This window comes from Perissodus microlepis, chromosome 3, assembly GCF_051167445.1.
Source record: "Perissodus microlepis isolate ML-2025 ecotype Zambia chromosome 3, ASM5116744v1, whole genome shotgun sequence".
NCBI lineage: Eukaryota > Metazoa > Chordata > Actinopteri > Cichliformes > Cichlidae > Perissodus > Perissodus microlepis.
Window position 1 is genome coordinate 26,118,868 of NC_140463.1, and position 70,337 is coordinate 26,189,204.

At 39.0% G+C, this 70,337-nt stretch overlaps 5 protein-coding genes and 2 pseudogenes across 10 annotated transcripts; 2 read left to right on the forward strand and 5 right to left on the reverse strand.

The window, feature by feature from the left end:
• Nucleotides 1-4,697: 4,697 nt before the first annotated feature.
• LOC146390740 (sterile alpha motif domain-containing protein 9-like) lies at nt 4,698-5,609 on the reverse strand (annotated as a pseudogene).
• Nucleotides 5,610-5,611: 2 nt separating this feature from the next.
• Nucleotides 5,612-6,534, reverse strand: LOC146390741 (sterile alpha motif domain-containing protein 9-like; annotated as a pseudogene).
• A 17,111-nt stretch (nt 6,535-23,645) lies between these two features.
• Nucleotides 23,646-32,612, forward strand: LOC146390742 (E3 ubiquitin/ISG15 ligase TRIM25). Of its 3 annotated transcripts, none has more exons than XM_084923731.1 (8): nt 23,646-24,000; nt 24,916-25,763; nt 25,944-26,052; nt 26,690-26,785; nt 29,781-30,014; nt 30,315-30,337; nt 31,062-31,210; nt 31,353-32,612. In XM_084923731.1, the coding sequence occupies exons 2-8, from the start codon at nt 25,120-25,122 to the stop codon at nt 31,637-31,639; spliced, it is 1,542 nt and encodes a 513-aa protein (XP_084779857.1). In that variant the 5' UTR covers nt 23,646-24,000; nt 24,916-25,119; the 3' UTR covers nt 31,640-32,612. The 3 variants fall into 3 exon arrangements, with proteins under 3 accessions (XP_084779857.1, XP_084779858.1, XP_084779859.1); XM_084923732.1 differs by having other exon boundaries at nt 24,919-25,763; XM_084923733.1 differs by having other exon boundaries at nt 25,090-25,763.
• Nucleotides 32,613-34,194: 1,582 nt separating this feature from the next.
• mrpl48 (mitochondrial ribosomal protein L48) lies at nt 34,195-36,950 on the forward strand. Its single transcript, XM_084923736.1, has 8 exons — nt 34,195-34,361; nt 34,703-34,761; nt 34,981-35,012; nt 35,102-35,187; nt 35,448-35,617; nt 36,231-36,333; nt 36,444-36,533; nt 36,708-36,950. The coding sequence occupies exons 1-8, from the start codon at nt 34,341-34,343 to the stop codon at nt 36,783-36,785; spliced, it is 639 nt and encodes a 212-aa protein (XP_084779862.1). The 5' UTR covers nt 34,195-34,340; the 3' UTR covers nt 36,786-36,950.
• A 264-nt stretch (nt 36,951-37,214) lies between these two features.
• Nucleotides 37,215-44,278, reverse strand: LOC146390744 (sterile alpha motif domain-containing protein 9-like). Its single transcript, XM_084923737.1, has 8 exons — nt 40,858-44,278; nt 40,514-40,557; nt 40,336-40,400; nt 39,977-40,191; nt 39,638-39,894; nt 39,009-39,137; nt 38,764-38,920; nt 37,215-37,576 (listed from the first exon to the last, which is right to left on the reverse strand). Exons 1-8 carry the CDS (start codon nt 43,610-43,612, stop codon nt 37,536-37,538), a joined length of 3,663 nt encoding a protein of 1,220 aa, XP_084779863.1. The 5' UTR covers nt 43,613-44,278; the 3' UTR covers nt 37,215-37,535.
• Nucleotides 44,279-47,321: 3,043 nt separating this feature from the next.
• Nucleotides 47,322-52,575, reverse strand: LOC146390745 (sterile alpha motif domain-containing protein 9-like). Its single transcript, XM_084923734.1, has 2 exons — nt 49,198-52,575; nt 47,322-48,641 (listed from the first exon to the last, which is right to left on the reverse strand). Exons 1-2 carry the CDS (start codon nt 51,806-51,808, stop codon nt 48,577-48,579), a joined length of 2,676 nt encoding a protein of 891 aa, XP_084779860.1. The 5' UTR covers nt 51,809-52,575; the 3' UTR covers nt 47,322-48,576.
• A 5,481-nt stretch (nt 52,576-58,056) lies between these two features.
• LOC146390746 (NACHT, LRR and PYD domains-containing protein 1 homolog) lies at nt 58,057-67,676 on the reverse strand. 4 transcript variants are annotated; one of them, XM_084923739.1, is made up of 10 exons: nt 67,459-67,676; nt 66,835-66,912; nt 63,853-66,610; nt 63,507-63,547; nt 63,312-63,376; nt 62,950-63,164; nt 62,609-62,865; nt 61,984-62,112; nt 61,739-61,895; nt 58,067-60,370 (listed from the first exon to the last, which is right to left on the reverse strand). In XM_084923739.1, exons 3-10 carry the CDS (start codon nt 66,590-66,592, stop codon nt 60,324-60,326), a joined length of 3,651 nt encoding a protein of 1,216 aa, XP_084779865.1. In that variant the 5' UTR covers nt 66,593-66,610; nt 66,835-66,912; nt 67,459-67,676; the 3' UTR covers nt 58,067-60,323. The 4 variants fall into 4 exon arrangements, with proteins under 4 accessions (XP_084779867.1, XP_084779865.1, XP_084779866.1 ...); XM_084923740.1 differs by adding an exon at nt 61,616-61,650 and having other exon boundaries at nt 66,835-67,675; XM_084923738.1 differs by having other exon boundaries at nt 66,835-67,676.
• Nucleotides 67,677-70,337: the final 2,661 nt, after the last annotated feature.

Consider the following 70,337-nt stretch of genomic DNA (forward strand, 5'->3'; position numbering starts at 1 on the left):
TCAGTTCCTGCATTGATGAGTCCAGAGCAAAGTATTGCATTTGCGTTTGTCCTTCCAGAATGAAAGAAGTTATATGTGAAAACATCACATATAACCTACACATGCAGTTAATATGTCTCCTAGTTCCGTTCCCTACCATAAACGAAACATGGATAAGGCCCGTTTAACCTTTAACTCTTGGGAGCCGCCTCCCTTGCACTCAGCACTATATGGCATTTTTATATTGCACTGAACTAACTGACTAAGAGGTTCTGCAATATTTATTTTTCAGTTTCCAAGATACAAGAGCCGACCGGACTCATTAGTTTCCCTTTCATTTATTCCTCCAATTTGCATGACAGCTACTGAATGTGTATGATTTCTTTTTGTTCCCATACAAACAATGAAATCTGGAATGAGAGCCAGTATTACGTCAGTGCAATAACTACTGCCAATCATTTCAAACAGCCAATAAACTTTCATTAATAATTGATATACCTTTATTAGTCCCACAAGGGGAAATTTCATAAGGCTGCCGACCTATTGCACACAATGGCGGCGCCATCTTACCCTCCGACCATACATACATTACACAAAACATCACATGGGGAAGACAGGTCAGAGAGGTATAACAATGGAAAATGCACCACATGAAGAAAGATAAGGAGAAAAAAATAACTCCCCCCAGACTGAGCTCCAACAGGGAGATCAGTTTGAGAACAGAAAAAAACACCTCTGCACAAAGCACATGAAAAAACTCTTAATACACCAAAGAAACACATAACAAGCAACAAGGGTGGGTAAAGGGTGAGAGACAGACGATTTAGACAGTACATCCGGGCCTGCAGCCTGTGCGCTGGTCTCCTTGATCCACCATCAGCATCGGAAGGAAATAAGCGTCGAAGGCGTTTGGAAAGGGAGGGGGGATGAGTGTGTGCATATCAGTGTATATGTATGTGTGTGCGTGTCCAGAGTTCAGCTGAGACAGTGTCCTTTGCCCTGCTAGGCTAAGTAAACAGTCTTCCAGCCAACCCAGGTGGCCTTGCATGGAATGGGAAGGAACAGACTAAACAAAGTCGTTATCAGGGTGTTGTTGTTCAGCTCCAGCCTTGAGACCGCAGCTGGTGCCGAAGGGGTATCCGCATGAAGTGATTGTGCTTTTTACTTTAGTGCGAACAACTCATATGAATTTCAAAGCTGTTCTACAGTCCAACACTGGTCTCTCAATCTCCCGTTGGAGAGCCGCGAGCTTCGCCATACTTGCGTTCTGTGATGTTGTCATTTCTTGTGCTCAAGGAGCCGATTCTGAGAACTCACGGCAGTGTGCCTCCCCGAGATGTCATCCAATTTGCGCCCAGAGATGTTATTCCGGGCTAGCCCTTCCGAGATGTATCCAGTCTGCAGTCAGAGATCTTATTCTGAGTATTCACAGCAGCCGTAGCCTTTCCAAGATCTTATCCGTGCTGCACTCAATGAGCCCATTTTGAGAAACTCACGCCTCTCCCATCAATAAAAGCAAACCATTACAACCACTAAAACATCTTTGACCTTTGTTTCTGTGTGGCTCTCTTCCCTTTAGCTTCTCTTAGTGCTCTGTGAGTGTAACACTAAGAAGCCATAATCTGTGCCAGAAGGAATGATAAATGTAATATATTTATTGTTGCTTTACTTCTTTCTACTCTTGTCAAATATACAGTACATATGGTGGTCAGGATGATATAAAAAAAATTTCTTAATGAAAATTGCAAACAAACAAGAAGCTGACCTGGTGCGCATTTGTTTTTAAACAAACAAAGTTTTGAATGATCCTGCAATGCTAAGAAAACTTAACCTAGACTAAGCAAATGCCTTGACCATAGATCATTCAAATTGCGGTGAGTTGCAAACCAAATATATCTGAAGATCTGAGACGTCTCTTTTACTCACAAATGCAGACGTACATGTGTTTTCAAGCGTGACAAAGTGCCCTGCTAACATTCATCTCTAGGAATTTGCTCACTTTGCCACGGTTCATAGACATGATGTTTTGGCTCAGTGCACAATCAAAAAACACAACTCCAAGCTATGGACTATTTATTATACAAAGTTAATGGAGAAGGGGAAGGAGATACACTGGTACAATTTTGTCATAGTGAGGAAACAAAGCCAAGAGGTAAGACTACACTCAGAGAAATACATTATACATTATGTATTTATAAATGGAGATGTATTTTTTTTTAATAAAAACATTTTAGGTCTCTCTTGGAAATGAGATTTTTAATCTCAATGAGATTTTTTACCTGGATAAATAAAGGATTAATAAAAAATAAAATTTTATTCAGGGGCGTTGAATTGCAGATCATGGAGGGAAGATTAATGAAACTGCTCATCTTTGGTTTGTACTCTTTTCTTATATTTCTAGTTGAGAAATAGTACATATATACAGTATATATGTTTTGGTTTGCTTATGTTTTATTGTAGGTTCTACCTTACAATATAAAGTGCCCTTAGGTGACTGATCTTGTGATTTGGTGCTTTATAAATAAAATTGAACTGAATTGTTTGGGATGAATTTTGATTTCCTTTGTTTTTACAGGAGTTTTTCTTTTTTCTTTCTTCAATGTGCAGATAACACAGCTGACAGGTAAGAAAATATGAATTTATATCTATCTAGTATAACTGATTGTCAGAAATAAGAATATGGTGATAGCAGCAGGGGTGTACTGCAATAACTAATAATAACAATAATAATGATGACAGCAACTAAATAACTCAACACTAAATCATCCATGTGCCTAAAAAATGTCTTTAATGGAAATTACTGTGACATGTTTTCATGTTTTATCATACAACCTATTTTTTTTTATATAAATATAGTTTTATACTTATATTTTTTTCTAATTTTCTCCTTAAATCTGTCATCCTGTTTTTCAGACTCTTCATGGCCAAACTTCTTTAATATAGCTACAACTACAACAGATACTACCATTGCTACTCCTGTTGCTACAACTACAACTACAACAGATACTACTATTGCCACTCCTATTGCTACAACTACAACAGATACTACCATTGCTACTCCTATTCCTACAACTACAACTACAACAGATACTACTATTGCTACTCCTATTGCTACAACTACAACTACAACAGATACTACCATTGCTACTCCTATTCCTACAACTACAACTACAACAGATACTACTATTGCTACTCCTATTGCTACAACTACAACTACAACAGATACTACCATTGCTACTCCTATTCCTACAACTACAACAGATACTACCATTGCTACTCCTGTTGCTACAACTACAACTACAACAGATACCACCATTGCTACTCCTCTTGCTACAACTACAACAGATACTACCATTGCTACTCCTGTTGCTACAACTACAACAGATACTACCATTGCTACTCCTCTTATTACAACTCCAACAGATACTACCATTGCTACTCCTATTGCTACAACTACAACTACAACAGATACCACCATTGCTACTCCTATTGCTACAACTACAACAGATACTACCATTGCTACTCCTGTTGCTACAACTCCAACAGATACTACCATTGCTACTCCTGTTGCTACAACTACAACTCCAACAGATACCACCATTGCTACTCCTATTGCTACAACTACAACTCCAACATATACTACCATTGCTACTCCTGTTGCTACAACTACAACTCCAACAGATACCACCATTGCTACTCCTATTGCTACAACTACAACTCCAACAGATACCACCATTGCTACTCCTATTGCTACAACTACAACTACAACAGATACCACCATTGCTACTCCTATTGCTACAACTACAACTCCAACATATACTACCATTGCTACTCCTGTTGCTACAACTACAACTCCAACAGATACTACCATTGCTACTCCTGTTGCTACAACTACAACTCCAACAGATACTACCATTGCTACTCCTCTTATTACAACTCCAACAGATACTACCATTGCTACTCCTGTTGCTACAACTACAACTACAACAGGTATTTCATTTGGTTAAATGTTAAAAAAATAAAGACTTTAATTACAAAAACAAATAAATAAATGCTTTGCTCTTTGACAAGGATGAAAACATGAATGGAAGTGTTTGCATTCTTATACTTATCTACTACCTGACAACGTGCCCCTGTTATTATTATTATTAGTTTTAATACATTTAAACAACAACAATTTAAACTAAATTAACAAACCAATCTGTGAGCTACTTGAAATTACACTCTATTACAAATCAGAGCTGAAAATCAAAACAAGAACAGGAAATAATCAAAGACAGAACAACACAATAACTCTGGTTCAGTGGGATTAAATAAAAGCACATTACTACTATTATTTTCATATTACCTGCTATTTCTTCTTTATCTATACCTGAAAACATCTAAAATTTTGCAGACATGGCTCTAGCCTTGCCTTTGCCAACGTGCTCACAGGGTGGCTGTGGCTCAGGTGGTAGAGCACATCAGCTACTGATTGGAAGGTTGGTGGTTTGATTCTTGGCTTCCCCAGTCTGCACGCCAAATGTCCTCAGGCAAGATACTAACCCCAAGTTGCCCTCTGATGTGTTCAGAGTGTGAATGTTGTTTAGATAGCACTTTATGTTAGAAGTGCTTATGTGAATGAGGCATGTTGTATACAGTGCTCTGGGAGGGTAGAAAAACGCTATATAAGAATCAGTCCATTTGCCTTAACTATTTTTCTCACTAAAGTAAACAGTTCATTGACTGTCACTGTCAGAGTTAAGGACTCCCACTTTAAAGACAACAGGACCCTGAATGGTGAAGCCTAGATAGAAGAAAGTCCTTGGTTCAGCTGATTGCGCTTCTTTATTTTCTGGTCTCCTACACAAACACACACTTCCTGTTCTTCAAGCTCCTGTGACTCTGCAGAAGAATGCGGCTCGATCTGGACCATGAGAAGGATATCTCTGAATTCTACAATGTCCCAAACTTCCCCATTGATCATCTCCTCCTTCTCATTTTGTTGATCATTTAGCTCATTGTCCACGTTCTCCTCCACTATTGCATCCAGCGTGGATTTGTGGATCCATTTGCTCAGTCCGGAGCCTTTTCCCAGAAAAAACAATGGCAACAGGTAACGTCCTCGCAAGTACTTGGCATAGTTGGCTTTCTCAAACGCTTTCTCCATAAATGTGACAAACCATTGAGGGTTGAGGTCAGCAGGAAGCTGTGCAGGTTCCTTAGGTTCTCGGTCTTGTTCCTCAACAGTGTTCTTGGCCTCCCAGGTTGAGTCTGCTGACCCACTGTCCTCTGTCGCCTTTTGTCCGACTCCTTCATCGTCCTCTTCTTGCAGCAGCTGAAGCTGATTTTCAGGCCAAAACAACAACAGCACCAAAAGATAAAACTCAGGTCTAATACTTCCTTCTCCTCTTTCCAAGAATATATCAATGATGTTTTTGAGTTCCTTCACTGGGCTAAGTTTTTGAGAATCTGGCATCTTGTTGCTTAAGAGGATGTTGGAGAGGATGTAGCTCTCTGCTAGTATGATGTCTTTTTTTGTTTTTGTCATATGCAGTCTTCAGCAATTCTTGAATTTTCTCTAAATGAGACACATTTTTTTTAGGTTCTTCAAATCTAGCACCTCTTCCCTTTGACATGAAAAGTCCATGGTTCAGCGGCCGTTGAGTTTCTCGAAAGCTAACTTTGCCACTTGAATGCAGCCGAAGAGACCTCTATTGTTGAAGGTATCCGACCTGCTTTCAGCCTCAGCCATGTCCATCGTCTCTGAGAGCGTTTCATTCTCAGCTTTCTTCTCCACATCTTTTGCTTGGAAGGCCTCTCGTGCCCTGATGCTGGTGAGGATATTTTTAAAAGCGTTTCTTATAAACTTGTGCCAGAGTGTCAGCCATCTAAGAGTTGTTTGGTGCTCTTTCAATCGCCTCTCTCGCCCATGCTTCAGCTTAGTCGTATCCTTCTTATGATACAGACGAGAAATTGTTTGAGGAAATCAGGATTTGTTTCAAATTTTTCTGATGCACATTTCAGTGCAGAGACAGCATGGTAAAACCTCTCTCGTGTCAAAATATCCCTGATCAACTTTGAGAATTTCTCTTGACCATCCTCACCCATTTCTCTCTTTGTTAGCAAATCTTTGACGTATTGGGCAATTCGTAGTTCACTCTCAGATCCACATAGTAAGTGCATTAATTTTTTCACTGTAGTGCTTCTGTTAATCTTAAGAACATGCAGCAGCTCCACGGATCTTTGTGCAATCACTGGGTGATTTATTGTCACACGTTCAGGGACCGGACTGATCAAAAAGGTGAAAGGCTCCATTCATTTGTTAAAGAGAGGGCCTCCATGGATTAGATCAGGTGGTCCAAGGATCTGTTGACACTCATCCATACGTAGGTAAGAATTAGGAAGATATGCGTTCAACAACACCAACAAAGTGAACAGCTGTGTGTTTTTGGACTCTGGGTTTTGTTTCACATACTCTGAAACACACAGTTTCCAGTAGTTATTACATAAAATTTCTGCTTCCACGTCATCGCTGATGTCAGCCGTCTCAGTTTCTGCTGAATTTAGGTTCATGGCAATGACTCCAAACTTCAAGACTAACATAAAATTTATGTTTTTTTCTTTATTCCTTCTGGTACTGAAATCAGACACCTAGAGAAGTGAGAGTGAGATGGATGTAAATGGTAAACGCTTTCTGTTTAGCATAGGATGGCAAAAGCTTTTGCTCTGAACGACCAAAACCTTGCCTCCTGTTTACATGAGTCATTAATTTGGAAAAAGAAAATGAGTTTGATATTCAATCTTACACCTGTCAGAGTGGTGAGGGAGAGAGATAAACTTTTCATAATAACTTTTAGATCTGCCTGCTAATTTGGCTGTATGGAAAGGAATTGGTTGGTTGGCTTCTTGTACATAGTAATAAAATCAACACGTTCTCACTCCCAAAGTGTAACATTTTACGCTAGGTAACAAATCGTCAACATATTACGTTTTCGGCTATCCACCACGTTCCTAAATGACGACCTCGGAAAAATGAGGAAATATGAGAACCGTCTGGACTCAATCTACACATGTTCGCTCTTTTTCTTCAAATCGCTAAACTCAAGAAGGTGTGTGGATGACTGGAAAGCCCAAGAATGGTATTTAAACAACCTGAGCCACACCTGCTGCTGCACATTTCTCGTCTCTTGGGTGTTGAGTTTATGTTCCATTGTGATATCACTTCTCCTGAGGGATGCTGGTGATAACAACTATATTGCTGTTTGTCCATTAGTAAAATTACCTTCAGTGGCTCACACACTTCAGCAGAACTGAAAATGTTTTTTCTGTTATTTATTTTAACAACTTTAGTTTATTTAATTGATCGAAATTTAATTTAATTTAATTTTATAAAATCTTTTGAGCCCTCATAATTTCAATGGAGATTTTCACAATCCAGTTTTACAATGTAAAATGTCACAATGTAAAGATTAAATCATTTTATTTCTAAATCTGAGCAGCTGGTGAACAATAAAGAATACTTATCAGTCATATTAATTTCCCCATGTTATTTTTTAAATAAAAAGCCATCATCATGTAATCACTGTAGCAAAATGAAATGAAATAAAATAAATATTATAATTTAAATTAAGTACATACACTTTCTGTGCTGCTGAAGTTAAATCAGGTTTGCCTGCTTAGCAGGAGTTGCCGCGGTGTTATCCATGGATGATGAACAAGGATCACTCAGAAGTGTTCGTCTATGCTGTCGTGTCAGGCGCTTCAGTAGATTACTCGTGCTATTAACAGCAGCCGATAGTTTCGGAAAGAGATCAGTTGTTATCGGATTACGTCGTTGAAGAGAAATTGTTCAAGTCATGTTTCCGAAGTAACAAAGAGCCGATTGCAGCCATTCACAGACCAAATATAACGTCCCAGAACACTCCAGCTCACATGTTCGTCTGCTCCAAGCATTTCCACAAAGGTCAGTCTTCTTTTGTAGTTAATACGTCATTTTTCTAAACATAATTGGTGATATAGGTTACAAGCAAGTCCGGCGCTGAACAGAAATTGTCGCGCTATGCTCCTTTGTTTATTGTGCATAAATAGTGAATTGTCCTGACACAATATTGCGTTTCGCTTCTGTTATTACCATGGTACGTTGACAAAAACATATACGTTTATTCACAGGATAAAACAGGTTTTTTGTATCACTAATTGCCCAGTACGATTACAACATACAATATTATTGTCACTGCTACATTTCTGTGATGCGAACCAGAAATTATTTCCACTACTAATTAATTACCGTTGAGCTTAAAGGTCCTATTAATAAACGGTTAACGAATGTGTATTTATGAAGACGATTTGTGAGACTGATAAACTTATGATACGTACGATGGTCTTTTGTTCTACACGGTGCATTTCAAGGTCCTGGACCCATCCGTCGGTAAACTGTACCTGGGCTTGTTGCAGTGACCTGAAGTTACTAAACTTCATGAGTGTATGCACTCACTCCAAGAGCCGTATAATTATAAATATGAGCGTGGTGAAAGTTGGGCAGCACGCTAACGTCTTTTGTCCTGGTTGTCTTCATCCATGTTGTTTATGGTTGCCAGGTCAGTGTATTTTAATCTGCAGAAGCTCTGAGTCTCATACCAGGTTAGGGATTCATTGATAAAGTGGTACTGCACTAAAACACAAGATTATCCAGTCTTACACACAGACGCCAAGAAATAATTCCCAGTTTGTTCCAATGACTTTATGTCATCATGGTCTTATTAAATAATTTTTTTTCTGAAAACACTTTAGAGTGTTGCCACATTTGTGCCAATGCAACTTTGAGAGATGAAGATAATGATGTAACCTGTACTTCCCCTGAGGGGAAGTACAGGTTACATCCCCTCAGGGGAAGTACAGGTTATACCACCCTGGACAGGTTGCCACTCCATCAAAGAGACACACCTAACCATTCATGCTTAAGTTGGCCAATTTTGAATCACCAGCTAAAACACTATGTATGTCTGTGGATTGTGGGAGAAATCCAGAGTACCCAAAGACAGTACACACAAGCACAAGGTCAAACATGTACACAAATTTTCATATAACAGAGAGGCCCCAAGTGCCTGGGGGATTCAAATCCAATGATTAAAAAAAGAAAACAAAATTCAGTGGGACAAAGTTTTCTGCTGGGAAAATGCCTTGTTGATATGAGAGTTCAGAAGACAAAGGCCAGACTGCCCACAAAAACATTGAATGCTCACTGAGCTGAAATAAATGTTTACTAAAATATTAACTGTATCAATGATTGAAAAATGCAAAATGCAATGACAACAAAATAAAAAGCAAACAAAAACACCAAAAACAAACAATGATCATGTGTGCTTATTTACCTGTTTTACTGGACCCTGTTGAAACCAGTGCCATCCTGGTGGTAGTCATCAAAAGCATTAGGAAACTTCCTGCAGCTCAAAACATGCAGAATAATAACTTGCTGTCATCCACTGAATGCACAAATATGTCATATGTTTTGGTCATGTATAATAAGGTGTACTATAAAGTTACAAAAGCAGTAGAAGCTGGCTAAATTATTTTAAAAGCAAAATAGGTAAACTTTCATCCCAATGACACAACTATAACTCTCCGTTGATATTAATGATGCCAATTCATTGGACAACTTTAACATTTCCATAAAAGAAAAATATAGAAACAGACATTATATAATTTTTTCTATAGTTATGGTATTAAGGCTTTGGTATTATCTTTATTATCTGCCTGAATGCAAACTATCATATCAATTCTGCCGTCCACTCATGCCTGCTTGTTTGTTTCCCGGGTTGTTTCCCAAGATGCTTTTTTTGACAGGTCATTTAAATATACGAATTGCAATTGATTCATTTATTCTTGGATGAATTTAAAAAAAGTGATTTTGTTTTCACTAAATTTCTTCTTCATATACAAGATTTTGTATATGTAGACAAATTAGTCTGGAAGCAAGAAATGCACAAGCACTTTTTTCAATATACCAACTTTGAAATAAAGGCATACAGATTGGTTTTACTAAATTATATAAAAAATGATACATAGAGTTAAACCAGTGCCTGATATGTTCCACTGTATCTGATGTAGTTTATCTATGCACCTACTGTAGATCTGAAGGTCCATTTACTTGTACAATATGCAAAGCAGTTTTGGAGAAACTGAAATGTATTTGGTTAAAAGTGCGTCATAGGAGATTTAAAGAACCACTGACAGTCATCAGGTAAGTCTTAGTGGAATGTAAGAAATTAAGAAAATGTTACTACTATTTGGCTGAGGGTAATTGTACATTCAATTATACATTCAAAAGTCATTAGGATTCTTAAACCTGCTATATAAAGTTTACATACACAATGCTTACACCACCTGTAATGCAACAAAAGTCCATTTCTATAAAAATGCCTTTAAAATATATATACTCAATGCTCAGTATAATAGATATATGCATTAGCGGTTCGCTCGCTAACACGCTAATGAGCTAAAGGTGCTAACGCATTGACACTGTGCAGCCCCACGCACGGGGCGATCTGCGCTAACCCATTAACAGAGATTTACCATTAATGCGGTTATGGCGTTAATGTCATTTTAATGAGATTAATGCTGACAACACTAATGCATAGATAACTTGGATTTAAGTCTTTAAGTCCTTTGACAAACCAAGAACACCCTATGATTTAATAAAATAGTCTGGCACTGATACGGCACCGTTCTAAATGGTCTACGACAATCTATGCTGTGGAGCCATAGTCTAAATTAACCTATCTTGCACTCAGCTGTTATGTTATACTGGATTATCTCAACGACATCTCTGCACTGCCTGCACACAAGAGCTTGCCTGGTGTGATAGACAAAAGCATCCATCTATCTTGTGCTCAGAGCTAATTCTAAGCACCACTTTTAGGATTCCATGATGGTTCTTCTACTTGCTCCTCTTCTTTTTTTACTGCTTCCAAGGTATTCATTAAGCGTGCGGTCAGTTGTGGCCATGATATTTCATCCTGGATACTGTTCTGACACTCACTAGTCCTAGGCCTCCTTCCTTCTGCTGAGCATAGTCTCAGGGTGATGGATTTAGGATGAAACCATCCAAGGACTTTTCTTGCCTTGATGGCCTCTAATGTTGTTTTCCACATTCACATGGAATTCCCGGTGAAGTCTCTTAGTGTCCTAAAGCTCTTGTACATTTCCAGGCATTCCAGAATCCAAGTGTGTCCTGTATGACTGGGATTTTATCTGAATCAGTTTGCAGGTGCATCAGTCTAAGCCAAGTTGTCATCAACACATTATATTTTTGAAAGACTTAGTCTTAAAGGCCATAGGGGGCGTAACTGTACTCAGTTACCTGTTGAATGTGACATCGTGGTCTCTGGAGTCAAAAGCCCAAAGAACATTCCTGCAATTCACAGAAAGAATTTAAATATGGCTGAAGTCAAATGCAAGAATTTCTTTGAATGGAAAATTATCCTTATTTGTTTAGTCTCAAAGCCTACCAGGCAGATAATTGTTGTGTCATGCATTGCACTTACTATATTTACTTAAAAATATAACTATGAATAAATTCACAAAAATACGTGGTAATTTATTATTTGATAATCAAATGGTTTACAAAAGCACCATAAAAACAATGAAGCCAGCTTCAGTAAATTTCCGTTGTTTACATGTTGTGATCAGCGACTGGTTGCTCTTTGTAGATTTACACAACTGAATTCAGGAGAAGTTTCATAGATATCTTGGCTGATTTCCATTACTCTAACAGTATACTGTATAGAAAGACAGTATACAGCTGGCATAAAAGTGGAATTCAGTGAATTCCACTTATGTCCGTAATAATATCTGTAACCATCAAATTAATCTACTACAGTTGATGTAAACCACCACTGACCATGGGCACCACAGTCACTGTTACAATAAATTCACCACAGTACAACAAGCTAAGCTCTTTCCAGCCGTACAAACTACAGAGTAGTTTCATGCAGAATTTGAGTAACACATAGATAGTATAGCCGAGTTTGTTTTGCAGGAATATCTACTATGTGATCAGTTCATTTCAATTCCATTTTATTTATACAGCGCTAAATCACCAAAATAATACATACAGAGAAAAACCCAACAGTCAAAATGATGACGTTACATATAAGGTTTAAATTTGCAGTTTATCAAGCGTCACTCAGCTGTCCTTTCCTGTCTCTCCTATCCTGTCTTTTCTCAAATCTCCCTGTGTACAGCAGCTGGACCTTAAGCTGACAACACACTGTGCAACAAACTACACACAACAGTTTGTGTGTTTGCTAATATTTGTTAAAATGTTACATTTGAAATGACCTGACACTTAAAAAAAAGGTGACTCCCTATATGCGCCCTCCTCTTCTGTAGGGCGGGCTAGATTCTGAATTTACAGATACCTGCACTCTTTCCGGCCCACTTTGAGTCCCAAATATAAACGTTATAAATGAACCTAAAGTTACAAGTTGATTTTAAAAATACAAGAAGTAAAAAAATACCTATACTTGTTTAAAAGTGTAGGGAGTAAAGGCAAAAAGTTGTCAGAAAAATAAATACTCAAGTAAAGTACAGGTACCTGAAAAGTCGACAGTATTGAAGTTTTTGTACTTCTGAGTATAATTATACTTGTGGGTTTATGTTCTAAAAACCTTACGAGAATACGTTCCAATTTTGAAAGCCAACAATTAAAGTAAAACATTAAAACTAAAAACAACTATTACTACCAGTAAAGCAACTTATAGAAATAAATACATATTTGTACATGTAAAATTTTAATTTATAATCAAAGTTTAGAAAGTACCTGATCTGATGTGTTGTGTACCCTGTGGCTTCTCTGTAACATCTGTGGTGCGACATGCCAAAACATTCACACCGTATGGAAATCCATCACAGTGAGATGGATTTGCATGCTCTGGTGAGGTGATGTTGTTGGCAAGTGCATTGTCTTTGGCACTTGCAGAACATGCAAACTCAACGCAGGAAAGCCACAGTCAAGCGATTCAAACCAAGCCCCCCTTTCTGAGGTGGTAGTTGTGCCATTGCGCTATTCAACAAAAAACTAAATATGTAGAAATAGGTTTTCTTTTTTGATGGCTGTTTCTAAACGCAGTTCTGAGTTCCAAAGACTAAAGTTTTAACAAGTATACTTATGTTAACAGGATTAGGGTCACAATCCCTTGATATGCAGTGGTCCCTCGGGTGCCTTTGGTTTCCATAATACTGGACTTATTTTTCTACGAAGGTTTGAACTTTGAGAATATTTAAACAATAGAGAAAAGTGTGAAAATGTTCATGTTTGTCTGAGAAAGGTGTATGAAGTAGTGAGGGGTTTTACAGCTTTAAAACATATTTTATTAACTGTAAAAAAATAAAGTTGGCTTCTTTGCGGATTTCACCTATCGCAGGTCCTATTTTTAGGACGTAACTCTGCGATAAACGAGGGCTCACTGTAATCACCACAAAAACCCCTCAATGCTCTTAATTTGAGAACAAAATGGAAAACGGTTGGATTCAACGAACATTACTGTTCCGGGGCATTTGTAACAGATTATTTTTCCAGGAAACTTCCATATACTCTGCTTTTTGCCTATTCATGTTTTGTACCAATTCATTTTGATCAGTGAACTCCTGAGACCCCTGAGACCACCAGCAAATCCCATAATAACATTTGTCAAAACTGTAAAAAGTAGTAAAGCCCTGTGAACTCATTTGATTTCGTTCCCAACAGAGGAAACTAATTTATTGATCATTTATTTACATTTTGGTTTCACTTTTGCCCAACTGTAATATAAAGAAATCCAATCAGTGGGATTATATGTGTAAAAAAAAAGTAGAAAGAAAGTCTTAGTCTCAGCTTTTTTTTTTATTTGTTGACTGGATTCCCGATCTTCGATGCTTCGATAAGAAAGATAGTTATGTCTGTAGTGTGAAGTACGTAAGAGAAACTATTTTATTGCATAAAATACCCCTTTTTGCATCAGTTGATTGCAGTGCTTGGTACACTCAGTCAGACAAGGAGTAATGTGTTTCTGACTCCAGCTTGTCAGTTTGGTGAACCACCTAGCACCATGCCCACCCTGTCCAGAGTAAGGGAGCAACACTGCAGAGACATGATGGAGCCCCCATACAGCCATCCCAGCACCCACCATACAACAGTATGCAGTTCCTCATAAAACCACCCAGAGAGGTACAACAGGCCAGATCCCATGAGCAGCAGGACAAGGAGAAACAGAAAGAGTCAAAGAGAGCTTTCCCAGTGGTCTGAGTATTGGTCAGTCCAATGTAATGTCAAACAAATCTTTTTAATAGCAAAAATGGCAAAGAGAAGTCAATCGATAGTAGTCCATCATAACCACTAATGTGAAGTTAGACCTTTGTCTTGTCAAGTTAAAAGGCATTTACACAGAACATTGAGCAGCACTTATTAAAAGTTTTTGAGTGAGTGTGTGTATATACTTGAACCTGCATGTATACTTTTGACCAATCCAAAAAATCCAAAATTGGATTTACCTGCACAACAGTTTTATTATCCATGGCTTCAAAACATAGAATGAATAGAAACAGCACAACACAAAACAGCATCATTTAAGTCATGTAAAATTGGCTAAACTACAGTGTAACCATTTAAAACAAAACCAGATACTTCATTTGTATTAATATTCTTTTAATGAGCACAGTAACGAGCATCAAGAGTTAAGAGTTATAATTAGAGTTATAAAAGTACCTGATATGGTGCCATACATCTGCTGTGTTTTGCCTGTGAATCCTTCTGTGTAACTAAAGGTCAATTTATTCGTATGCAATGCAAAACAATTATGGAGAAGAGTTAAGGGAATTTGGTTACCACTTCCTGGCCGAGTTGTTGTCATTCCTAATTGCTTCCACATTATTACAATACTACTTACTACAGGGGTTTTACCTTAAAATATAAAGCAGCTTTAGGTGGCTGTTGGTGGTATATAAATAAAACTGAACTGAATTTCATTTAATTAAATTTCACTGAACAATTGACTATGGAATATTTAGTAGTGACCAGTGTTGGTCAAGTTACTTGAAAAAGTAATCAGTAACTAATTACTGATTACTTCCCCAAAAAAGTAATCCCTTTAATTTACTGATTACTTATTTTCAAAAGTAATTAGTTACTTAGTTACTTTTTAAAAACATGACTTACTACTTGAATAGGTAATAAAGCGATAGATCTTTCAGCCCAATTCTACTTTACTACTTTCTACTACTTTCTGCATAATCCATTATATAAAATGTAATCAAATGAAAAAAAAAGTCTCTTTTTAAAATTTACTTAATTAACTTTATGCATCAAGCAAAAATTAAATTATATGCAACATTCTCTGACTGGAAGAAATTTGTTTAACATTTAAACCTATTTTCTGCACATTCCAGCACATAAAATAAAATAGTTTTTTGTGTTTACACTCAGTCTTTCAAATAGATGCAAGTAAAACACAGCAGAAAATAAATAAAATCCAAGACTCAGCGGTCCTGTTGCTCTGTTTTCACCTGTATAGCAGGCGGAGGTTTGTCCTGTAAAAAGAAGTTTTCTTCCCACACAGTGAGCAGCGGACGCTAATGTTTTTGTCACTTTTTACGGAATCAAACTCAAAGTAAGGTCAGTACTTCCACGCTTTAAACGTGGCACGGTCATACTGTCTCCGGCACTCGATATATTATCCATTGTTGATCTGCACACAGCTGTTGCCACAAACGTCGCACTTGCTTACGTCATTGTCATGAGACACTCACAAAAGAATCATGGTTTTAGTAACGTAGTAACGCAGCATGCTTACGGGTAAGTAACGGTAATCTAATTACCTTTTTTGCAATAGTAATCCCTAACTTTACTCATTACTTGAAAAAAGTAATCAGATTACAGTAACACGTTACCGCGTTACCGCCCGTCTCTGCTAGTGATAGCATGGGTGAGTGAATCCTTTTGGCAATATACTGTATTTTCAACCCCTCATAGTACCATATGAACCCAGTGGAGCACTCAGACTGCAGGATTACTTGTGGTTTCTGGGGTATTTAAAAGTAGAATGGGAGGCCAAACCAGTTCCCAGTTTGGATTTGGGAGATAGACATCCTCTCTACTTTTAAGATTTGGCTCAAAACGTTTTTTTTAAATACATATATTTTGAGTTGGATCAGCTGACCTCCCTTAATTAAGCTGCAGTACACCTTCCACTCTATATGTGTTTATACAACACTCTGCATTTAATCATTGTTATTCTCTTGCACTGTGTGTCTTTTGGCCTTACTCCCTCCCCTCACCCCAACCAGTCGCTGCTCCTGCCTGCTTCTGCCTGAGGCTTCTTCCTGTTAAAAGGGACTTTTTCCTTCCAACTGTCGTAAAGTGCTTGGTCATAGGAGGTTGTTTGTTTGTTGGGGTTTTCTCTCTATTATTATAGGGTCTATTAGATGCATTGAGGCCAATACTGCAGTGCTGTTGTGATCTGACACTATAGAAATAAAAAAGGAATTGACCCATATTTACTTTATTCTCCTGTTTTAACTTTAAGTAAGAGAATGATAAAGCCCAAGAAAATGCACTTATTTACATGTAAGTCCTTATTTGCAAACGCAAATTTGAAAATGCTTAAGATTGCGGGAATCTCCAAAGTGTTTCTAGTGTGTTGTTATTCTGCCTTTCTTTCATCTTGTCATTTCCCTCTAGTGTGTATAAACAATTAAAGATCAAAGTGAGTTTATGAACCCTTCTTAAACTAGAGGTACATGTTTAATTGAACTTAATCTTCTGTTTTAACTTTCAGCAAGAGGATGATCAAGCTTAAGATAATAGTTTTATTTACATGGAAGTGCTTATTTGCATATGCAAAAGTTTAATATTTAGATTTATTGCAAGTGACTATTAAGATTACTTGATTGTCAAAAGTGTTTTTATTGTTATTCTGCTTTTTTTCCCCATGTCGTTACTCTTCAGTGTGCAAAGTCAAGCTGAGTACTTGAAACCACTTTATAGTAGAGGCTGATGTATAACCACACTTGGATATGCATTTTCATACATGTAAAAAGGACCACGCACACACACACACACACGCACACACACACACACACACAGGTGACTGACTCCATCTAGTGGTGAATAATGGAACACCGGTGTAGAAAATCGTAACAGTCTTTTTTTCTCTTCTGTACTGCAATTACTACTGTCACAAAACCCTGCACGTTCATTATATTTCAGTATGACAATTTTTTTTTTTTTCTGAGCCAAAATTATGCAACAGCTCAGAACAAGCTCCATAATATTTTTCACTTAATTTTTATTCTAAGGATCATCAATACCTGCATTACACACTGTGAGAAGAATTTAGATTTCAGTCAGATCTCAGAAAAGCCACACAAACAGTGCATGGGATTAATGAGTATAGTGATGAGTTTACACTATACTGTGGTCAAATCTTCTCTTTGGTCCTCTTTTAGAGTAATTTGCTGTTCTCCACACATGTGTCTGCCAGAGGAAGAAAGAGATGTGTGAACCTGGTTAGAGATACACTGGAATCCAAACAGTCTAACTTCTAATTTCGACCAGACAACTTACTGTTTAGCTGTTTTGTTTTTATGTCTTAAAGAAAACAGGACCTGATATTACGAGATTATTTATGTTTTTTTTCTCTGAAAATAGGTTGTAAAACCGTAAAAAGTCCCCTCTCCCTGCATGGCCTCAAGGATTAATCATCACTTGTTAATATCAGATAGGATATTTGTGCATTCTTAACAGATCTGTAGCTCAAAATGAAGATTAGACACTGAATTAATCAAAACATAAAACTGGTCCAAAGACATGCAGCTTGTGGGGATAGGTTAATTGGATAATCAAAATTGCCACTAGGTGTGAATGTGCGAGGGAATGTGAGTGTGAATGGTCGTCTGTCCCTGTGTGTTGGCCCTGCGACAGACTGGCGACCTGTCCAGGGTGTACCCCGCCTCTCGCCCTAAGACAGCTGGGATAGGCTCCAGCGCCCCCCCGCGACCCTGAAAAGGATAAGCGGAAGCGAATGGATGGATGGATAAAACTGGCCATGAAATTCTTCTAGTTTCAGAACTCTCTTTAACATATGGATGAAATAAAACATAACCATATATGGGTCACTGGTGACATGGTGTTCAGTGTAAGTACATTATTCAGGATCTGTACCTTCCTTTTGTTGATTTCCATTTTTTTCAATCAAACCAAAAGGAAATGCACTGATGGACTTAACAACAATAAGACTTATTTAAGTTTATTCATATTCTACATAATATCTTTAATTCCAAATTAAACACATCAACTATTCTTTGTCATTAAGCATTGCCAGATTTTTCGTAGCTTTACAAATTGAACGCTGTTGCTTCTCACAGCAAATAACCAAACTCAATAAGTTATTAATTACTACATTATTAATTATTACATTAATTGTGTTGTATGTGCAATATGCACATGGGGCTAATAATTAACATGTTATATAATATGTTATACCTTGCATAGGAAATGTCAGTGGGGCTGTAGTTGTACCAGTGTTGCTACTTATGGTATCTGGTTTGAAAAGAGCAGAAAAAGAATGACAAGAGAAAATTAGAAAACTCTGACAAAATTCCAAATATCATATCTGAACCTTAATAATTCCCAGTGTGTAATAAGTTCATGTTACTCACAAATGGAATTGTAATTAAATTAAATAATAATAAATATTTTAATCTGTGAAAAAAAAAGTTTTGTATCAAACCAAAAGTAAAAGAACTGATGCACTTGGTATGAATAAGACTTATATAAAACCAGAAGCTGCAGGTGGCCTGTCCTCTGTGGAGGGAGGGCTCTCCTACTGTCCAGGTGTTTGGGACAAAGGAGCCTCAACTGAGAACAGGAAGGATACATAGAGGGTAATTGCAGAGCCCAAAAGATCATTGGCTGCCACCTCTGTTAGCCATCATCAGATGACACAGTTATTTCAGGCTCCTCAAATCTAGTACGTCTTCCCTTTGACATGAAAAGACCGTGGTTGAGCAAATCAAGGAGGCCTGGAAAGCTGGTGGAGTCTGCTGCTCTGTTTTTTTGTGTAGTACTCATAACAGAGTGAAACAACCCCACAGAAGAAAGGCGGCTCAAAGCTGCTCATGCCAGGTTTGGAGTAGGTTAGATACCATTTGCCTTTGCCCTTTTTAAAATGTCATTTTTTTAAAATTAAGCGTTTCTTATAAACTTGTCCAAGAGTGTCGGCCACGTAAGAGTTGTTTGGAGCTCTTGCAACCACTGTCTTGACCCATTTTTCAGCTAGTCTTAAATACTTGGTTTTTGTGTAATATAGACAAGAAATTTTTGGGGGGAAAACAAGAATTTCTTGGAATTTGTATGTTGCAGATTTCAATACAGAGACAGCACGGTGAAGCTTTTCTTTTTCCAAAATGTCTGTAATCTATCCTGAAAACTTTTTTGTTTGTTTTTCCCATTTCTCTCTTTGTTAACAAATCTTTAATTAATTGTATTACACATGGTTCAGTTTGAGCAACACAAACTGAATCCATTAATTGCTTCACAGTTTTACTTCAGTTAAACCCAAAGTCATTGAGTTTCTCCACAGCTTCCCGTGCTATCTCCTGGTCCATTGAAACACCTTATTAATGAAGGCGATAAAAGGCTTCATTCGTTCTTCAAATGGGGGTCCTCCATGGATTGGATCAGGTGGTCTAAGGATTTGTTGACACTGTTGCATCGGTTGGTGAAACTCAGGAACGTAAGCATTAATCAGTGCCAAGAAAGAAAACAGCTCCCTGGTTCTGGACACAGTAGGATTATCTGTGATGTCAGTCTCCAAAACTCCTGCTACATTTTCATTTTGTTCCATGGCTTTAATCTTAGACTTCAGAATGAAGAGGAATGTTTTGTGTCTTTCTTTAAATCCCACTGGACTAGTTTCTGAAGCAGAAACAGATACCTGAAGAGATGTGGATTAGACAGATAAACATAACATAATTACACTATCATGCATAGTGTTCACCCCATTCTGCCTTCTTAGTTTATGCTTTCTGACATGAAGACTAACAAAACAAGATGCTGCATCTCTTCCAAAACACAACAAAAAACAAATCAAAACAAAAACACTAACCATAGTTGCAGCACAGATGTTATAATTTGCTATAACATTTTAACAGCTCAGCTAATGTACAGGTAAACCCTTTGAATCAAAACCTCATTCTTCATTGTGCTTTTTTTCACATGGCTCAGTCTGATGTCAGTGAGAGTGGATATGCTTGATATGGTCAAGTCAGGTGCACAGGCTACCTGCTGGGGTGCTTTTTCGCTACCTACATTTAGGGCACACGGCCCTTAACGTAGGCAGCGAGTGCTGGTTGGTTGCAATACCTGTACCTATCCAGCTGGCTTGCTCCAGTTTCCATAGGGAGCTGTGCAGGATATTCCTCTTCTTCTGAGGGCCCACGATCAATATTTTAACCACCATAACCAGTACTGGCCACTGTTTACTCGCATGGTGCAAGTTCAGCAGTCTGTGTATTTTGTTTTAAGTGTATGTGTGCATGCGCGTTTGTGGTTTCTTGTTTTATTAAAATGTACACTTTCTCAAGACTGTGTGCCGCGAGCTTGGTGCTTGGTGTCCTTGTAGAGTTTTTCATTGACTTTTAACATGTTTTTAACTTGAGAGACAGATTTTGTTTTTAAAACAGCAAACTGAAGACACACCAGTAGCCGTCGGACCTTCAGTGGTGGGTCGTTCTTTTAACACTTAATATTACCACTTCATGTTATGGATGCACAGTGTGAGCATTCAGGTCGCATCAGAGCATTGGACCGTATGGTGTGAGTACCTGCATCATGACCTACAAACTTCTAACCTCTGCAATTCAATTGTACAGTTTGAGCAGGAGCTGAATCACACAAAAAAATGACACAGTGCATGCCAGCTTAACTCCTGTCCATTGTACAGTTTTATGTAATCCAAGACACTATTAAAGAATAGGTTGTGCCACAGTTAGCTTTATTGTTTTATTCTTTGTTTTATTTTGACCAACACAAAGACATACGGATATTGGAGCATCCTTGAATCTCTACAATCTTTTCTGGTTTTTAAGATTTTGTATTTCCTGGGAATGCAATTCCCCTAGATAGCATTGTCATTTTATTTTTATTATAACCCCTTTTGATCGCTTTGTCACATCTGGACATTAAATTATCAAATCACCAAATAGATTTATGATTTATTACAGCTTGAATTGTTAGGTTCTTAACTTACAAATTTTAAATAAAGAGAAAATTTAACTGTTTTTCTGTCTTTCAAAAACACGCAAGAGATATTTTAGCTTACTCACCTTTTAGGAGACCTGTTAGAGCTGCAGCAGGTGTGTGATGACAGGAGAGTCTCAGCCACGCCTGCTGCATACTGCACATTCCTGTGTCTTTGGTATTATGTAATATGTTCCATTGTGCTGAGCGTGATTTCATCTCTTCTTGGGGATCAAGCATGTTAGTGAGACAATTGTATTAATCTTTGTGCATTAGTAAAATACCTTCAATCATAGCTTAATTCATTTCAGCAGAAATGAAAATAAAATGAAAAGTACTGCTTTCCTGTATATAGTCAGTTTACCAGCAATTTATCTTAATGGTTTCTAATTACAGTGATATCATGCAGTATAATTAAGCTGTTGGTTTTATTATCAAATCATTAAGATCCAATACCAGCGTCTCTTAAACGGAGAAGAATGGACTGCACGGCAAATCACTAAAATTAATAAAGTTCATCCGCTGAAAGGTCCTCACAATGATCAGGATCGACTGATTTCTGTGATTTATTTATTGTAATAACGTTACTATATTCATTTGAACAAAACAGAATATTTAACAGATCAAATAGTCAGATATTATTCAACAGATCTAGTAAACCCTCAAAATTAATTAGGGCCCAAGCACTGAAGTGCGAAGGCCCTATTGGAATCGTTCCGTTTATTATTTTTCAGTGAAATTAATGGCCTTTAACATGTTGAACTTATAAAATTTTGTACACGTATCAGGTCTGGTGAAAAATTACATATTTTAATGGGTTCACATATGGGCGGTGCAAAATTGCTCTAGAACACCACCTATGCATTGTTAAATGAAGTCCTACAAACACATGGTTTGAGTCACATGGATTAAATTTGGTAAACATGTGTAACATGCCGAGACAAACAAAAGTCAGTAGACCGATTGACGCAAACCCAACAGGAAGTCCACCATTTTGAATTGAAAGTGACATTTTGGTGCTAATTTTGCCATTTCCAGGCCCTAAACTTGTGCGAACTCCTCCTAGGGATTTGATCAGATCACCTTCATATTTGGTCAGTGTCAACTACACTGCTGAGTTTTTGTCATAGGGTGTGGACATGGCGCCACAGCAAATTTCAATCATTCACCATGAAAATCTTATTTGCTCTCCCTTCCTACATACATCGTTCCTATGTTGATCGTGGCTCAAGAGTTGAGCGTTCGCCTTGTAACCAGAAAATTGCCGGTTCAAGCCCCGGCTTGGACAGTCTCGGCCGTTGAGCAAGACACTTCACCTGTTGCCTACTGGTGGTGGTCAGAGGACCCGGTGGCGCCAGTGTCTGGCAGCCTCGCCTCAGTCAGTGCGCCCCAGGGTGGCTGTGGCTACAATGTAGCTTGCCATCACCAGTGTGTGAATGGGTGGATGACTGGATGTAGGGTCCTTAGGGACTAGTAAAGCGCCATACAGGCCATTTACCATTTTACATTGTTCAAGCTGGACCAAACTTCTCACATGTGATAAGGCTCCCTTGCTGAACATATTTAACTGCTATATTTAACATCAGCAACAGCGCCAACTAGTGGGAACAGAAAATGTCATTTTTACACTTTTGGGGTATAGCATAGAGGTGGATGACCCAAGCCACCTTTCGTCAAAAGGCGTGACACGCTTGGAAAGATTGATATTTGTAATCAATGGTTAGAGTCCCACCTAGTGGGAAGAGAAATTAAATCTATCAGTGTGACACCAGATCGGACTTGCTGGGTGTAGGTGTTGGGAGCAGGGGCAGATCTAGAAGGGTGGCATGGAGTGGCAAGTGCCACCCTAAAATGATCCTTTGCCACCCCAAGTGCCACCCCAGTTTTGCATATGACAGTGTTGTTTATTAAAATAAGATAGCATTAACAGTTTGAGCGTAGTTACAGTCAACATTGAATATAAATGCTAAAACTGAATATATTGCATAGTGTCCTGGATTTTGCCACCCTCATGCCACTCTAAGAAAATTTCTCTAGATCCCCCCCCCTGGTTGGGAGTAGCTTGACACGCCCTCCCAACACTGCTTGCAGCTTTCATTGTTTAATTGTTGTTGCATTCCATGTTTAGAGAATAAAGGCTTGTTTTCACGTTCTTTTGCGTCTGTGTAAGTTCCGCTTCTGAGTCCTTCTGTCTTCACGGCCTCAGCCATGACAGTCCCACATCTTTGAAATGATTTTGCTAATCGTCTTTCTTAAAGACATGAGAGAAGATCATGAACCCTAAATTGTCCTCTAATTATAGAATGACTCATAACAGGATTCAACAACCATTCTGCAACAGCCCACACTATGTAACAGCGATCCCGAGCGGCGCAATCACAAACAAATCGCGCAGTACGTATAAAATACAGATTTCCCAGGCACAGTGAAGGCGGCATTTTCCCCGCATCAACCTGCTCGGTCTCAGTCCACCAGCTGTCTGTTTGTCTTCCGCACAGGTTTGTGTCAACTCGTCCTTTTGTGTCACATCCAGAAAACTCCAGATGGGAATCTAAATGCCGGCTGTCTGGAATATTTCCCCGCGGACTAACCTGGACTGTGTGCGGACACAGAGGGAACAAGGGGGAAAAAGCGGCAGCGCTAACGGGCGGTAATGTTAACACGTTAGCCACGGCAGGTGCACCACGGCCACGACTGACAGGCTGTCAAACCGCAAAAATCACCGTTTCATCTCTTCACAAAGCTACCTTGGATACTCTGTCGAGGTAAGGGGACTTTAATGTCTGTTTGTTCCGTTTTTTGTTTTGTTTTTTAACCTATTCCCCGGCATCTCGACGGGGAGCGGGAGATTAGTGTAGCCAAGTTAGCTAATTGTCGGTTTAACACTTTAACGGACAGAGGCGATCGCAGGTTTTTAAATCCGTGACACATTAAAGGCCCTCTGTTTTAATCAAGGGCTGGACGCTTTCATGGCAGCTTTCCAGGCCTGTGTGTGTGACAGGTGCGACACTGGAAACCAGTGCTGACCACTGGGAACTGCACTTTTTTTGTGTGTCATGTAAACAGCAGACTGATTTTGTTAAACGTGTTCAATAAACAGAGCAAGACGGGACAAGTGACTTTGCCCTGTGGTCTCGACAAGCAGGAAGTTTTACTTTCAATTCCAGGCTTTATTATGCAGCATGTACAATTAGGAGGAAGCGAAAATGATCACGTGACACTCTCAAGCGTACTTAAAACAATAATATAAATATTTAAGAACATTGCAAGTGTTTATAACACCTGCTCTCCGTGGAAGTGCTCAACTTTCTGTTTGTTGTTGTTGTTGTTGTTGTTGTTGTTGTTTTTGTTTTATCAGTGAAAGCCAGATCTGCTCAAGTTTGCCATCACGAGAAAAGGAAAAGTTAGCACATTTTGACATTTGAGTCTCAAAGAATAATTAATACTCGTGATTTCTTTTTTTCTGACTGTAAATGACTGGCAGCACATTTAAATTATGCAAACCAGCTGCAAAAAACTGCATTTGCCTGGTTTATTTGTTATGAAAAGCATAACAAGTAAACAGTTTTTTCTCTAGGCCTTGTATGTTTATTTTTGTGTTTTTAAGCTATTAATGTGACAGAATACAATTTGAAGACATTCATTAGCAATAAACTTAAACTTGTTTCTTCTGTTTTCAGCAGCCTGCAGAAAATTAAACCACACTTTAGGAAACGTGTGGAGTCCTTTTTTTCCTCCTGTTTCTTTTCCTTTTACTCTCTCCTATCCCGACCACCTCACCCTCTGTTTCCACGTCTGTCCCCCCTCATCATTGCCACTCTTTCCTATTTTGGGCCACGTCCATCTGTCTCCAGCTCATTTCCCCTGCCCTCACATCCAGTGACATGGCCTCGGCTGAGTCACCGCAGTCCAGTGTCCTTCAGGATGAGCTCACCTGTCCGGTGTGCTTGGACTTGTACCGGGACCCTCACTTGCTTCCTTGCGGGCACAACTTCTGCAAGACTTGCCTCGATCGCCTAAAGCGGCAGGCAGAGCGGAGTCACTTCCGCTGTCCAGAATGCCGTAACAGCCACCAGTGTAGCACCAACTTTCAGAAAAACTTTAAACTTGCCAATATCGCCGATGACTACCGTCACAGGCGCAGGGTTCGCGCCATGCCTCCCACAGCTTTAAAATCAAGGGATCTGCCGTCGTCTTCTCTCGTGCTACAACCTTGCAGGAATGGGATTGCTGTGCCATGTGACTACTGCCCTTCAGGCTCTGCCGAGGCACCGGCTGCCAGTGCTGCTGTGGACTGCTCTTCTACCGCTTCTGTTTCTCAACAAGGGGGTGATAGCGAGGGAGCAGCAGCTCCTGCTGCTGCCGCTTCGATGTTTGCAGTAAAGACCTGCTTGAAATGCGAGGTGTCGATGTGCCAAGAGCATTTAAAGCCACATCTGGAACTGCCGGCATTCCGCATGCATCCTCTCACCGAGCCGATGAATGACTTCTGGAAGAGGAAGTGCCGTGATCATGATGAGATCTACAGGTAGGGAGGAGGAGGAGATGGCCTTTTGACTTTTTCATGAAGAGTAGCTGAGTGTCTGTAAAACCTTTATTTATTTACTAGTGAGGATGTCGCCGCCCCCCCCCCCAGGCTTTACTGATTTGCTCTGTTGATCAGCTTTTAGTGTTCATTTTTATCTGAGCCCTGTTATTTTTACTCCAGATACTACTGCATTGATGACAAGATATGTGTGTGCAACGCCTGTACCATAGAGGGAGGACACTCAGGACACACGATCAAGACTCTGAAAAATACAATGAAGGATTTAAAGGTACACTCTTTACCAAAATTAGAGTTTCTCCAGTCTGTAATGTTATGATGATAAAGAGGGTTTTTTTATGGCTAAACACTGAATATACACGCACTGGCCACTCTATTAGATACATCAGTTCAAATGCTTGTTAATGCGAACATAATCAGGCATTAACTCATTTAGGTAAATAGAAATGCTGAAATTCAAATTGAGCATCAGAATGAGGAAGAGGGTACTTAAGTGATTTTGAATGGTTGTTGGCATCGCATGGTCTTGTCTGAGTATTTCAGAAACAGATTTTCCCACAGAACTGTCTGTAGGATTTGTAGGAATGGTCTGAAAAAGACAAAATGTCCTATGAGTGGCAGTTGAGAATTTATTTAATTGTTTAAGCTGAATGAAAGAACCACAGCAGACCCGTCCACATTTTAGCGCTGTCCAGCGTATACTTTATGCCCTCAGCTGTTTCAACACTGCTTGGCTGTAGCTTTGCAGCTCCCAGTCTCACACACCACCAACAGCAACAACAACAACAACATATTGACAGGACGCACTTCCTATTTTATGCTCAATCTTGGAGTCCCTTCATGTTAAACGTGAAACCGTTTTGTGCCTTCATTCGCTTTAAACTTGCTCGGCTGCTCTTGTTTGCCAGGGGGTGCTGGACAAGCAGCTGTACAGGATAGAAAGGAAGTACAGCATGGCTGAGAAAAAATTCCAGGAGCAGAAGGAGAAGGAGCGGCACAGTAAAGTAAGAGGCCTCACATTTCACTATCTAAACATAACTGATACATTTTTTTTTTTTAGTATGTTACCATTTGTCTTGTTTTTTGTTTTTTTTTTAAACTACTATTATTTTGCACTTTTGTCTTTTCAATCCCAGTTCTGGGAGGCCTGTACCTAAACATAAATACTGACTCAGCATGTGCGTGTGCCAGTACTACTTCTAGTTCTAGATGAAGCCTTTAAGAGACTTCTGTAAAGCTCATTCCTGAGGAAAGCAGGGATGATCACGCTGGTGGCTGGAATAATTATTAGTGAGGGCTGTGTGGTATCAGGACACAGCTACAGTTTTTCCAAAGCTCCTTATTTATTCAGATAAGGCTAACACAGCACCTTTTCCTTTAGTCTAAACTGGAGATGGACCGATCCGATATTTCGTATCGGTCCGATACTGACGTAAATTACTGGAACGGATATCGGAGAGAAATAAAAACTGTAATCCGATCCATTAAATATTAAAAAAGCACTTCACAAAACTTGCGACATGGCGTAACTCGGCTCATAACCTTAGCGCGTGGAAGCAGTGTGCGTCACGTGATAGAGCGGCTGTGTGTATTTGGAGCCTCGCTACCAAACCCGCATTTTATCTCCGAGAAAGTGATCCCAGAGAGAAGTAAAGCAAGTGTGTAAGTTCATCTCTGAATGCTTGTAAAGCATTCCAGCGTTAAGCTTAACAACCAATATATGGAGCGACTGCCTCTCTCTCTCTCTCTCTCCTGCTGCTACTCCAATCATGAAACTGATCAATGATCAGCTGATCGGCTTTTCTAAGGCGCGTGTCCGTCTCTCTTGTTTGTTTTTGGCCCACTTTGCGCCAGAAAGAGGAAACCAGCGGCTGAACAACAGCAGCACGTTTAAGCTTGATAATCTTTTGTTAGAATTTATTTAATATTACTTTCTACACCAGGATCTTTTTCTATGTAGCTGACGGCTGGTAACTGTGCAGGGACGGATCTAGCAAAGTTTAGCCAGGGGGGCCGATAGGGCATGAACAGGGAAAAGGGGGCACAAAGACATACTTTTCTTTCTTATTCTCATTTAAAATGTCTAGCTTTTAATAAATAATTATCTGACTCTTACACCCAAAGTTTTAATCTGATGTAAAATGTATAGAAGTCCATTACTGGATATAGTAACTGTTAAGTCTAATATACCCTAGTAAGCTATAGTACTTTTTCCTTTGGGAAGGAACCATCTGTGCAGTCTGCAGTTCTGTTGAAGAAAGATGTTGAATCTATTTAATTATTCTTGAAACATAATTGATTTTTGTGCATTTTTTTTTTTTTTCACACTGCATCAAATTAAAGTTGATTACGTCGATTAAGCATCATGAGGTGGAGGGTGGGGGGGGTCCCTTTTGTTTTTTGTTGCTGAGAGTTTTAGAACCCAATTAGTTAAGTTGCTTAATATTTCCGCTAAGTACTCTTTAAAATACCAGAATAGGGAGGATGGAGTAGGTTTAAGTTTATTAGATTGATCAGTATTGCTGAACTATGAAATAATTTGGGTGCAGTGTATTTTTTTGCATACAGGTATAACAGAATAGCTTTAGTGTTTTGTTTTAAACTTGAGTATGAACTTATACAAAATGCAGCAAGATATAAAAAAAACAAAACAAACAGTTTTATTGATTAAAAAACGCACTATATCGGTATCGGACATAAAAAAGTGGTATCGTGCCATCTCTAGTCTAAACCATACCAAAGTTTTATGAATGTAAGGCCTCAGTCATCCCAAAACTAGATAAAGTCCACCCAGGCCTCTGAAGGTGCAGATTGACGCCTGTAGAGGTGCTGGGTCATCATGTTCTAAGAAGCTCTGCTGCACGTTACCTTTGAGTTAAATGAAGCCAGAGACCTCTAAACAGAAGAAACCGTTACAGATCACAGGATGTTCATAAAAACCACTTTGAAGTTTCTGCGGTTTCATTTGTTTTAGTGTTTTGTATATTCCATGCAGTGATTTGGGGGGAAAAAAACCTTTTCAGCACCATGGAGAGCAACCTGGAGACTTTTTCAACATTCATGCCCATGATGAGTGTATGACCACAACTGTACAGTACTGTGGCAAGAGGCTCAGCCACTGTCAGTTCTCCTCTGCATAGAACAGCTTGTTCAGCTTTGTAAACAGGGTGCTCAGGGCACGCGCTTTTTAAAAGTCCTTCTCACTGTGTACGTCCTCCTTGTATGACTTCCCCTTCTGCTACAGGTGTGCCTCTTGCCTCACCTGATACTGCGCTCTGAATCAACCAGCTCCACCTTTCCTATCAGCAGTCAGGCAAAGAGCACAGCCCAGCACCACCACTGTTTAACAATTTACTAACACAAAATTCGAATCCTAAAAAAGAAGTAATATGTCCAAAGTTGAGAACTTGAATGTTTTTTTTGTTTGTTTTTTTAAAAAAAATAAATAAATAAATAAAAAAATAAATTATAAATAAGCTTAACATGGTAAGGAGTATAATAAGGAGGTGTTGTGTGTTTTTTTTTTTTTTTTTTTTTTTTTTTTTTTTTTTCCCTCTTTTCTTCTGCTCCCTTAATCACATAGGCTTGCTGATTGATTTATTTTTAGTACCCAGGATGCCTTTGCTATGGGCACTTGTTTCTGCTTCAAAAAAACAAAGTCAGGCAATGCTCTGACTCAAACTTCTGAGTAACTCTAAATTTCAAGATGCCTAAATAAAACTTTTGAGTTATTAATTTGAAATTTTTAACATTGTAACACAAAATTTGGATTTACAGATGCTGGAAAAAAAAATAAAAAATCTGTGGCAGAAATGAGCTTCCATACCTTCCTGACGCAACCCCAAAGGGGACGGTCTCATCTGGTTAGGTTAGGTGAATGTGTAAAGCACTAGACCGTTTACACATCACTTATTCATGTTGAGTAAATTAAATTCTTGCACTTTTGCACCATCATCCAGCTGATTGACTTTTTCTTCTTTCCGTCGCTTCCCTCGTTAGAAGTTTATGGACGACACCGAGCTGTGCTTGACCCGACTGGGAGACGAGATGAAGACCAAAGCGCAGAGCTTCATCGGCAGATTGCGAGACTGTGCACGCGCTCACTGTGACATCAACGGACCGACCATTCAGATGAACATCATCAAGATCACCAAGGACCAGGCGCGCTTACAGGAAGTCCGCTGCGGCGTCGAAGGTCTCATGCTCGAGAGCGACCCTTTCCGCTTCATCGAGGTGAGACTCTAACGCGTCACTGTCAAACTGCGGCCATGATTTTACTCTTAAAGCACGGAACATTTTCTTGTGACATTATTGAACTGATCCAAAGAAAGTTTATCCTGCTGAAGTTAAAAGCTGTAAAAATACCAACAAAATGCTGTCATCAAACTCTCAGACTATCCTGCTAGGATGATGTAAATGTGATGGTTTATATTCCAGGGCTGCCCACCAAAGTACAATCTATGTGTGGAGAAACGCATAGATTTGTTTTAATAATTGATTTATTTGTGTTGATGTCTGTTTTGTTTTTTTCAGGCATACAGGACAAAAGGAAAATAGTAAGTCTTTTTTTTAAATTCTCAGTTCATCTTTGCTTTATTCTCACATCATACAGACAAAATAAAGTTTAAACATCCTAATATTTCTCACAGCTGAAATTATCTATCTGTTAGCTTATTTTTTGTGGGGAGGAAAAAACAAACACTCAGCAGCCACTTTTTTTTTGAATACATCTCATTGGTGCCAGGTTCTTAACTACAGAGCTACTTCAACAGGTTGCTTGAAATGTTTGAGAGATTTTGGTCCATGTTGACATGACGGTATCACACAGTGGCTGCAGATTTGCCGGCTTTACATCCATGATGTGAATCTCCGGTTCCACCACGTCCCAACGTTGCTCTATTAGATTGAGATCTGCTGACTGTGGAGATTGTTGGAGTACAGTGAACTCACTGTCATGTTCAAGAAACCAGTTTGAGATGATTCAACCTTTGTGACATGTATGTTGCTGCCATGCGATTGGCTAATTAGATATTTGCATTCAGCAATTCAACAGGTGTACCTAACAAAGTGGCCGCTCTGTGTATATCACAAAAAACCATTAGAAGCATGATATTTAAGGATCTTTTACCAGCACATATAATAGTTTTACTTAAGCTGATTATTATAGACTGACTGAAGTGCTTACTTATGTCTCAGCATAGTGGCAAACAATTAGCGTTTTAAGACGTGTATACATGGATGAAGGAAACAAACTGTCACTTTTGTCTTTGTGCACTTTAGTTACCGCAGGCAGCTAAGGAAAACCATGTTTTACCCAGAGTATGTCGACATGGAGACGGAGGGTGTGGGAATGACGATGGAAGAGGAAATGAGAAAATTTCTGGAAGATGAGCTCCGGCCTCACATTAGCGATGCTATCAATTCCCTGTGTAAGAAATATTCAGTCATTTGCTGACATCCGTCACTGTGTCTGAAACGGCTTCACAAGCCTCTAACCCAAAAACATCTGGCAGCGTAACGATTTGTGCTGTTTCAGCTCTGCTCAAACCTCTGTTTCGTTTTCTCCATCAGGCTACGTTTCTGATCCTGAGGAGGAGCAGGACGAGAATGAGGAAGAGGCTCCGGAGGAGGACGAGGAGGAGGACGATGAAGATGAAGACGACCTAGATGACAGCAGCGAAGAGGAAATGAGAAGCGAGGGGGAGGAGGAGGAAGACGATGAGGAGGAAGATGGGGTGGGACCGCATGATGATGATTACAGCCCGGAGGAGGAGGAGGAAGAGGAGGAGGATGTTGAAGAGGAAGAAGAAGAAGAGGATGGGGATGAGGAGGAGGATGACGAAGAAAGAGGAGTTTAATAGCATTATTTTCCACCTAATGAAGCACTTTGAAGTCGATCCTCGACTGTGGACGAGTGCACAGTCACATGACAAATCGCTCGTCTTCATGTTCGCAGAATGTGAAGATTAAGACTCAAGAAGCCCCACAATTTGCCTCTAACCCTCACACAGCATTCGGACACATGCCAGGCAGTGAAAGCCTCCAGTTCAGCTGGACTTGAAACAAATCAAGGGCTGAGAATGTGCTGAAGTGACTCTCACCCTAAACATGTGTCGCACACTGGCAAACCTAATTCAGGTGCTTTCCTTTAGAATCATTCGCTGTACATGAATGTGAATGTATAACGGCTCAGTTTGGGAAACCTTTGCACGTCTGTGACGCCAGATTTTCGAGCACTTTGCCAAAAAGATTTTTTAGAAAGTGAGAAATTACCCTTTCACCTTGTTGGCTAGATTTGCTCTAGCTTGATTGAAGAACTTTCTGCAAAACGTTTGATACAACAATAGCTCCAAAGAAAGCCCTTCGATCAGAACTTCTGCTGAAGGCTCTGAGAAATCTGCTGGAACAGAACCCGTGTATGAGCTTGTGATTGTTTCAGCATTGTAAGCCAAAGAGAAAAGGTTGTGAGTGAGAGTGTGTGTGCATGCATACTTTAGGAGATGTTTGTCTGCTTGGCATGATGTTTAAAGAAATGTGCTAACAGAAGTTTACTGCAGAATGACTTTTTGCTTTTTGTGCTTTAAAAGCAGTTAATGCATTTACAAACATGTAAAAACAAAAATAATTGTTCCTATGCACAGTTCATACATTCTTCTTAAAATACCAGTTTTAGGTGATGTGTACTTTCGCACTTTACTACTGTTAAGGCTGTGGTACACCTGAAACCTTTGAATGTCGACAGCTGATTTCCATTTTGATAAAATTATTTGAGGGGCCAAACTTCAGGAATTGTAAAAATTAAAAATAATAATAAAAAGCCTGGTGAATGTGCACGGTTGTCACGGTGTTGTTTATGTTGCTGGAGAAATGTGACGTAAGAGTTTATAATTTTGCTTTGTGTACAGGAAACTCATTACTGCAGTTTGATTAAGACATTTAAAGCTAACAGGCTGAAGACTTTAAACACAGGAAAATGGGCAAGAAAGAAAATAAAACAAATATCACATATTCCTAGCATCCTCCTTTTCTGTCACACCAGCCTTCTGTATGTACTCCTCCATTACATCCATGAACCTCATCTGTGCTCTTCCTTTTTGCCTGGCAGCACCACCTTAAACATCTTTAGCTGTCCCTCCAAAATCCACATTACTATTCTTGTCCTTTCTGGTCACTCCCAGTGAAAATCTTAGCATCTCCAGCTCAGTCGCCATCTCCAAACCACACATCACAGCAGATCTAACATCTTGTAGACCTTCCCTTTCAGTCTAGCTGCTATTCTTTCGCAAATCACTCCTACTCTTCTCCACCCACTCTTCCCTGTCTGCACTGTCTTGTTCACCTCTTTGTTATCTGTATGTTGCTTTGGTTGGCCATAGGTATTTAAATTCATTCACCATAGCTACCTCTCTCTTCCACCTGCTCTCTACTCTCACTACAGGTCGCAACATCATATGCAAACATAGTCCACAGAGACCCCAGCCTGAACTCATCTGTCCATCACTGCAGACTAATAATAATAGTAATAATAATAATAATAATAATAAAATCTTAGTTTAGGCCCTTAGTAAGTGGGATAGTTTAGAGACAGCTTTCAGTACAGGAGTAGCCTGTTCAACCACGCAAGTCATGGGTCCTCAATATATTTCACTACACTGTAGAGGAGAAGCAACTACCTGCTCTAGTAATTAAACTGTTGTGTATATTGGCCTATAACATGTCAAGCTCATTCTGAGCCAGAAAGAAAATTTCTGTCACAAAGTGACTTTTGCATATCCATATTTATCTGGGTGAAAGTGTCACTGACATCAAAAGTCTCTTCTTCACGAGAGATGGAGCCAAGAGGGAAGCATGGATTGTATTAGCATGAATCACAGTTCTACAAATACATTTTAACTGCTCCAAGGGAGTGCATTTTAATGCAGAGGACAGAGCAGCAGTGCCAGATCTAGAAAACTTTACATCATGGGGGTGTAAAAGAGGGGCAAGATGTCCAGGCAGGGTGGCAAATACCTCTTCAGGGAAGAATGTGAAAATCCCTTATGGAGTCAACAAAATAGCCACTAAAATAAAACATTTATTGTATCATTATATCTTCAAAGAAAATAAACGTTTTGGACAAACAAGCAATTAAGACAGCTGAATAAATATCAAGAAGAATATATAGAATATAAAAAAACAACATCAAGACAGTACGAGTTGAAGTGCTTGAAAGTAGTGCAATGGTCTTAGTTTATACTTTTAAAACAGGCCAATTCTTTATTCTACATATAGCCCCTTTGTGAATCATGTTGTCTACCGGTTATTTACCAATATAAGGAACTATATTAGGCATAAAAAAAAACCCAGAACACACAGAAACATCTGTAATCACGTTTTGCCACAACACCCGGAACGGTTGTACTCCCGTGTTTAGCCGACGGACAAAAAACAGCACGGACTTCCGGCGTCTGCACCAGTGCGTGTGTTATTGCATGTTATTCATCCTAAGCAGATGTAGTTCTGTGAGGAGTTTCGTCTGAGCATATCTGACATTAAATATCGACAGAGAGAGGCGCAGTGATGAATCCTGTCTTCCGGAAGGTGACGTCCCGCTTATTTGTTTTTTCTCTGCTAAAGGTTTGCTGACTTCACAGAGGTCACAGCTGTGCTGGAGCTGAGTTAGCTTCCTGTCAGTCAGCCCCGTGTTTGTGTCGTTGTTGTCTTTTTTGGCTCCTGTAGAGGTAACTGGAAAAACAGAGGATGTTGTAGATGGAGCTGCCAGGCAAGGAGGAAAAGAGGAAGACCACAATGGGGGTTTATGGTTATACTGAAGGAGGATATCCAAATACTGCTGTGCTTCATAATTGCCGGGATACACTGTTAAATTTAAATGAGTGTGATAAATAGTGGATTTGACAGGTGATGTTGTTCTGTGTCTCCAGGTGCAGGCGTCTGTCGCACAGCAGGCGCTCCTGCTGAATAAAGCGCTGACACCTTGCCGGTAAGTCTTTGCCTTGCTTTTTCGGTTGTCCCAGTTGTAGACATTATATGTTTAATTTAATTAAGCATTTAGGTTAAATTTATCAGTTTTTAAAACATTTACAACAAGTCTCAATTGTTAGACCGTAGAATATTTTATGTTTCTAAACACATCGCGGTGAGATGGTTTCTCTCCTTCTGATACTATTTATGATTAATCTGTGTTCTGTAATCTTTAAAGGGCTGCACCGTCCATCCGGCATCCTGTTTGGTGTAAGTATTTGTGTCCTGTGTATGCAAACTCAATGCAAACTGCTCGTGGTGCTGCAGAATATTTAAAGTGTTGTTTGTTCTCTTCTTAGGCACACACTCTGTAAATGAACGACAGTACAAGGGCATGCCAACCCACGGCATTGGGAGGTGGAAATATCTGTTACCTAAGCAAGCGGTAAGACTCCAAGTGGAGAATATATTGATTGGCTACCTGCTAAATCCAGAATTGAAAATAAAAACATTCTCCTCACACACACAGTTTTGAATAATCACGCCCATTTCATCTTAAAGACCTCATACCACCAGTGTCCTCACAGAACTCTTCAGTGTCAGACTGCTGGCTTACTTGTGGTTCCCAGAGTGAATTTTATATTGTTTGCAGGATAGAGTTAACTGAAGACACTGTCTGGCCCTTTTCTGTTTTGTTGCTTTTAGCCGAGGAAAAAGAAGGACAAGCACCAGATGAAACGGATCATGTCTGCGACAGATACAGCGTACGGCACTCTGAATGTGAACGTGTCAGGATATGACATGACTGTCGTGGAACATTACTCCCAGTACATCCATAACTTCTGCAACCGGCTTGGCATCAAAGTAGCTGACAGGTGAGGACGTTTGGATGGCAGGTCTGAGGTTTCTGATCACTGCAGGTCAGCAGGTAACATTTAACTGAGTCACTTAAGGAGCTGAGATGCAAACCATGTCAAGTTCAATAGGAAAATTTCCATTTTCTGCTATAACTGCCCCCTGTTCATTAAGATTAGATGTTTGAAGTTAAACTGTTTTTATTCTTTTCCATATATGAACAACATTAAATATGATTTGGTTTATTTTATTGGTAGACCGGGTATCAAAGGTCCCCGCCTTCTCTCTTATGCTTATGTGTGGGTAATTAACAATTCACTCAGCAGATAGAAACATAGTTAGGATGAACTGCAGGTTTGTATAAGTTGTTTTTCCCTGTAAAGGATGGAATAAAAATTATTTAGATATGTGTTTCACATGAAGGGACTGACACAGTTAAACTGTCAAAGCAACAGTAAGGATGGTAGACGATCAAGTTTTAAACCTTGATATATCAGACTTTGGTCACTAGATGGCAGCAGAGTTCCTCTGCATCTGCCAAATTCTCATCTGACAAATATATTACAGTGAGTTGTTTTTTTTTCTGTGTAGTAGACTTAAGCTTTAATGCTCTTTAATGCTTCCCACATACAGCTATGCTTTACCAAGAAAGAGCACAGAGGTCATGCTGATGCAGGAGCAAGGCACCAAGACGTACGTCGATGCTGTCCTCAAGACTCACCACCGAGTCATTCAGGTAAGACCTGGCTTGTTGTGTTTTTTGGGGTTTTGTTTGTGCTCAAACTGCAGGTGTACTGACAGGTTTTAAAGACCTAACTGCTAACGGTGTTATTACTTTTTGTCCAGCTGAGCACTCTGAACGCCGCGCTGTGTCCCGTCTTCATGGACGTCCTCTTAAAGAATCAACCAGAGGGAGTTCAGCTCTCTGTGATGGAGGTGAGTAAGCTGTTGCATGTTCATCTTTTAGTCCATAACTGTTGGAGAACATTAGAAGTGCTCACTATAACAAACCAAACTCCACCTTACTCTTAAAAGCAATGTGCATGCGTAGTTTTTGGTCATATCATAATTTTTAGTACTAATCCACTTCTCTCCCTCTGTACCTCTCAGCACACCGAAGCTGATTTCCAAGCACGGTTCAAGGGGCGTCCGGAGCTGGAGGGGCTCATCGCTCAGATGAACCAATAACTTTCCACCTCATTATGTACAAGTATCAGTTTGATCTAATTTATTACCCATCATTCCTCAGTAGCATCCTGTATAAATGGATTATCTGAAATGGAAAAAAAACTGTGCACATTAGTCTCATTTTGTGACCTTTGGGAAATAAAACCACACTCATCCATCTTAAAATATTTTCATATTTATTTTTCTGGTTCTTCTGCTTCATTGTAAACTTTGTTCACTTTAATACACATCATGTCACTGTACTTTTTTTTTTAACCTTTGGACACAAAATGTAGCATTTTTAATTTCTGTGACTAAAAGTTAGAATTGTAGCAATCACGTATTTTTTAATTTAAATATAAAAGTTCAGAATATTTTATTTGCCTGTATTCTGAGTAAACATTAACATCTGCATCCCATGTTGTAGAAAAACATAAAAGAAATTAAATTACACAGATAAAAACAAGATAAACAATTTAAAAAAATAAAGGAAGGTTTTTTTTAAACAAGAGAAAAATATATATTTGGTTGAGTTAAATTAAAAAAAAAAACTTTTAAAATGTGGTTCATATTTTTACATTCCCTAAACAATACATTGAGATCCCTCAAGCTCATAGATGAGAAACCTCAGAGACTTTATCCCTTGGACTTCATAGAGCTCATCTTTGAATAATCTCTCATTTGGCTCATTTAAATTTCTCACAGCATCAAATTTCTCATTGGAGATCAGATCTTTTTCCTGGAGTTTGTCTAGAACGGCTGCTGCCTCGCTCACTGTCCATCAGAGCCGCTGAATGGCGATCCATGAAATGCTGCCCAGAAAAATAAAAAGCAAATGTAAAACACAGTAATGCTCTACATTATAGTCATGAAAAAAGAGTCTGTTTTCAGTTATAAGGTTTTACATATCAGCACCTAATGAAAATCTCCTGGTCTTTACAAGACTGTAAAATTACTGAAACTTTAGATGAACAGCAACATGACGTCATTATTTAGTGAAAATTAAACCAAAATACTAAAGAACTAAGCACACTGCTCCCTGTGCAAGTAACAGCCAGGTGCTGATACAGAAATGCACTTGATTATTGATAATCAGCATCTCTACGAAAGCAGTCGTTCAGTAGTTTCCTAGTCTGGAGCATTCAGGTGTGTGTTAACACAATTCCAAATAGGAAAGCAATAATAATTTTTAAAAAGAAATTGCTGATGTTCTTCAGTCTGGGAAGAAAGATCATTCGCAAACAGAAAACATTCAAGACGGCTTCCAGTCAACACAGGAGTCACTATCCCAGTAAATTCATCCCAGTGTTAGACCATGCCCTGCTCAGAGAAACTGCAAGAAACCCAAGAGCTACATCGGAGACTCTGCAGGCCTCAGCATGTTAAAGTTAATGAGAGTACAATTACAAAAAGACTGAACAAGTTTTGAACAGGCTTTTTTTGGAAAGAGGGAAAATATCTTCTATCTAGAAAGAACAGCAGTAATGCTGCATGTGGAAAAAAAAAAGCAATATATTTTGGATAGGTGAGACCTAAGTAGGCATGTTTGAACAAAATACACATCGTTACAGCATATCAGCACAAACACCTCAAACCAACTGTCGAGCACGGCGGTGGAAGGGTGATGGTTTGGGCTTTGTTTTATAGCGACGGGATCAAACTGGAAATCATGCAAAGAGACAGTGATCCAGACCACAGCGAGAACTTTACAGCAAATGGGTGAAAAAGAAAGACTGCTTTTTGTTTCTCTTAGGTTTGTTTTTAGGTTGTTTCAGAACCCAGTTTTCTTTTTAAATTATGTCTTGATAAGCAAAACATAAGATTTGAAAAAGGAATTTACTTTAGAAAATAATCATGGATTAAAGCGAACCTCTTACCCTGTTCTTGGTGAATACTTGTGCTTAATAGTCATCTGGAATAACTCAAGCTGGTCAAATACTGGCCTGGTCTAAATACTTTAGATGAGCTGCGTTAGGGCAAATATGCATAAAACACTAACCTGTTCCGATAGTGCACGTCCACACGGTGTCCTTTTCCTTTCCTCCCCTGCGCTCAACTTCAAGTTTCAGTTTCAAGTTTCCGAAGTCGCTTTTTTCATTTCCAATGACCACCTCAAAGAAATTAGTGTCGCTCCACTCCAACATGAACTGCTGTTTCTGTAGACAAAACATTTTATGGAAACTTCAGGATTTTTGCTGTTTCTATGTTATGGTGCAATGAACAGAAGTGCAGCTTAGTCCAAACCTCAGGGCAGATTTCTGCTGTGTCCCAGTCTGTTGAGAGGTAGAAATAACTCTCCAGCTGTACAGGGTCAATAGGACTTGTCTTTCGGCTTTTTCTGAATCCGTCAGATTTCTCCTTCTTCTCCACTTCCTGAAACATGGAAAAATGGACCATTCTTCACATACAAGTAATGGTTGGAAATCTTTGGGAATCGTGTTCACATCTGTTCATGTCTTTAATGAACATATGTGTTTGTGTTTATATCAAGATGAGAACATTGATTTGCACTACTGCAATCCATGTAACTGAAAAGGGAAAATGCCAAGCAAACACAAGTAACAACTACAAAGTTAAAAAAAAAGCTCAAAGCTGTTCAAAAAACAGCTTTTGAAAGAATTATTAAATTACATTAGCATAAAGATGGCTGTAAGTTCTTAACTTTTAATGCAGTTTTTTCTGCCTGAAAGTCAGTAATGTTGTCAAAACATTCAGAGACCAAACTCTATTAATTTGCTGCCTTGTAGTGTCACTGTGTTTTTGTATTTATCAATGAGAGCATTTTATTTCTCTGTGTTATTATATATCACCTTGATGATATTTTTCCTCACTTCTACTTTATATTGTTGCTCCAGTATGTGGCATTGTATTACCTGTTGTATTAGAGGATCATGTGGGACCAGGTAAACGTGCAGAGTGAGGCCAGATGTGATTTGCATGTATATCAAGACATCAGCAAAAACTTTTAGATATAGGCCCAGTTTCTTTAGGATCATGGCTCCTCTTAGAGAGAACTCCGGCTTGTTTAACTTCACATGGGATGATGTCATTTCAGACACTTGCTCCAAATAATCTCCACTGCTGTCCACATGCAGAACTCGAAATATGTCTGACATCGCTGCATTTTCACCTGCAAAGCACAAACAGTCATGTGTGCATAAATATCTTTATTACTGTAATAAAATAATCATATGCGTTTTACGACTGCTCACCTGTACAGATCCAGTGCGGCAGACGGACTTCCTCTAGCTTCCCATCTGTGACTTTGATGTCCATTAGGGGTCCTGCTGGTATGTAGTCCATGCATACAGGTTTCCTCATGAATCGCTGCCATGAGCTAAACTGGTATCTGAAGCTGACGGTTTCCTTACAAACCCACCGCAAGGCAGACTCGCTGCATTCATATTTGCCACTTTCAGACTGCAGGCTGAATTTGAATAGACAAGACAAAATGCTCTGTTATGCTCTGTTCACATGCACGAACAGAAATGGCACAATGCAAATAGTACAAAGTGGTACTTTAAACCCAAACCACTTCATTGTGTGTCTTGTAATTTGTGATAACCTTCACCTGTAAGTATGAACCTTGTCCATTATCTGGACTTCAGGTTTCAGCTTCGTCCACGGACTGGAGTCCTGTTGTACAAGATATTTTTACATTGTCATGGTCATTGAAATTGTAAAATTTTTACAATTATTGTAAGATGCAATAAATGAGTAGAAATAAATCCACAGAAACAGAGACTTACCATTTCATTGCCAAAAGCTTTCAGAAGTCTCTCAGAAGGTTCTTCTTAAAGCAAAGTTAACGTTTAAAGAGCTAGCTCACAAAATTCAATAATTCTAGCACAATTTTAACGTTACTTTAACTTGTGCGAGATTTCTATATGATATAAGTACATAAACAACATGCTTTTTAATCTTAGCATCTTTAAAGCAGAAAAATGGAGGAAACACCATTTGGTCATGTAAAATTATCAACCTAGCTGTATTAAAACAACTATTGTCATTATAACATGAAAAAATTTAATACTCAAAGAGGAAAGCATTTAATTTGTTGAGGGAAAAGATTTTAATAGTTTCATTTTCTTACCCTCAGTTCTTCTGTGAACGTTGTAAGCAACAGGACCACTGATTGTAAATCCAAGATAAAAGAACACATGGCCTGAGTTCCAGAGGCTGTCTTTTCGGTTAACATCCAACTTCATCTCTCTGCCGCCAAATGTTGCATACAGCCTGTAATTTCTCACCACCCCTTTAACCCTGAGGAGTTTGCCTTGGACTGTTGGATCAGTGAAAATATCGTCGTTCCTCCAGTTTGTGTTTGGGGCTTTCAGTGCATCTTGGGTCCACAAGATTTCAAGGTTGCGTCTGTGAACAAGTCTGTTCAGACCCTGACCCGGTCCAAGAAAAAATATGGGTCGAAGGTACCTTGATTGAAAGAGTGACTTATATTCTTGTTCATAGGAATGCAGAATATTTTGGATTAAATGAGGGAGGTCAGAGGCCAATTCGTCTTCACCATCTGTAGGCCAACACAACAGCAGAGCTAACATGTGAAACTCGGGGTGCATCTCAGGAGCCAATGGCATTTTCTCTGTAAAGCTGCTTTGGTAGTCGGAGCTGGAGGGAGGTTCTTTCAGATTTATCAGCATGATATTGGCCAGAACGTAGTTGAGTAAGGCGTGTATAGTAGAATGTTTGTGTTGGCAGATTTCTCTCCACCATACAGCAATGTCCTTGGTGTCTGATCTAGTGCATCTTTCAAGACATGAAAGTACTCCCGGAGAACTGACAGCCAGTTTTTGTTTAAGTTTGTGGAAGGCTTTCTGGAGCTGATCATTTGGTTCTGCGTCTCCAACATACTTTTTGTAGCATTCTATTGTCTTTCTGGAAATGTAGGTTGGATCTTCTTTCTTTACAAGAGAATATGAATAAGTTAAAAAAGTGTCGAAAAATTCAGATCTTTTCTCAACCAAATCTCTGAGGCTGTTTATTAGCTCCTTAAACCTGAAAAGTTTCTCATCTCCGAGGGATTTCAGGACAGAGTCCAGAGACACAGTCTTTGTGAGAACTTGCTTCCAAAGTTCATCATGTCTGATAAGATGGTCATACAACAGGGTGCAAACTTCCAGATAACCAAACAGCCCTCTGGTGTTTAAAGCACGCAAGACTTTTACATTCCCATCTCCTTGTTTGCCTTTCATGTGTTCATTCTCAGCAAGTCGTTCCTCATCTTCAAAAGCTTCAATGCCTTTTTGGGCAAGCTGTAAAATTTCTCTTGGCTTGGCAGAAACTTTTAAGTTCTTCAGGTGGCTCTTATGGACTTGGCCTAGTGTATCTGCAACATATGAACTCCAAGGAGCTCTCTGCTTTGCTTTTTTTGCCCAAATTTCTGCCTCATTGTAGTCTTCTATTTCTATATAATATAAACGAGCAAGAGTTTGTGGAAAAAGTGGGTTGTCATCAAATTTTTTTGAGGCCACCTTCAAGACTGACAGACTCTGACTTTTGCCTTTCTTTTTGTCATCATCTTCTCTTTTTGTAATATCTTGAATCAGTCTGGAAAACTTTTCTTTCTTCTCATTAATGACACCAGTTGGGTCCTCTATTATTTTAATTTCTCTTTTATTTAGCATGTCTTTGACAAACCCAAGTAAATATGGAGGAACATAACTTTTGCAAAAACTGTTCAAGAAGTGTCTTGTTGTGTCACTTCTGGTCACACCCGCATTAGCCAACAGTTCAGTGCAACAGTGAGCTATCATATTGTGAGCCATGCAAACCTTTTTATCAGCTCTTCCATCTTGTTGGAAGGTGACGATCAGATGACTGAAAGGCTGCATTTGATCCTCCAGTGAAAAGTCATCTTCATGTCTGAGGAAGTCCAGGCACTGAGACTCCAGGAGATATGAACCTGGTACGTAGGCGTTCAGCAGACACAGGAAGGCAGCAAGCTGTGTCTTCAGTGGCTTATTTGTTCTTTTGATATGTTCTAATGTAGCACATGCGTTCCTGATGTAGGCTTGAGAGAAATTAGACTGCAGAATGTTAAAACCATGAAACTGCTTGCACCGATCACCAAATCTTCTGCCAAGCTCTTCTTTTTTCATATCAAAGTCTGCTTGCTCTCTGTCTGAGAGAGATTTTTTGAGAATAATAGATTTTCTCATTTTCCTCTTGAACTTTTGTCTCAGTTCATAAGAACGCGCCTTTTGGTGGATAATCCCGTCACTGCTTCTCACACAGTTCAGTAAAATTACCACAGGCAAATCAATTTCTATATCCTGTTCAGCAATCTCTTCCATAATCCTGTCCTGGAGGATGTCCAATATGAACTCATCATTTAGTAACAACAGTACCGTTTTCTGGTGGCCATGGCTACCTGCTGTAAAAAGGCTGACCACATCTTGCGCAACTTTTGTGATATCTAATGTTGAGCCTGTCAAAACAGCACATCTGAAGGTTTTCCTCAAGTCCCACAGCACCTGCATAGCCAGCGTGGTTCCCCCACATCCTTGTTGATGAAACAGTTTAATTGTTGATGTCCCAGGGCCTTTTCTTCTCAGGTGAATTTGTTCTTTAAGGGTTTCATATCCATCTCGTTTGATAAAAGGAGTTGCATTGCCATCTGACACTGCTTGTTCACTGATATAGAAGTTTAACCAGTTCGGTGGGGCCCCTCTGTAAAAGTTTTCCTCCACTTGCTCAACATGTTGAGGTTCAACAAACTCTCCTTCAAACTGATTGGCATGGAGGACATCCAAAAATGAGAAGGAATCACTGATTTTACTCCTTGCATCTGCTTCTCCACCTTCAGCAGTGGACAGGGCTGGTCTGTTTGCCATCTTCACACTTTCACTTTGCTTCACCCTAATGAATGTTAATCAAAACAAACATGAGTCCGTCTCATGTCTTAGCTTAAACTATTTGTAATTTAGGTCCTACATTCACTTTATGGAATGTGATACATTTAAATAGCCATTTCATTGCTGGTCAGTCACATAAAATAAATATAGCCTTCTCCATGAAAACAACCAGACACTAACTTCAATTAAAACTTCCATTTGTCATTTGCAGATCTTAAGAGATTTTTCTTACCTTCTCCCAAATTACACGGACAGCTCTAAAGACCTGCTATTATGTGTGTGTTCAAGCACTGGGAACGTGAATGTGTCATGTAACCCGGAAGGTAGTCGTCACACCCAAAGCAGGTTGGGATAATCAGGTACAGACATGTACACCTCTACAGTTTGAATGTTAGAGCAGTTCCAGTTTCAGAGTAGTTTAAAAAAGGAATGAGTCAATTTAACAGCACATTTTCTTCCTGGTTTTTTAAAAAAGCAGAGGCTACGCTTGACGTGTTCAGTCAATAAACACGTCAAGCTGGCATAAAATATTGCACAATCAGAAGCTAAAGATTGAAAATTTGGCCAACAAAATAATAAAATATGTGATATATGTTAATATTGTACGGTACGGCGCCCCGGAGGGGACAGGAAAGAAAAAAAAATTAAGACGGACTTTTGCGAGATCTCGCAAAACTAACTTGGGATCTCGCAAAAGTTTTGCGAGATCTCGCAAAACAAACTCGGGATCTCGCAAAAGTTTTGCGAGATCTCGCAAAAGTTTTAGCCGCATTCTTCCCGTCTCGACCTCCTGTTAGCTTCGAGCTACTACAGCCGGGAGATTGAGACCTACTACAGCCGGGAGGAACACCGCTTTCCCGGCACATCGTGCCTCGACCTCCTGGTCGGCTTCGAGCCGGCGTCCGAAGAATGCTGCTAAAACTTTTGCGAGATCTCGCAAAAGTTTTGCGAGATCCCGAGTTTGTTTTGCGAGAGCTCGCAAAACTTTTGCGAGATCCCGAGTTAGTTTTGCGAAATCTCGCAAAAGTCTGTCTTAATTTTTTTTTTCTCCCATGTCCCCTGCGGGGCTCTGTACAAAACTAACTCAGGATCTCGCAAAAGTTTTGCGAGATCTCGCAAAACAAACTCGGGATCTCGCAAAACTTTTGCGAGCTCTTGCAAAAGTTTTAGCCGCATTCTTCGGATGCCGGCTCGAAGCCGACCGGGAGGTCGAGGCACGATGTGCCGGGAAAGTGGTGTTCCTCCCGGCTGTAGTAGGTCTCGACCTCCCGTTAGCTTCGAGCTAACGGGAAGAATGCGGCTAAAACTTTTGCGAGATCTCGCAAAACTTTTGTGAGATCCCGAGTTTGTTTTGCGAGAGCTTGCAAAAGTTTTGCGAGATCCCGAGTTTGCTTTGCGAGATCTCGCAAAACTTTTGCGAGATCCCGAGTTAGTTTTGCGAGATCTCGCAAAAGTCCGTCTTAATTTTTTTTTTCTCCCATGTCCCCTGCGGGGCTCTGTACAAAACTAACTCAGGATCTCGCAAAAGTTTTGCGAGATCTCGCAAAACAAACTCGGGATCTCGCAAAAGTTTTGCGAGATCTCGCAAAACAAACTCGGGATCTCGCAAAACTTTTGCGAGCTCTCGCAAAAGTTTTAGCCGCATTCTTCGGATGCCGGCTCGAAGCCGACCGGGAGGTCGAGGCACGATGTGCCGGGAAAGTGGTGTTCCTCCCGGCTGTAGTAGGTCTCGACCTCCCGTTAGCTTCGAGCTAACGGGAAGAATGCGGCTAAAACTTTTGCGAGATCTCGCAAAACTTTTGTGAGATCCCGAGTTTGTTTTGCGAGAGCTTGCAAAAGTTTTGCGAGATCCCGAGTTTGCTTTGCGAGATCTCGCAAAACTTTTGCGAGATCCCGAGTTAGTTTTGCGAGATCTCGCAAAAGTCCGTCTTAATTTTTTTTTTCTCCCATGTCCCCTGCGGGGCTCTGTACAAAACTAACTCAGGATCTCGCAAAAGTTTTGCGAGATCTCGCAAAACAAACTCGGGATCTCGCAAAAGTTTTGCGAGATCTCGCAAAACAAACTCGGGATCTCGCAAAACTTTTGCGAGCTCTCGCAAAAGTTTTAGCCGCATTCTTCGGATGCCGGCTCGAAGCCGACCGGGAGGTCGAGGCACGATGTGCCGGGAAAGTGGTGTTCCTCCCGGCTGTAGTAGGTCTCGACCTCCCGTTAGCTTCGAGCTAACGGGAAGAATGCGGCTAAAACTTTTGCGAGATCTCGCAAAACTTTTGTGAGATCCCGAGTTTGTTTTGCGAGAGCTTGCAAAAGTTTTGCGAGATCCCGAGTTTGCTTTGCGAGATCTCGCAAAACTTTTGCGAGATCCCGAGTTAGTTTTGCGAGATCTCGCAAAAGTCCGTCTTAATTTTTTTTCCTCCCATGTCCCCTCCGGGGCTCCGTAGTTTTGCGAGATCTCGCAAAAGTCCGTCTTAATTTTTTTTTCTCCCATGTCCCCTGCGGGGCTCCGTAATATTGTCCTATTTTCAAACATTACCTACATTTGTTTAAAGGGCAGGGTGACTTCATTTGATTAGGAAATGCTTGTCACAACAGGAAATACTAAGGCTTTACTATGAACGGTTTAATGATGAAAGATAACAAATCTTTCTGTCTCTATTTCACTCATGTGGCTGCTGTTCAGGTCTCAGTTTGCAATTAAACAGTTCTTGAGTATTTGGAAACATTTAAACAAATAAAAGGAGGGCATTAAAATACATTAGGATGTAAGCAAATGTAAATAATCAATGAAGAGTGTTTGGAAGCACATCAAAAAAGAATATTTATGTGGCTTGATCACAGACAGTTCTCTATTATCCAGTATTTTCCTCCAAAAATGTTTTTCACTCTCTTTCACACACACACACACACACACACACACACACACACACACACACACACACACACACACACACACACACACTAGCCTAGGACTCTTACTGGATACAGATGCCCCAGGTGGGAATCAAACTTATGACTCCTTGCCCCAGAGATGTATATATATATATACAAAAGTATTCCCTTGTCTGCCTTCACATACATATGTTCACTGTTTTCTTTATGTTGTTGTTGTGATTTGGTGCTATATATAAAATAATCGACTTGCCTTAAGTGAGATCCTATTTTTAATCCATAGAGTTTAATATGCAGCTATATCCAGAGGTGGGAAACAATGAAGTACAAACACTTTGTTACTGTACTTTACATGAGTATTTTTTTCCTGTTATCCAAGAGGCTTCTTCAATTCTTAAACCAAAAGGTGGAAAGTCCCAGGCATTTAAAGTGGGGATTGTCAGTGATTTATTATTAATTAATATTAATATTATTTCACTACTAATCATGTCTCAAAATAAATTAAAAGAATGTTTAACAATTTATGGTATTATGTGTGTTATTAAATGATGCCAATATTTCACTTTGAAATAATTTTATAAGACGTGGCACTTCACAAAACTAAAGGCCAGACGTGCAAAACTTTTAGGCTGGGCTTTAAACAACTAACTGTTTCAGATGTACTAAATAATCTGCAAACAAATTTTAAATTAATAGTAAATATAAGTTACTAATTAGGGTGGCTGGCCTCTCCCTTAGAGATAGGGTGAGAAGTTCGGCCATCCGGGAGGGGCTCAGAGTAGAGCTGCTGTTCTTCACATTGGAAGGAGCCAGCTGAGGTGGTTCAGGCATCTGACAAGGATGCCTCCTGGGTGCCTCCTGGCTGAGGTGTTCCGGGCATGTCCCACTGGGAGGAGGCCCCGGGGCAGACCCAGGACACGCTGGAGAGATTATATCTCTCAGCTGGCCTGGGAACGCCTTGGTGTTCCCCCGGATGAGCTAGAGGAGGTGGCGAGGTCTGGGCTTCTCTGCTTAGGCTGCTGCCCCCGCGACCCGGCCCCGGATAAAGCGGAAGATGATGGATGAAATATAATTTTTCAAATATGTCTATGAAATCAGTACCAAATGTGTGTAAATGTGCAATTAAATACTTTATTGAGTAAACTCGGATAATAAAACAAACAGCCCTCCTAAACTAGACAAGAACAATAAGTAAAACGAAATCAAACACTGGTTAGACAGGGGTAAAAACAAAAACAAACAAACAAACAAACAAAAAGCTGAATATAAATCCTTTTCACATTTAAACTTGGATAAATCCATAACATTATCAAACTTTTATTTAACAGCATGTACATCCTCTTTTATACTTTAGAATCTAACACATAAAACAAACACAAAAAGGCAACCTTTAATTGAGAGGCCCCAAATGCAGATGCCTGTATACGGGACTTAACAAAAGCAAGCCATTTATAGAGGTTGCACAAAATACAAAACAAAAGGCAAATGTAGACTAAGACTTTGCCTGCAGGAAACATAACCTGGAAAGTACTAGCATGGAGAAAGAACCTACGTTCCAGCACCAGACAAGGGCAGATTTGGCCAGTATGTACACAGCGAGGGTGATCAGAGAGGTGAAGACAGCTGGGAACACAGGAAGGAAAAAAAACAGGAGTAACAAGACAGGAAGCAAAACAACAATTTAAAACGATACTTTGAGTAGACATTTTTCTTCAGATGTTGATTAGCAAAGTCTTTAGAAATGTATAAACAAAATATTAAATAGACACTATGAAAAGAAGCCAAATTTTAGGAAGTAAATCATCTCTAAGAATCAGAAAGTCTGTTGTTTAATCTGAGGTGTTAGCATAGACAATACATACATGACTAAAAGTGCTGGATCACATGCATCACATCAAAGCTACAGCACAATTTTCCCCTTTTAGTTTTTGCCCCTACATATAAAAAGACATAAATACTATAAAGGAAGCTTCAGAATCACTTTCCTATTGGGGGGGATGTTGAGCAGGATTCACAAACTTGGATGTCCCTCATTATCTTGTATGATGTTTAAAGCTTAAGGGGCAGCTTTGGTGTCTTTCACACTGTTGGTCAGAGTTTTCCCATTCTGATCTGCAATAACTGAGGTAATCAGCAAACAAAAAATAAAGTAAAACAACAGAAAAATGGATAATACAGGTTAAAAAACACAATACAATATTATGCTATGGTGTATATATAAAAAGTCCAATAAGTAACTATTACTGTAATGTAGCCAAATAAATTCACATTTGCACTGTTTAATTTTGTAATATTGCATTTATGTGTATGTACTTTATGTTATTATTGCACCGTGAAGGCGCTACCTAAAATCATGCCAAAACTTGTAATAGACCTGCCGGTGCACCGTGTCCATTTCACGCTTTCCTTTTCCAAACCATGAAAAAGACACACATGCAGAAGTTGCAGTAAGTTGCATGCTGTAGTAACCACAGAGTGAGATATTTTATTTCTATGTTTTTTTGTTCAATCCTGACTTCTTGGCTTAATATGTTATCTCTCCCTGCTGGTAATGCAACTTCTACATGTGTGTACATTTCACATTTTGGAGAGGCAAAGCATGAAACAACTACTAACTAGTAGTGATTGTTTGCAGAGCATTTTACTTCATTGCAATGTTACTGTTATGTTATCTTACCTGTGTCTGCAGTTTTATTCTGAATGCCAAAGGCCACAGGACCTCTGATAGTAAATCCAAGGTAGAAGGTAACTTGACGTTTTTTCCAACAGCTGTTTTGCAGATTGGCATTGATCTTAGTCTCTTTACCACCAACTCCTGTATATACTCCGTAGTCTCTTACTACTCCATCAAGTCTAAGAAGGAGCTCTTGGACATCAGGACTTCTGAAGATTTCTTCTTTCTTCCAGTTATCGCTCCAATCTGGTTTTGCTTTCAGATGATTTTCAATAATTGTTCTGTGAACAATTCTTTTCACACCTTCACCTTTTCCAATGAAAAACACAGGAAGAAGATACCTGGCACGAAAGTACTTCTTATATGCATTTTCGTAAGTTTTCTGCATTTGCTGAATTATTTGACTGATGTCATAAACACACTGGCCTTCATTTTCAGGCCAGTACAAGAGAAGGGTGAACATGTGCAGCTCAGGTGGGTCTGTGTCACTTGGGGGCATTTTCCGTCTAAATGGTGTGAGGATGTTGTTGACCAGAGCTGTCTCTGAATCTGCACTTGGATACATTTCTCTACACTTTGTAGATATGTCTTTGAGGTCTGATTGAGTGTATTGTTTGATAAGAAATGACAGTACTTCCACAGACTGTTCATCTTGGTTTCCCTCCTGAAACATCTGGATGAGTTGTTTTGCAGTTGTGTCTCCAACATACTTCTGTTGGCACTCTGAGGTGTCTTTAGATATATATTCAGGATCATCTTTCTCCGTGTTAGGCTTTGAGTAAGTCAGATATTGTTCCAAAAAAGTGCATTTTCTCTCAACTTTATCTCTGAGGCTTTCTAGTAGTTCAATGAATCCGAGGAGTTTGTAGCCTCTAAGTGATTTCAGGAAAGAGGTCGCCGATACTTTTTTTGTGAGAACTTTTTCCCAGGTTTCATTTTGACTAACAAGTTTGTCATATAGAGTATTGCAGACCTGCAGGTAACCAAAAAGCCCTCTTGAATTAAAAAGTCTTGAAACATTCCTCTTGTCATGTTCTTTCATGTCTGGTCCATCTTCATCCTCAGCAAATCTTTCTTCATCTTCAAAAGCTTTAATCGCTTTTTGAGCCATTTGCAAAATTTCTCTTGTTTTGGCAGAAACATTTTGCTTCATTAGGCGGTTTTTATGGACTTGGCCAAGTGTGTCAGCAACAAATGAATTTTGAGGATCTCTTTTTAGTGCTTCGACTGCCCACATTTCTGCCCGATTGTAGTCTTTTAGTTCTATATAATAAAAACGAGCAAGTGCTTGTGGAAAAAATGGATTTTGAAAGATTTTACATGAGGTCTTCTCTAAAACTGTTGCACACTGACATTTCCCCTCCATCGTTTGAATGTCTAGAATCAGTCTAGAAAACTTTTCCTGTTTCATTTCTGTGCTGTTGACTTGGTCCACTTCTTTTTTCATTTCTCTTTTGGTTAACATCTCTTTGACAAAACCAAGCAACCACAGAGGAATCTCATAACTGCAAAAAGTGTTCACGAAGTTTCTTGTTGTGTCACTTCTGGTCACACCTGCCTTTGCCAACAGTTTAGTACAACATTCTGCTATCATAGTGTGAGCCATGCTGACTTTTTTCTCACATCTTTCATTTTGTTGGAAGGTAATAATGAGATGATTTAAAGGCTGCATTTGATCCTCCAGTGAAAGGTCATCATACTTGTCTTGTCTGAGGAAGTCCAGGCACTGAGACTCCAGGAGATATGAACCTGGTACGTAGGCGTTCAGCAGACACAGGAAGGCAGCAAGCTTCAGTGACTGATTTGTTTTTTTCCTTTTTCCTAATGCAGCACATGCCTCCCTGACATAGTCCTGAGAGAAATTACTTTGCATTATGTTAAAGCCATGAAACTGTTCACATTTATCTTTGTACCTCTTTTGAAGCTCTTCCTTTTTCTTATCAAAATTTTTCTTCTCATTGTCTGAGAGTGTGTTCTTTAGGACAACATGGTCACTCTGTTGAGGTGCATTGTTTCTCACACAGCTGAGGAAAATGACTAGAGGCATATGAGTAACTATCTTCTGCTCAGCAACTATCCTCATAATGCTGACTTCGAGATCTTCCAGAATCGACTCATTGTTCAGCAACAACAACACAGTTCCCTGGTGGTTTTGACTGCCTGCTGTGAAAAGTTGGACAACCTCCATTGCAACTTTTGTAATATCTGAGGTGGAGCCAGTTAAAACAGCACACCTGAAGGTTTTTCTCAAGTCCCACAACACCTGCATGGCCATTGTAGTTCCCCCACATCCTGGTTGGTGTGACAGTTTTACAGTTGATATCCCTGGAAATTTTCTATTTTTCTTAATTTGTTCCCTGAGTTCTTCATATCCATCTCTTTTGATAAAAGTAGTTCCAGTCTTTAGGGACTCTGCCTGTTCACTGATGTAGAAATTTAACCACTCAGGTGGGGCCCCTCTGTAAAAGTTTTCCTCAGCCTTTTTTGTGCATTCCAGGAAATCTTCATCTGAATATTTTCCTTCAAACTGATCTGCATGGAGAATATCCAACAATGGGAGGCTTCCCATATGCAATTCCCCTTCCTTAGTGTACCGTGCTGGTCCATTTGCCATCTTTAGCTTTAAGTGTCCTGCAGCATAATAAACGTGTGAAAAGATTTTTAGTCTGAACTGTTCTCTGAGGCTAAATGGCAGTAGCACACACACATTTTAAATGTACATTACTAAGGGTTAGGATTTTACATTCATCAAATTATACCTACTGCGTTAGTTTTATTCTTGATTGTTATTATTCACTAGCTGGGCCCACGTCCTCATTTTAGGTTTGACAGCGTTTTAGTAGGTAAAAATGAATGCTTTGACATGAATTGAGCTGCGGTTTGGGGGAGGACTTGAAGGGGACTGGCGATGGCTCCCGGGTCGGGCAAATCCCCATGTACTAAATAGAAGTGAAGAAGTTAAAGAATGGAGAACAAGGGATCAGCTTGCAGTACTGGGGGGTACCTATATAGATGACAGCCGGAGGGAGCGTGTTTGGAGGCATGGTCCTACTCCTGAAATTCCGATACATAATCTCCAATTACTGGTTTTAACCCTTTAAACGCTGACCTAATTTAGCCTTTAAACCAGGGGTAGGCAACTCCAGGCCTCAAGGGTTTTAGATGTGTCCTTGATATAACACAGCTGTCTTGAAGTTCCTCAACATGTCTTGAAGTTCTCCAGAGGCCTGGTAATGAACTAATCATGTGATTCAGGTGTGTTGACTCAGGGTGAGATCTAAAACCTGCAGGGACACCGGCCCTCGTGGACTCGGATTGGGGACCCCTGCTTTAAACCCTAACCCATCACCAGTGACGGTTAGCATTTTTAGCAAGGGTAGGCAACTCCAGGCCTCGAGGAATCATGAATCACATGATTAGTTTATTACCAGGCCTCTGGAGAACTTCAAGACATGTTGAGGAAGTCATTAAGCCATTTAAATCAGCTGTGTTATATCAAGGGCACATCTAAAACCTGCAGGGACACCGGCCCTCATGGACTGGGATTGGGGACCCCTGGTTTAAAGGGTTAATTAAAATTTGGCATGTAGTAAGTGTTTTAGAAAATAAAGCAGACTTGGAGATAAATACTTCTACATCAAACTTATTATTCTGACCCCTAAAGTTATCTTCATCCACTAAATATATTTTATGTATTGTACTTTTACAAGCCCTTGGAATCTTCTAAAACCTGGAATCATTATGTCCAAGCAGTTTTTCCCAGGTCTAACCACAGATTGACTGTAGGGTCATTCCATCTCATATCATTAAATCTTTAGAAAAAAATCTGCTCAAGCATCTTCAACTTTTTTAAACATGTATATAATGATTGGTGTGAAACTTTACATGCATACATAAATACTTTTCAATATATATTTTTCTGAGAAAAACAAATCTGATCAATTTTCATACCAAACTCTGAGACTGTTGAGCAGAAAGTCTGCGTTGATTTAAGATGTAATCACTGCTGTTGTATATGTAGCACTTTTTGTGTCAGGTCAGAGATTTACAAGTGTAACTTCTCAAAAACTCCATAAAGATTTCTCTTACCTTGTGTTCTACTTGATGCAAATGTGTTTGATGTCCTCTCATATCTTACATGTATTAGTGACTAGTGACTTTTGTGCTGGAGTTATATATAGTATACAGCCACTTGTCACACCCAGGTAGGTGTGGGAGTAGATACTCAGCACATACTGACCAGATGAGGTAGTAGTAAGATATGTTCAAAATGTTTGAAGGAATCATTAGGACTTTATATTTACTTGTTTCTGAGAAAAAGGCAGATTGGAATGAAGCCTATTAAAGATATTCAGATGGAAAATCTAGAGGAAGCTATCAATGAAAAATCAGGGAAAATGTAAAAAAAATGTCTTCAATGTTTGAGGTTATTGTTTTCTTACTTTGATGCAGCAGTATTATTGTGCGACAAAGATTGAACATTTCCAGGAAAAGCGTGGGGGTGAGATCAACAGAAATCTTACTGACAAGAGGCCATGCAACTGTAAACTTTGTAACACTGTCAACAGTTTCTTTCATATTCTAACATACTTTGTTTCCTTCATTTCTTTCTTCTTTCATTTCATTTCTTTCAAAGGCATTTTAAGTTTCCTTTTTCTGATAATGAAACCTACCACTGCAATGTTTTCTGTTCTTACTATCTGACTGTCAAATGTTACCAATGTTTTTTAGGTTATGACATAGTCATGCTGACATTGGAGTGTGGTGTAATGCACTTTTAAGGTTGCAGATGTGCATATAATGCTTAATAAGGACATTTTTAGGATCTTTTGGTTATTACAACTAAATGACAGGGCTTCACAAAATATAACCTTGATCACAATTTTGGCTTCCCACGATTAAATGAACACAATCTTGAAAATGATCTGTTATTTAAAAAACAAAGCAAAAGCAAATTAAGTACTCCCTAAACGATGCCTGATCACAAGCTTTCATGTACCACACACGCACAGCTGTTCATTGAATCACACAGCTTGAAGTTTCCTGGACTTGTCAGTACAAGTAACACTGCCAAAAATCAGAACAACAAAAAACAAAATGTCTGGCACAACGTGTGGAAATGCTTGATTTTTAAATAATGTGTGTCTGTGCCAGAGAACTAAACTGACAATTTTTTCAACCAGCTGAAAAGGGGAAATGTAGAAGGATCCCACAGCTGTCGAGTACTTTTCTACGAGTTTAGTCCCATCTTTTATGTAGATTAATGGAGTTAAAGAGCTTATATTTTGCTTCTATTAAATGCTTTTTTTCTTCTAAGTGATGAATAAGCAGGAGCAGTTTTACTTTTGCCACTGAAAGAATAAAGTTATATATGAAGAAAACAAAGGAAATGTTTTATTTATGTTCTAGTCCTGCCGTGGTGCAAGAGAGCCTGCTTATGCAGTTCAACAGACCGACCACGTTCACAAAAGGAACGTTTTATTTTGCCTTTGCCATCAGAACGTCATTACAATGTGGCTGCCTGACAGAAAATGACAATTAATCCACATTTTTGCACAGATTTGACCTTTTAAAGGTCCTAAACTTTTGATCAGCTGTAAAACAGCCTGTTTCAGTTTAAGTGTTGTTTTTAATAAATTGCATGCTCAAGACCATTTTTCAAGTGGTCTTCAACTTTTGAGCCGGACTGTGTTTTGATGTGTAATTTTAGTACAGTGAAAAAGTGACACAATTTTAGTTCAGTCTCATTTAAATTGTGACAAAACGCCAAATCCTTATATTTGTCTAAATATCCATGATATTTTGCTGGAGTCAGTCCAAAATAAATCATGAATCCAGAAATACTTCTTGCCTAAATTAACAATGCATGAGTTCTACATCCAGGCTGACTCAACATGTTGTGTAAGTGTGCTAAAACATGTTGTTGATGTTGCAACTAAAATGGTTTATTCCTCAGGGCAAGTGCGCTCAATCACATCTCTTCACTTCAGGCTCAAACTAAATTTAACCATGTGCACAATAACAGGCGTAACTCGTAATCTGATCTATTTAAGAGCAACAATTCTTGACAAACATAACGAGGTGGATCAACTATGAAACAACCACACCTGCCACATTATTTAAGAACTGTGTGCTTTACAAAAATAAGAGGCCATATGAATATTAGACAAAACATCCCACTGACTGACTCAAAAGACAGTAACACACAGTTACTGAACAGAATAAGATTTTTTTTCAAGTGCTGGAAACAAGTAAAACACTTGTCTACTGTGCATGTTCTTTCATGCTAACTCTATTTAGAATGCTTTCATATGTATTATTATCATTATAATAATACATATTATCATTATGAAAGCAAAATCAAAGCCATAGGACGCCATTCTTCTGGCGCCATAGCTGCCATACGCTAAGACTGATAAGATTAATATTAAAAATGCTTCAAAGATGCCTCTATTGCCTGCTACAGCAAAACATACATGCCTAGAAATGAACTTTGATCATTTCAAACATCACCAGAAATTCCTTGTCGTCAAACACGTCATGACACATGGGTCCTCCACACCAGCAGTTTGTAACTAAATCCAGTTGGGACTTTTTGTGTGCATGAGAATATTGGTCTCAATGAAAAGTACTTTTGTATTTTATATTTTTGCTGTGCACCTCTAGAAAAATGCAAGCACACAAAGTACAGAAGCAAAACACAACATTGAAGAAAGTCCAATTTCATCCAACTCAGCCTCCCTTTGACAGTTCAAAAACAAACAACATTGCTGCACGTCATCTCATGACTCGAGGCACATTCAGCATTCCGACATTTGCAACATTCTCGTTGTCGTCAGCGGCATCTCAACATCGCATTCTTCTGCAAGACCCGCCACCTTCATCTGTTGTAACTCATATCATTTCATGGCCCTGTATCACTCCACAAAGCATCTAATAACAATTAATCTTAACCTTAGACACTTAAATTATATCTAAGGTATTACGTTTGTATATTAACACATAGAAAGCAAATGAAACAGCAGAGCCTCATGTGCACATTACTAGATATAAAATCATTCTGAAGATATGAATGTAGCATAAATCATCTAACTCATTATGAGATCATTTAATTGATAACTTTTTAGATTTTTTTCTACAAATGTTTATTAATTCTTAAATTTAGATCATTTATTATAAAAACAACACAGGAGGAATGACTGTACCAGTTGGAAATAACCAGCACAGCACAGAGGTACTGGAGTTACATTCATATTTTATTTAGGATTGACCGATATTTCCACTACATAATTAAACTAATGAAGAAGTTATTTTCATAAAAATGTATTTATTTAGTTCCTCACATATGGGGCTTACAATACAGTATTGATCACATTTTTGTGGTGACGTTACAGTCACTTAAACCCTGTTTATTCTGCTTTCATTGGTTTGTGTTTGCACAATGGGTCCAGACTGTCTGTAATATAAAAGACTTTTTTTTGCACTTTGTGAATATAGTGCCTCACAAGGAGTATGCAACCCAATGTCACTGCAAAGTGTGTAATAGGCCAGCTGGTCTATTGTGTGGATGTCATGCTTTGCCTCGCCTATGCATGCTTAAGCTACAGTACTTTGCAGTACCAGCAGAGGTTAAAAATGTATTTAAAGCATCATGAAAACAGTCAGGGGAAACTTAAACTTAAAGAAACATTACGAACACATTTACACGTAAATAAATATCAGCCATTTAGCCTAATCTTACGTGGCATAGAAGGAGCCTGGAGTGTACTTCATACCATCCTTTCTCAGAAGTGTCTTGTTAGCTTTAAATAAATTACAGACCTCTGCTGGTACACGTGTCAATTTCACGCCTAGGAGAGGCAAAGCGTGACATCCACTCAATGGACCAGCTGCTCTGTCAGGTTAGAGAATGTTTCATATATGATATTAATGTAGTGTTTTTTGATGTAGGCTCTAGAGGGCAGGGTGTGACCACATTTACAGTGAACCAATAACAGCACCTTCTTTAAGGCTGTTTATTTCTTCTTTTGAAAACAACAGGTTTATTTTGTTGTTTTTATTTTGATCGGTGTAACTGATGCAGGTGTAATGTTCACAGCTGTGAGTGCAGTGGCAAAACTGTCTTTTTTCACACAGTCCTCTGGGAGTTGAGCTCCACATATTTCTGGTCTTCAGTAATAATGAAGCTCAAGTGTAACTTGAGTAAGGAACATCTGTAATCACTCATCGGCCTGCAAACTCAGTGCTGACATCATTACTCTGGTCCAGTCATTTTCCTGCCTGTCTTCTGTTCTCTGTGTTTGAAATCTTAGTGCTTTTCCGTCATTCTGTCTTTCAGACTTCCATTGATGCCTCCCACCTCCTCCTCATCTTCATCTTCACTACCACCAGCATCTAGACTCCAGGGGGTAATCCTCACTCCTCCCACTGCTGGGATCTCATTCTGCTATGATGGGTCACTGATGTCTAATTGCCAGATAGCCTAAATGAATTCTATAGCTCGATGAATCACGCTCATTTCTTCTGCATGAACTGTCCATGACCACCAAAAGTGGAAATTACTAATGTGGCATTTGTCTCCTTATAGACACCAAATTTCTATTCAGACACATCCCTGCAAGCGTTACGGTAAGTGTCGACAGCAGATGGGCACTAAAAAAATAATTCAGGCCGAGAGTTTGATTCCTATTTAGTCTGCTCTGTTTATACAAATCATCAGGCTTGTTATGCTGTCATATATCACATTTTCACTTAAGTATCACTATGGACAAAAATATTTATGAAATTATGTTGGTCTGATATTTACTTCAGAAGGGTTTCTCTTTCATTTTTAGACAGATTAATTAAGAGCAGTGGCAGCTGGGTGGGTGGTCTAACAAATGAATTATAAAGTTCACACTACTAGCAGCAGCATCATATCCTCGATACCATATTACAACCAAAAGACCTTATCGTAGTAATACCAACAAAACTACATAAGGGGATACCCAGAATGCCAGTCACACACACTCTCAAACAAATTGTGACTAGTTGTTGCTGTACACATTAGCCTTTTTTGATTGGTTGTTGTTGTTTTTTTTACAGAGACAAAATATGCAAGAATGATAGCTGATGATCAGAATGGGGCAGGTTCTGTGTGTTTATAGCAGATAGAAACATTTAGTCCGGATGAACTGCAGGTTTGTAAAAGTTGTTTTTCTCCCTCTAAAAGGAGGAATAAAAATTAATTTAGATATGTGTTTTACATGAAGGCTCTGACGTAGTTATCATAAATGTTAAACTGTCAAAGCCACAGTAATGATGGTAGACGATCAAGTTTTAAACCTTGATATATTTCAGACATTGGTCACTAGGTGGCAGCAGAGTTCCTCTGCATTGCCTCAGTGTGTAAGATGAAAACTTTAAAAAAATCCCACTCTTGTTCTCTTGAATGAGCTGCTTTATGATATTTCACTCCTCAGAAATTCATCATAAGTTAAGAGAACAAACAGCCCTGGTATTTTTCTGTTTACAAATAGAGATGAAGAAGAAAGTGCTCTGAAAATGTAAGTGCTTCTAAACAAATGTGAAAAGATTCATGGATACAGATAATATGCCAAATTCTCATCTGACAAATATGTTACAGCAAGTTTGTTGTTTTTTTGGGTTTTTTTTCTTTGTAGTAGACTGAAAATTTAGTTTTAATGCTCTTTAATGCTTCCCACATACAGCTAAGCTTTACCAACAAAGAGCACAGAGGTCATGCTGATGCAGGAGCAAGGCACCAAGACGTACTTCGATGCTGTCCTCAAGACTCACCAACGAGTCGTTCAGGTAAGACCTGGCTTGTTGTGTTTTTTGGCGTTTTGTTTGTGCTTTCAGCTCAAACTGCAGGTGCTGCAGGTGTACTGAGAGGTTTTAAAGACCTAACTGTTAACAGTGTTATTACTTTTTGTCCAGCTGAGCACTCTGAACGCCACGCTGTGTCCCGTGTGAGTAAGCTGTTGCATGTTCATCTTTTAGTCCATAACTGTTGGAGAACATTAGAAGTGCTCACTATAACAAACCAAACTCCACCTTACTCTTAAAAGCAATGTGCATGCGTAGTTTTTGGTCATATCCTAATTTTTAGTACTAATCCACTTCTCCCCCTCTGTACCTCTCAGCACACCGAAGCTGATTTCCAAGCACGGTTCAAGGGGCGTCCGGAGCTGGAGGGGCTCATCGCTCAGATGAACCAATAACTTTCACCAAGTATCAACACTACAGTACTTGTACGACAATTAATTTATAGCGCATTGCTCATTCCTCAATAACATCCCGTAAAAACTGATTTTCTGCTTTAAGAAAAACAAAAGTGTACACATTTCTATTTGTCTTATTGGGGGAAATAAAACCATACTCACTTTTTTTCCAGCTCAAAACTTTTTTTTATTATTTAATGTACAAATTATTCTGCTTCATTGAAAACTTTGAACACCAAACGTAGGCAAGATATCATTTTTCACTTTTAATTAAAACAAACTAGTTATAATAAAATGTGAGTTATTATAATTAAGTCTGTTTATTTAAATATTTTCTCATCTTCTGAATAAAGATTAACCCATCTTGTAGAAAACATAAAACACATACAATTACAAAGACAAAAAAAGGTAAAATTTTGTTTAAAAAAAGCATTTTTTACATTTTTGAAAAAAAGAAAAAAAACTATTATTTGGTTGCGAAAACAAGATTCTGCAATGTTCATAGGTTTATATACCTTAAACAATAGATTTAACCCTTAATTTTTATGCCACTAACTAGATAAAATTAGGTTTAATCATTTAATATCAGTATTCACATTCTTTCACATCATATTCTTGCACAGGAGGTACGGAAAGGCCGCATGTTAATCAAATGTACAGATCGGCTCCATTTTCTAAGCAGTCATTACAGTCATGTTCTTTCACTGAGATCCTTCAAGCTCATACATGAGAAACTTCAGACTTCATCCCTCTCAGGATTTTATAGACATCTCTGCTCTGTTGTGTCAGCGTCACAGACTAAACAATCTCATTTGTTCTCATGTTGCATTTGAACTTCTCACAGCACCATGTTTGTCCTCAGAGATCACATCCTTTTCCTGAAGCTCGTCTACAACAGCTGCTGCCTCACTCGCTCTGCCAATCAGAGCTGTCCAATGGCAAACCACGAAATCCTGAGCGGAGGAAGTTGGTGAAAATTAAAAAAAAAAAAAAAGTCTAGTATTCAGATCATCACTGTTGAATACTAGACAGTGATGATCTATATTAGGATTATAGTTGTGAGAAAAGAAGTTTTTTCAGTTCTAAGGTTTTACTTATCAGAATATAATAAATATCACTTTGTCCTTATCAGGTTGTAAAAGATCAACTCACTCATTTTTTAATGAAAATTATGGCAAAACGCTGAAAAACTAAATAGACTTTAATGCTTCCATTAATACAGAGGGTAAATAGCAGCCTGGTGCTGCAAACTAAACAAAGCTACGAAGCTGCTCTCTTTTCTTTTACAAGAAATCACCACAGCTGACTACTTTCTTCCAGGGAAGAAAGTAGTAATAATGTTAAAGAAACGAGTGTTGATGCCCAACAGTCTGGTAAGAATTATTATTCACAAAAAGAAAACATTCAAGGACGGCTTCCAGTGTTCACACGAGTCACCATCCCAGTAAATGTCAGACCGTGCAATGCTCAGAGAAGCTACAATAACCCCAAAAGACCCTAAAGGCCTCAATTAGCATGTTATATGATGAAGAAAGTCTCTTCACATGTTCTCTTCTCGTTTTGGAGCCACAGGAACTAAACACTCCGCAGTCATTGAGTTGAACTTCTCGGTATACCAAAGTTTTCAAGAGAAAAATGCAAGGGCATCTGCTGACAGATAAAGCTTGGCTGAAATTAAATCATGCAGCAGGACAATGATCCCAAGCACAGGAGAATGGAGCAGTCAAAGTACAGACCTCAACCGGACTGAAATGCTTTTTCAGACAGCTGTGTGTAAATGAATGACAGTAAAGTTCAATGAACTGAAGCGGTGCTGTAAAGAAGTGTGGACCAAAATTCCTCCACAATGATGTGAGAGACTGATAAAGTAACATTGATTGCTTCTTATTGCTGCTAAATGTGGTTTTACAAGCCACTAAATCTTGTGTTGTGCTTAGTTTTTCACACACTACTTCTGCACTTTGGCCTAGTTTTGATAAATGAATAAATATAAACACATTCCTCATCTCAGGTTTGTATTTAGATTCTTTCAGAATCCGATTAGAACCAGATGTTTTTTCCCTTCAAATTATGGCTGGATAAGTAAAACCTTAGAATAAAAAAATGGTGTACCTTCTTTTTCATGACTATTTTTTTAAAGGGATCTACTTTGATAACAATAATAATCTAATAATAATGGATTAAAACAAACTTCTTACACTGTTCTTGGTGAATGCTTGAGTTTAATAGTCATCTGGAATAAAAGGGTTCACATTGGTCAGATGGTGGCTGTTTATAGTTTAGATGAGCTGCGTTAGGGCAAATATGCATAAAACACTAACCTGTTCCGATAGTGCACGTCCACACGGTGTCCTTTTCCTTTCCTCCCCTGCGTTCATCTTCAAGTATCAGTTTCAAGTTTCCAAAGTCGCTTTTTTCATTTCCAATGACCACCTCAAAGAAATTAGTGTCGCTCCACTCCAACATGAACTGCTGTTTCTGTAGACAAAACATTTTATGGAAACTTGAGGATTTTTGCTGTTTCTATGTTATGGTGCAATGAACAGAAGTGCAGCTTAGTCCAAACCTCAGGGCAGATTTCTGCTGTGTCCCAGTCTGTTGAGAGGTAGAAATAACTCTCCAGCTGTACAGGGTCAATAGGACTTGTCTTTCGGATTTTTCTGAAACCGTCAGATTTCTCCTTCTTCTCCACTTCCTGAAACATGGAAAAATGGACCATTCTTCACATACAAGTAATGGTTGGAAATCTTTGGGAATCGTGTTCACATCTGTTCATGTCTTTAATGAACATATGTGTTTGTGTTTATATCAAGATGAGAACATTGATTTGCACTACTGCAATCCATGTAACTGAAAAGGGAAAATGCCAAGCAAACACAAGTAACAACTACAAAGTTAAAAAAAAGCTCAAAGCTGTTCAAAAAACAGCTTTTGAAAGAATTATTAAATTACATTAGCATAAAGATGGCTGTAAGTTCTTAACTTTTAATGCAGTTTTTTCTGCCTGAAAGTCAGTAATGTCAAAACATTCAGAGACCAAACTCTATTAATTTGCTGCCTTGTAGTGTCACTGTGTTTTTGTATTTATCAATGAGAGCATTTTATTTCTCTGTGTTATTATATATCACCTTGATGATATTTTTCCTCACTTCTACTTTATATTGTTGCTCCAGTATGTGGCATTGTATTACCTGTTGTATTAGAGGATCATGTGGGACCAGGTAAACGTGCAGAGTGAGGCCAGATGTGATTTGCATGTATATCAAGACATCAGCAAAAACTTTTAGATATAGGCCCAGTTTCTTTAGGATCATGGCTCCTCTTAGAGAGAACTCCGGCTTGTTTAACTTCACATGGGATGATGTCATTTCAGACACTTGCTCCAAATAATCTCCACTGCTGTCCACATGCAGAACTCGAAATATGTCTGACATCGCTGCATTTTCACCTGCAAAGCACAAACAGTCATGTGTGCATAAATATCTTTATTACTAATAAATAAAATAATCATATGCGTTTTACGACTGCTCACCTGTACAGATCCAGTGCGGCAGACGGACTTCCTCTAGCTTCCCATCTGTGACTTTGATGTCCATTAGGGGTCCTGCTGGTATGTAGTCCATGCATACAGGTTTCCTCATGAATCGCTGCCATGAGCTAAACTGGTATCTGAAGCTGACGGTTTCCTTACAAACCCACCGCAAGGCAGACTCGCTGCATTCATATTTGCCACTTTCAGACTGCAGGCTGAATTTGAATAGACAAGACAAAATGCTCTGTTATGCTCTGCTCACATGCACGAACAGAAACAGCAAAACTGCAAAGCAAATAACATAAAATGGCACTTGTAATGAATTACTTTATGGTCTGTCTTATAGTTACGATAACCTTTACCTGTAAGTATGAACCTCCTCCATTATCTCAACTTCAGGTTTCAGCTTAGTCCACTGACTGGAGTCCTGTTGTACAAGATATTTTTTTCATTATATTTTTACAATATAAATATACATTTACATTATGACTTTAGAATTTTTATGTGACATACAATATATGCGAAACAAACAAAATCCCAGAGAAGTAGAAACTTACTGTTTCATTGTCAAAAGTCTTCAGAAGTCTCTCTGATGGTTCTTGTAAAGCAAAGTTAAATTTTAAAGAGCTGGCCAACAACATATCATTCAGACACATTGTTTTTTTCCCCTTTACCACAAGTGCTATCTTGTGTGAGATTTCTACATAACAAAATTACATTAAGTACATATAAGATATCTATTTTCTATTGTTAGAATCTTTAAGTGTAACAATAAAACCAGTTTAGTACAGGAAAACTTTGTACGCAGCACTAACTCACTTTGATAATGGCAGTACAAAATGTGTATTATTAAGACATATGACATTTGTAAAGATGAGGACTTTAGTAACTTAATTTTCTTACCCTCAGCTCTGTGAACGTTGTAAGCAACAGGACCTCCGATTGTAAATCCAAGATAAAAGAACACATGGCCTGCTTTCCAGAGGCTGTCTTTTCGGTTGGCATCTAACTCGATCTCTGTGTCACCAAATGTTGCATACAGCCTGTAATCTTGCACTATACCTTCAATTCTGAGGAGTTTGCCTTGGACTGTTGGATCAGTGAAAATATCGTCGTTCCTCCAGTTTGTGTTTGGGGCTTTCAGTGCATCTTGAGTCCACAAGATTTCAAGGTTGCGTCTGTGAACAAGTCTGTTCAGACCCTGACCCGGTCCAAGAAAAAATATGGGTCGAAGGTACCTTGATTGAAAGAGTGACCTATATTCTTGTTCATAGGATTGTAGAATGTTTTGGATTAAATGAGGGAGGTCAGAGGCCAATTCGTCTTCACCATCTGTAGGCCAACACAACAGCAGAGCTAACATGTGAAACTCGGGTTGCATCTCAGGAGCCAATGGCATTTTCTCTGTAAAGCTGCTTTGGTAGTCGGAGCTGGAGGGAGGTTCTTTCATATTTATCAGCATGATATTGGCCAGAACGTAGTTGAGTAAGGCGTGTATAGTAGAATGTTTGTGTTGGCAGATTTCTTTCCACCATACAGCAATGTCCTTGGTGTCTGATCTAGTGCATCTTTCAAGACATGAAAGTACTCCCGGAGAAGTGACAGCCAGTTTTTGTTTAAGTTTGTGGAAGGCTTTCTGGAGCTGATCATTTGGTTCTGCGCCTCCAACATACTTTTTGTAGCATTCTGTCGTTTTTAGTGAAATGTAGGCTGAATCGTCTCTTTTAACAACAGAATATGAATACGTTAAAAACGTGTCAAAAAATTCAAATCTTTTCTCAACCAAATCTCTGAGGCTGTTTATTAGCTCCTTAAACCTGACAATGTTCCTATCTCCGATGGATTGCAGGACAGAGTCCAGTGACACGGTTCTTGTGAGAACTTGCTTCCAAAGTTCATCATGTCTGATAAGATGGTCATACAACAGGCTGCAAACTTCCAGATAACCAAACAGCCCTCTGGTGTTTAAAGCACGCAAGACTTTTACATTCCCATCTCCTTGTTTACCCTTTGCATGTTCATTTTTAGCGAGTTTTTCTTCATCTTCAAAAGCTTCAATGGCTTTTTGGGCCAGTGTCAAAATTTCGCTTGGTCTGGTATAAACGGGCATCTTCTTCAGGTGGCTCTTATGGACTTGGCCTAGTGTATCTGCAACAAATGAACTCCAAGGAGCCCTCCGCTTTGCTTCTTTTGCCCAGATTTCTGCATTGTAGTAGTCTTCTAGGCGAATATAATAAAAACGAGCAAGAGTCTGTGGAAAAAGTGAAACTTCATAAAACTTATTTGAGGCCATGATCAAAACTGACAGACTGTTGCCCTCATCTTCTCTCTTTGTAATATCTTGAATCAGTCTGGAAAACTTTTCTTTCCATTCTTTAATGCCATCAGTTGGGTCCTCTATTACCGTAATTTCTCTTTTATTTAGCATGTCTTTTATGAACCCAAGTAAATATGGAGGAACATAACTTCTGCAAAAACTGTTCAAGAAGTGTCTTGTTGTGTCACTTCTGGTCACACCCGCATTAGCCAACAGTTCAGTGCAACACTGAGCTATCATATTGTGAGCCATGCGAACCTTTTTTTCAGATCTTTCACCTTGTTGGAAGGTGATGATGAGATGACTGAAAGGCTGCATTTGATCCTCCAGTGAAAGGTGACCAAACTTGTCTCTTCTGAGGAAGTCCAGGCACTGAGACTCCAGGAGATATGAACCTGGTACGTAGGCGTTCAGCAGGGAAAGGAAGGCAGCAAGCTGTGTCTTCAGTGGCTTATTTGTTCTTTTGATATGTTCTAATGTAGCACATGCGTTCCTGATGTAGGCTTGAGAGAAATTAGACTGCAGAATGTTAAAACCATGAAACTGCTTGCACCGATTACCAAATCTTCTGCCAAGCTCTTCTTTTTTCATATCAAAGTCTGCTTGCTCTCTGTCTGAGAGAGATTTTTTGAGAATAATAGATTTTCTCATTTTCCTCTTGAACTTTTGTTTCAGTTCATAAGAACGCGCCTTTTGGTGGATAATCCCGTCACTGCTTCTCACACAGTTCAGTAAAATTACCACAGGCAAATCAATTTCTATATCCTGTTCAGCAATCTCTTCCATAATCCTGTCCTGGAGGATGTCCAATATGAACTCATCATTTAGTAACAACAGTACCGTTTTCTGGTGGCCATGGCTACCTGCTGTAAAAAGGCTGACCACATCTTGCGCAACCTTTGTGATATCTAATGTTGAGCCTGTCAAAACAGCACATCTGAAGGTTTTCCTCAAGTCCCACAGCACCTGCATAGCCAGCGTGGTTCCCCCACATCCTTGTTGATGAAACAGTTTAATTGTTGATGTCCCAGGGCCTTTTCTTCTCAGGTGAATTTGTTCTTTAAGGGTTTCATATCCATCTCGTTTGATAAAAGGAGTTGCATTGCCATCTGACACTGCTTGTTCACTGATATAGAAGTTTAACCAGTTCGGTGGGGCCCCTCTGTAAAAGTTTTCCTCCACTTGCTCAACATGTTGAGGTTCAACAAACTCTCCTTCAAACTGATTGGCATGGAGGACATCCAAAAATGAGAAGGAATCACTGATTTTACTCCTTGCATCTGCTTCTCCACCTTCAGCAGTGGACAGGGCTGGTCTGTTTGCCATCTTCACACTTTCACTTTACTTCATGGTAATGAATGTAAAAACAAAACAGAAACATTTGTTAGTCTTATGTCTTAGTTTAAACTATTTGTAAATTAAGGACTTACATTCACTTTATGGAATGTGATATATTTAAATAGCCATTTCATTGCTGGTGGAGTACACCCATATATAGCCTTCTCCATGTAAAGGACCAAACATTAACTTCAACAAAAACTTTCAGATCTTAACGGAATTTATCTTACCTTCTCTAAAATGTCGCGGACAGCTCTAGCGACCTGCTATCATGCCATGTGTTCAAGCACTGGGACCGTGGATGTGTACTGTAACCCAGGAGGTAGTAGACACACCCAAAGCAGGAAGAGATAATCACCTACAGACATGTACACCTCTACACTTTGAATGTCAGAGCAGTTCTAAAACAATCCCAATCTTCCTGCTTAAAGTTTGGGGTTTTTTTAAGGCAGGGGCTACACTTGACTCGTTCAGTCGATAAACAAGTCAAATATTGCACAATTAGAAGCCAAAGAGTGGAAATTTGCAAATTTATCCAGCACAAATAATAAAATAGGTGGTATATGTTAATTTTGTCCTATATTCAAACATTACGTGCACTTCTTCAAAGCGGTATTGTATTCATAAGTTCATTTGATAAGGAAACGTTCATCACAACAGGAAATACTGACGTTTCACTATGAACGCGTTCATGACGGAAGATTATTCTTTCCGTCACTAGTTCGCGCTTGTGGTTGAGTTAACCTGTTATTCAAGTTCATATAGAGATAAAGTTAAGTGTTACAAACGAGTACGATATAACGATATGATGATTTACAAACGTGTACAATGATTTGTGTGTAATGAAGACTCACAAGCGCGTGCTTCGATCGACCATGTAAAACCCTCCTACGCATGCGCATATCCAAGCCTGAATAAAGGGTTTCAAAACCGTTATGTGCTGCCGACGGGAAGCTCAATATTGACGTTTCGATACCGTACTGAGCATCTACAGTCATTGGTATTGAGTCACCGAGGCACAGATGTTTCAAAACCCAGTTCCAAAGTGCGGTTGAAAACACCCAGGTCACGTGACCACGACAAACTCCGACGTTGTTGTGTGTTTCACGCCTGTTTCGACAGGTGGCGTACTTGCTGCTTCCAGCCAACGAGAGGCGCCAGGATATGAATCAGTGATGTTTTTGACATTAAAGCTTCTATTTTTTTGTGTGTGTAAAAACAAAAAATGTATCTGATTATTCTTATTCTTATTATTTGATGAGTTATAAAATCATACGTAAACTCATTAAAATATCTCAATAAAAACTCATCTGCTTTCAGGGAGAAACCCAAACGTTTCTTTCATATTAATCAGCATGATATTGGCCGGAATGTAGCTGGGTAAGACATGTATAACAGAGTCTTTATGTTGACACAGTTCAATGTCCTTGGTGTCTGATTTAGTCCATCTTTTGAGACATGAAAGTACTCCTGGAGAAGTGACAGACAGGTTTTGTTTAAGTTTGTGGAAGGTTTTCTGGATGTAATCATTTGGCTTGGCACAAAATACCTTTTGCAGACATTCTGATGTTTTGGGGTTTTTTTTGTGAAATGTAGGATGAATCATCTTTTTTTCAAAACAAAATCTGAAACTGTCAAAAAAATTCAAACCTTTTCATAACCATATCTCTGAGGCTGTTTACTAGCTCCATAAACATGAAAAGTTTCTCATCTCTGGGGGATTTCAGGACAGAGTCCAGTCACACGTTTTTGGTGAGAACTTTCTTCCAAAGTTCATTGTTGTTCATTGTCTGATAAGATGGTCATACCACAGGTAACCAAGCAGCACTTTCTTGTTTGCCTTTGACATGTTCATTTTTAGCAGGTTTTTCTTCATCTTCAAAAGCTTCAATCCCCTCTGGGCCAGTCTCAAAATTTCTCTTGATCTGGCAGAAATAGTTGTGTTCTCCAGGTGGCTCTTATGGACTTGGCCTAGTGTATCTGCAACAAATGAACTTCAGTGAGCCCTCCACTTTGCTTCCTTTACCCAAATTTCTGTGTTGTAGTAGTCTTCTAGTTCAATATAATAAAACGAGCGAGAGTTTGTGGAAAAAGTGAAACTTCAAAAAACCTTAGTAATTCAAGGGGGGTTGTGAATACAGTGCCTCATAAAGAAAATGCAACCTGATATCACAGCAAACTGTATAATAGGCCATCTGGTCTATTGTGTGGATGTTATGCTTTGCCTCGTCTATAGGTATCAAATTAACATGCATGCTTATGTTTCAGTACTTTTCAGTACCAGCAGAGGTTAAAAATTTGTTTAAAGCATCATGAAAACAGTCAGAGCCAACTTTTAAAGAAACATTACTAACACATTTACACCTAAATACATATCAACCATACAGCTTAATCCTACGTTGCATAGAAGGAGAGTCAAAGCATGACATCCACTCAATAGACCAGCGGCTCTGTTGGATTAAAGAATGTTTCATTTATGATATTAATGTAGTGTTTTTGATGTAGGCTCTAGAGTGCAGGATGTGACCAAATTTACAGTGAACCAATAAAAGCACCTTCTTTAAGGCTGTTTATTTCGTCTTAATTTTCTTTATTTTTTCTTTATTTCTTCTTATGAAAACATTTTCATTGGTGTAACTGATGCATGTGTAATGTTCACAGCTGTGAGTGCAGTAGCAAAACTGTCTTTTTTCACACAGTCCTCTGTGTGAAAAAAGACACACAGTCCTCTGTGTGAAAAAACAAAACAACAAAACAAATCAGCTCAAAACCTTACCCTTATCACACAGTCCTCACCCAGCATGCTGGGAGTTGAGCTCCACATATTTCTTGTCTTCAGTAAAAATGAGGCTCATGTGTAAGTTCAGTAAGGAACATCTGTAATCACTCATCCGGCTGCAAACTCAGTGCTGATATCATTACTCCCGTCCAATCATTTTCTTGCCTGCCTTCTGATCTCTGTGTTTAAAATCTCAGTGGTCTTCTGTCATTCTGTCTTTCAGACTGTCATTCATGCAACCAGGCTCCTCCTCATCTTCATCTTGACTGCCATCAGCATCTAGACTCCAGGGGGTGCTTTGCTCTCCTCTCACTACTGGGATCTCATTCTTCTATGATGGGTCACTGGAGTCTAATTGATTTTACTTCCTTACACAGGTCAGTTGTGATTTTTTTGTAAAAAAAAAAAAAAAAAAAGGCTACATCCAAATGACAGATGTGTGTATGTTTCTGATCACATACGGAATTTAAGTAATAATCGACCTCCTTCCTCCCTCTTCACATCTCAGCACACCAAATCTGATTTGCAAGTAGCTGGAGGGACTCATCTGTCTAATAAACCTGTCGGGCATTCTCAAACTTGACCTTATTGAAACCTCCAAACTCTTTGTGACATCAACTTTCCATGTAATTTGTGAGTAACCACTTTGAAGCTATTCATTTATTTATTGAAATTCCTTAGTCAAATGGTTTTCAATCATCTGCATTGAAATAACCATTTACATTCACATGGCTTTTTCTTGCCACAACTGGATAATAAAACCCTCCTTTGCTTTCTAAATAGTCTTATTCAATTCTTCAAATCTCTTCTTGTAAATGTTTTGTACAAATATGTTTGTACTTGGAAGCTTTTAATATATTTTGGATAATTTGCTTTCTGCCAGAGAAGCTCTAAGTTTTCTGTGTGCAGTCAGAGAACTCACACCAATAGTCAAAAGTACTAATGTGACATTTG

Excerpts from the sequence above, each read along its gene's own strand:
- LOC146390742 (XM_084923731.1), top strand. The coding sequence starts at position 25,120 with ATGGCCTCGGCTGAGTCACCGCAGTCCAGTGTCCTTCAGGATGAGCTC. Across the intron at positions 30,338-31,061 it reads TACAGGACAAAAGGAAAATA|TTACCGCAGGCAGCTAAGGA; the intron begins GTAAGTCTTTTT and ends TGTGCACTTTAG. Across the intron at positions 31,211-31,352 it reads CGATGCTATCAATTCCCTGT|GCTACGTTTCTGATCCTGAG; the intron begins GTAAGAAATATT and ends TTTCTCCATCAG.
- LOC146390746 (XM_084923739.1), bottom strand. The coding sequence starts at position 66,592 with ATGGCAAACAGACCAGCCCTGTCCACTGCTGAAGGTGGAGAAGCAGAT. Across the intron at positions 63,165-63,311 it reads GAGGAGGTTCATACTTACAG|CCTGCAGTCTGAAAGTGGCA; the intron begins GTAAAGGTTATC and ends ATTCAAATTCAG. Across the intron at positions 61,896-61,983 it reads CAGCAGAAATCTGCCCTGAG|AAACAGCAGTTCATGTTGGA; the intron begins GTTTGGACTAAG and ends TTTTGTCTACAG.
- mrpl48 (XM_084923736.1), top strand. The coding sequence starts at position 34,341 with ATGAATCCTGTCTTCCGGAAG. Across the intron at positions 34,362-34,702 it reads TGAATCCTGTCTTCCGGAAG|GTGCAGGCGTCTGTCGCACA; the intron begins GTGACGTCCCGC and ends CTGTGTCTCCAG. Across the intron at positions 35,618-36,230 it reads GGCATCAAAGTAGCTGACAG|CTATGCTTTACCAAGAAAGA; the intron begins GTGAGGACGTTT and ends TCCCACATACAG.
- LOC146390745 (XM_084923734.1), bottom strand. The coding sequence starts at position 51,808 with ATGGCAAATGGACCAGCACGGTACACTAAGGAAGGGGAATTGCATATG. Across the intron at positions 48,642-49,197 it reads GAATAAAACTGCAGACACAG|TTATTGCAGATCAGAATGGG; the intron begins GTAAGATAACAT and ends TGATTACCTCAG.
- LOC146390744 (XM_084923737.1), bottom strand. The coding sequence starts at position 43,612 with ATGGCAAACAGACCAGCCCTGTCCACTGCTGAAGGTGGAGAAGCAGAT. Across the intron at positions 40,558-40,857 it reads CGTTCACAGAAGAACTGAGG|AAGAACCTTCTGAGAGACTT; the intron begins GTAAGAAAATGA and ends CTTTGCTTTAAG. Across the intron at positions 40,192-40,335 it reads GACAAGGTTCATACTTACAG|CCTGCAGTCTGAAAGTGGCA; the intron begins GTGAAGGTTATC and ends ATTCAAATTCAG.